The 71,048-nt window shown below is 46.7% G+C and overlaps 4 protein-coding genes and 1 long non-coding RNA gene across 5 annotated transcripts in view; all 5 read left to right on the plus strand.

Annotated features, from left to right (window-relative positions):
* Positions 1-10,798: 10,798 nt before the first annotated feature.
* On the plus strand, positions 10,799-15,412 carry LOC142287439 (protein kinase C delta type-like). Its single transcript, XM_075333440.1, has 8 exons — positions 10,799-11,359; positions 13,822-13,910; positions 14,061-14,231; positions 14,444-14,535; positions 14,666-14,728; positions 14,888-15,026; positions 15,135-15,348; positions 15,399-15,412. Exons 1-8 carry the CDS (start codon positions 10,945-10,947, stop codon positions 15,410-15,412), a joined length of 1,197 nt encoding a protein of 398 aa, XP_075189555.1. The 5' UTR covers positions 10,799-10,944.
* A 30-nt stretch (positions 15,413-15,442) lies between these two features.
* Positions 15,443-16,897, plus strand: LOC142285183 (uncharacterized). Its single transcript, XR_012746618.1, has 3 exons — positions 15,443-15,566; positions 15,659-15,838; positions 16,067-16,897. It is a non-coding gene; the product is annotated as an uncharacterized LOC142285183 (long non-coding RNA).
* A 10,766-nt stretch (positions 16,898-27,663) lies between these two features.
* Positions 27,664-32,093, plus strand: LOC142285194 (protein kinase C delta type-like). The gene is made up of 10 exons (XM_075333253.1): positions 27,664-28,386; positions 29,217-29,305; positions 29,456-29,626; positions 29,839-29,930; positions 30,061-30,123; positions 30,283-30,421; positions 30,530-30,721; positions 30,834-30,962; positions 31,055-31,234; positions 31,463-32,093. The coding sequence occupies exons 1-9, from the start codon at positions 27,810-27,812 to the stop codon at positions 31,193-31,195; spliced, it is 1,593 nt and encodes a 530-aa protein (XP_075189368.1). The 5' UTR covers positions 27,664-27,809; the 3' UTR covers positions 31,196-31,234; positions 31,463-32,093.
* Positions 32,094-47,848: 15,755 nt separating this feature from the next.
* Positions 47,849-51,889, plus strand: LOC142287455 (protein kinase C delta type-like). The gene is made up of 10 exons (XM_075333441.1): positions 47,849-48,182; positions 49,013-49,101; positions 49,252-49,422; positions 49,635-49,726; positions 49,857-49,919; positions 50,079-50,217; positions 50,326-50,517; positions 50,630-50,758; positions 50,851-51,030; positions 51,259-51,889. Exons 1-9 carry the CDS (start codon positions 47,849-47,851, stop codon positions 50,989-50,991), a joined length of 1,350 nt encoding a protein of 449 aa, XP_075189556.1. The 3' UTR covers positions 50,992-51,030; positions 51,259-51,889.
* A 15,328-nt stretch (positions 51,890-67,217) lies between these two features.
* LOC142285210 (protein kinase C delta type-like) overlaps positions 67,218-71,048 on the plus strand; it is a 4,551-nt gene continuing 720 nt past the window's right edge. The window contains exons 1-10 of the mRNA XM_075333254.1: positions 67,218-67,859; positions 68,690-68,778; positions 68,929-69,099; positions 69,312-69,403; positions 69,534-69,596; positions 69,756-69,894; positions 70,003-70,194; positions 70,307-70,435; positions 70,528-70,707; positions 70,936-71,048. The exon at positions 70,936-71,048 is cut by the window's right edge and continues 720 nt beyond it. Of these exons, the coding sequence (XP_075189369.1) occupies positions 67,364-67,859; positions 68,690-68,778; positions 68,929-69,099; positions 69,312-69,403; positions 69,534-69,596; positions 69,756-69,894; positions 70,003-70,194; positions 70,307-70,435; positions 70,528-70,668 (1,512 nt within the window). The 5' untranslated portion in view covers positions 67,218-67,363 and the 3' untranslated portion in view covers positions 70,669-70,707; positions 70,936-71,048. The remainder of the gene's footprint in view (positions 67,860-68,689; positions 68,779-68,928; positions 69,100-69,311; positions 69,404-69,533; positions 69,597-69,755; positions 69,895-70,002; positions 70,195-70,306; positions 70,436-70,527; positions 70,708-70,935) is intronic.

Below are 71,048 nucleotides of genomic sequence, written 5' to 3' on the forward strand. Positions count from 1 at the left end.
TGTCCAGTGTTTCTAATACCGGTCCCAGACTCCTGTGGTCCCGGACCACCGTTTGCAACCCAACCTGTCGCCTCCCTGGGAGATCCCTGAGGAAGAAGGATTGCAGTCCTTTGAAACGCGTCGGATTTAGTGCCCTTGTATCTGTGCATGCTTGCTAAACCTCCCACTATCCACAGTGACGTCACCCATCCCTGAGCTCACGGTAGTTGGACGGGAGAGTTTCCGGCCGGGACCTCCCACCCACTTCCACTCGGCGGCCTGTTACGACGCGCTCCACGCAGCTCCCAGCGACACTCCTGACGGACCAGCTTCCACGGACATCCCAGCCAGTTAGGTAAGACAATTACTGCCCCTAGCAAGGCGCCTGCTGACAGCCTGACTGTGATATTTTTTCATTATACAGTAGCTGACTCATACAACCAGCTTTCTGACCAATCTTTGAGTACATGTCATGCTCCCCAGTCCCCGTGCTGCGCTCCCCGGTCCCCGTGCTGCGCTCCCAGGTTCCCGTGGCGTGCTCCCCGGTTCCCGACGGCACGCTCCACTCACCACTCCTGCTCCCGGTCCTCCTACTCCCTCTCCCTCGCCGGTATCCTTCAGGCGTTCCCGCTCCAGGCGCCCCTCTGCATCGCAGGACACTCTGCCCGGCACTCCTGCTTCCTCGGCGCCACTTCCCTCCCTGGTCTCAGGCACTCGGGCCTCGTGCATGCGCGTTAGGGCGCGCGGTCATTGACCCTTTCTTAAAGGGCCAGCGTCCAGAAACAGGATATTGGCTTGCAGGTACAGGGTATAAGAGGATTCTTCTTCCAGGTGGGCGGGGCCTGTTCTACGTGTTTAGTAAGCTAGGAGTTCAGGTCCCTCTTTGCCTCGTCCTGTATTAACCCTTGTCTGTCTCGCAGAGCCCGTCCTGGCACGCCATCCGGTCCTAACCACGACTGCTGCGTAATTCCTGTCGGAGGGTTGTCGGCTGAGAACGCCACCATCTTCTTCAGTCCGGACCCGTCTCCGATCCCCAACGCCACGTGGTGACACCCGTCCTCCCGTCCAGCTGGATCCGATTCCACCTGTCATCTCTACCCGGCACCGGAACCAGAGCCTTGTTGTTGGGGCTACCATCTGGACCCTTGTGACCAGGGACATCTTCCTTCCTCCTTCCGGAACGGACTGTGCCCACACAGCTAGTGCTTCGGCTACCGTGCATCAAGGCCCTCTGACGGGGTGACCGGACAGTCCCTGTATAGGGGTTAGCTCCGGGTTGCTCCGCTGGAGGAGTCCGGTGCACGGCCCTGCGTTTCCACCACCAGGACCTTACACTACATCACCCTCTGTTTATTATTACCTAACGCAACCACTAGTCAGGTTTCAGGTTAACCCTTGAGCTTCCACATCCTCATCAGGCAGCCTGAATTCTCAACAGCTGAACTCAGTGCTCACTGACAGGTAAAATAATTTTAAGATTTTTTTTTTATTATTACACAATACTATTACCAATTTTTTATACTGTCTCTTATTTCCATATGGTTATTTATGTGATTACATCATTTCCATTCATACTCTTTCAATATCCTATACCATTTTTACCAGGTGAAACTTCAATCTCTATCATATGTAGCTGCTGAAACCAGCACACATATTATATCCTAAAGACAGCATTCATATCTTCAGGTATATTTCTATCACCACCATTAACACTTGTATTCCTGTGGTATATCTATTAGTACTAATTTCAATCTACTAAAATTTATAGGACATTTTCTTAAATATCGCCAATCTATCAGGCCTCCAAAAGCAAATACACAGGCACTCAAAAGACCAGCACTGGTAGGTTTTCCCCCCTCCTCCACCCCTTTAGGAAGCCCCCACACTGTGGAGCAGACTGTCAACACAGACTAATCTACTTATTTTGGTTTACAGGTTCCTACATAAGGGGGAAACACCAAAAGTTGTTCTCTCCATTGGTCATTTTCACAAATTCTACATTTTCATCCTTATTGTATTCATAACCACCAGGCAATTAGTATTCAACCCCCCGATCCTCATTATTCCTATTATCAGTTTACCTGCATTTGTCGTGGGCGGGGAAGGGACGCTACGCTCACCCACTGCTCGAGTCCGGCTGCTGCTGCTCGGTGGTGGCTTGAGCGGTGGGCCAGATTTCGGGGACTCGAGCGGCGCTCCTCGCCCGTGAGTGAAAGGGGGTGGTTTGGTTTAGGGATATTGTCCGTGACGCCACCCACGGTTGTGGTGAGGTTGTGACACCACCGCTGCTCTGGACGGGGATCCCGGGAGCGATGACAGGGAGCAGCTTGGATGTTAGTTCCCCCCTCCGTGGGTAGGGGGGTTGGTTGTCCCGGGGCCCCGGTGAGGGTTAGAGATGGCAGCCGGGTTATGGGGCCTGGTGAGGTGCAGGGTCGCGGGGGCAGCGCTGTGCCGCACGGCACGGTGGTACTCACTCAGCCAATGATCAATGCAAAGTCTCCAGTAAAACAAATGGCTGGATGGACGGGTCCCACAGACGGCTGCGGTAGCTCTCCCGGTAGGTTGATGGTGACTGCCTGTCCCTGAACCTGTGTTGTGTTTATGGTTCCAATGGCTTCCCACCGGTAACCCGCTCTCCAGCTTGGATGGACGCTGAGGGAGCCCCTTTTGCCCGCAGGCTCTGGCACTGGGAAGTGTAGCCTTGGCGGTGACTGTGTTTCCCTTTACGGTGTGGGCTGTTGCCTTCCATCGGGTCTTGACTGCTGGGAAACCCCGGAGGTTCCCTTCGCTAACGGAGTTGACCAATTTTACAGCGACTCCTAGCCTGGTCGGGGTCTGTAAGCCCTGCCGAATGGTGCTGGCTTCTCTTCACTCCCCGATCCAGTACCGGCGAGCCACCGCCCGTCCCCGGTCCTTATGGTTCACTCCAATCAGTCTCTCCTGCAGACGGTCACCACCGTCTGCCAACCTTGAGGTATGTGCCCGGGCCACACACCCGGACACGGTCAGTTTCCTCTACTACCACTTCACTTCCCAAAACTCATCTGACTTCTCTTTCCCTTTTCCCGCCTCCAGGACTGTGAACTCCTCGGTGGGCGGGGCTAACCGCCTGGCCCACCCCCTGGTGTGGACATCAGCCCCTGGAGGGAGGCAACAAGGATTTGTGTTTGACTTCGGTGTGCCTAGCCGGGGTGTGGGGTGTGTTGATGTAGTACCTGTGACGTCCTGGCTTGTCCAGGGCACCACACATTCATTCCTGTCATTTTGTATTCCTAACAGGTCTCAAGTCTCCCCTTCTGTCCCTAAGTTCCTCACCAGGACCCGCTCCACAATACCTCCACGCAGAGGTTTTTTGTTTTCATCCTTAATTTTAAAACTTGTGTTTTATCTTAAACTATTATACAATAAATCAGCTTACAGTTTACCAATTCTCTGCTGTGTCTCCATATTTGTATACCTAAATTTAGGTCCACCCATTCACTCCCTTTTCCCACTCATCCAGTCAGCGCGGTAGTTTTTAATTTATTTCTTCTTTTAGACAGGTTTACGCGGAAATTATGGACTTCATAAAATGAAAGGAATTGAAATCTGCAGTATATGTAGGTTCATATGGGGAGAAAAATTTGAGGACAGAAAAATGCACAGTACCAAAAGTAATGCCATATAGAAATAATGTCAATTATCCAACCAATGTTAGATTATTATCATATCATACCTAAAGCCTCTCTGGGCCGGTGGCTGCCTTAATGAACAGGTAAATAAATGAGTAAAGGGGTTCCATATGGTACAATTGAAAGGAAGGGAGGGGACGGGGGGAGGGTTAACAAGTTTAATCAACCCTACCCAAAAGAGAACTAAAGGAAACAGTTGAACACAATTTACTCATTGAGTCCTCGTGGACTCATGGTATTCATCCTGTGGATCCACCTTGCATCTTTTTGCATGATTTGATGGTCCCAATCTCTAGAAGAAGGTGTGACCACCTTAATGGCACAAAAACTGAAACTGTCTAAATTGCCCTAATAAATTGTTGTGATGTGTCTAGCTATAGGGATGTCTCTATTGTTCCGAATATCCCCTAGGTGGTCACTGATACGGTTCCTAAATTCCCTCTTTGTTTTCCTGATGTATTCCATTTTACAATCACATTTAAAGAGGTAAATAACCCATTTTGTCCTGCAATTTGCAAAGTGCCTCATGCTGAACTCTTTTTTCGTTTCCTCACTGTAGAATGTTTTTCCCACCTAGATGTACCTTCAGAAGCTACGTTTTCCACACCTATATGACCCATTTGTCCTCCTGTCTAGCCACATGCCTGTTACCCATGGTGTTTTGTACATGCTATGTATCAATTCATCTCTGATACTTCTACCTTTCTGGTAGGTAAATATGGTGAATTTTATGGTAGCATCTTTTTGAGATCTGGGTCTCCCAGTAAGATACTCCAGTATTTTTTAAAAATACTTTTTAACTTCTTTGTCTGGTCATCATATCTGTCGATGATTCTGACCTGTGTGTCTTCTCTCTTATTTTAAAACGATAAAAGGACAATTCTGGAAGTATTTCAAGCCTTTTGATATGCTGTACTCAGAGTTTTCATAGGATAGCCCCTATCCAGAAATATTTTCATAAAATCCTGTGCTTGGGTATAAAAGGACAAATCTGAGGAGCAATTCCTCCGGATCCTTAAGTATTGCCCCTTCAGAATGCCACCCTTGAGGCTAGGTGGATTGTTGGCTGCCCTAAAGTAGGAGGCTGTTTGTGGATGTAGGCTTATAATACGCTCTTATGGCGATTTTCCCCTGCACTATCTCTAGAAATGGTGACATCCAAAAAGTTAATCTCATGTTTTGGAATTCAGATGTAAATCTGAGTCCCAGATCATTGATATTAAAGTGGTTAAAGGTGGTTTCTGTTATAATCTGGTAACCGTGGAATATTACAAAAAACTCCCATTGGTGAAAAAAACACCAAGAAACAGGAGTAGTTGGAACCTTGGCTGACTGGAATCCCCTGACTATCAGAAAACACTAGAAGTAGCCATGGAGCGTTCCTAATATCCTAGATGCCACATCACAGCCTGAGAAACTAGCTATGCCTCACAGAATGAAATGAGGAAATCTACCTTACCTCAGAGTAGTCCCCAAATGAGTAGATAGCCCTCCACATACAAAGATTACGGTGATATGGGAAAACACAATACTCAGATAGGAAAAATAGATTTAGCAAAGGCGAGGCCCAACTAACTAGATACAAAGCAAAGGAAATGAACTGATTGTGGTCAGTACAAAATCCCTGTAGAAAAATACCAAACTCCTTTTAGTAAAAATGGCCCTCGATGTCACACGACCTCACCCCCACTATATCAGTTACTCCTGTAAATAATGGGAAAATAAAATTCCAAAAAAGAACACAAAATTCAGAAGAGCAAATAATCAAATTAGACAGCAATAAAATCCCTTTTCCTGCAGGAGAGCTAGCACAGAGGGAACCCCCATGCTACCAACACAAGAGAAATAGAACTTCACCTGCAAGAAAACAGATACAAAGAAAAACAACACCCTAAGGTGTAAACCAGGAAGCAAGGCAAAAACTTAAAACTTATCTGCAGACGTCTTGCTCAGGAATACAGGGAAGGACAAAGCTCCAGGCCAGGAATAAAGACTGAGAAAAACACAACTATAACCGGCGCCCGCAGGGCACAAAGTGCTCTCCTATATAGACCAGACTTGTCTGCAATAGGACTTCCACAATTCCCAATTAACGCCGACACCTGTCTGAGTCACAGGCTCAGATTCAGCTCCACTACCATTCCTAACCACCAGAGGGAGCTTCAGAACAGCACCCACACAAAAGACATTCACAACAGATTTCATTCCCTGACCACATGATAAGGATGTCATATATCGACCCCAGAATAGAATATGGGGATGCCACCAAACTGATTCATCCTCACTACTGACTACTACAGTATTCTCCCACTAGCCCAGCAATAGGTTATATGGGCATATGTGAACTTTAAGGCTTGAGCTCTGTAAATTGGCCCAAACAAATCATTCTCCGATTTTTGTTTAGCAAACTAGTGAGGGTTCTCATACTAGTGAGGCCCCCTTCATCAATGCCCAATTCTTGGCACTGTTTCTTGTCATGCGTTATGAAAATTTTTTTCCATTAAAATTTTCTGCAAAGTGATCTATATCTTTATGCCATTTGAAGAGTGTGAGCCGGTTTGTTGTAACACAGGAGAGAATTCTATTGAGTACTTTAATCTCAATCAGTGTAAAAACATGCGAAGTTAAGTTAATAATTCTATGCTTATCCTCCAAAGAGAATTCCCTATTGTTCCCTAAGTGCATGTAGGATTTTTCTTGTATCACAGATGCCCTGTTCTGGCCCTCAAATTGTAGGTATTTTGAAAGGCACCTCCCTCTAAAAAAAAAGAAGACGAAGGAGCAGGGGAGGTATTGTGGGGAAATGAAGATGAAGGTACTGACGATGAATATGAATTTCCGGACGGTCCAATAGGACCCTCCCTCCTTGCTGTTTGTCCCCATTTGGGTCTTTTTTTTCCTCTCACTGAGCTCCTAGAGTAATTTCTGGAAGCATATCCTCTACTGTAACCAAATCTTCTAGTAATGCCCCCAATAGTTTCTGGTTCAATATCTGAGTTCTCCACTTCTGAAGAAAAAATGTCAATATTATTGCCCTTGGATGTGTCTGTTATTCTATAGGTTCTTTTTTCGTTGAAGTCAGTGAGGTCCCTAGCAAATTGCTTGTTTCCTTTCTTTAATAAATGTTTGAAAGTTCTCAATGGAGAATTGTAACGTCGACTCTCTACGTGCAAAGTCAGAATCTCCCTTAAATTTTAGTGCTGCTGCTGTGAAATCTGCCAGCTTCTTAGATGATTGTTCAAAGGATTTTTGTTCCTCTTCCAATAATATTTTCATCAATCTCAAGGAACTATCCGTGAGTTATTTTTCACACTTAGTATTAAATTCTCTGCTTCTAGTTCTTTTAGCCGGAATAACATTGAGTCTAAGCCCTTTAGGTACAATCTCACATTTGATATAATTTTGCAAGGACTGGATTTCCCACCTTGTTTTCAGATTCTCTTTATAACAACTGGTGAGCTTCTGGAATGTCCTCCTGATACTGTTAGAATCAGGGCCGGTCTGGGACTAAAATTCAGCCCTGGCATTTGGGGGTACACAGGCCCACTTTTCACGTGGTGAATGTGTAATATATTTCTGCACTTGTATATGTGAGTACTGTATGGCATTATGTGAGCACTGTATGGCACTATGTGAGCACTGTATGGCACTATGTGAGCACTGTATGGCACTATGTGAGCACTGTATGGCACTATGTGACACATTTTTGCAGTGTATAGCAGACCCTGATGCATTTTCTGCTCTTTGCTTCCCTGATTTGTTGATTGTTCCGCCACATACCTGTGTCCTAATTACTCTACAAGCGCTGCAGTCACTACAGGGGATTGTACCTGTGCGGACAGGTCCAGGGCTAATATCACACTAATTAGTCCTCGATTAATGACTTCGCGCCCCTCCACACACACACACACACACACACACACACACACACACACACACACACACACGCACACACACTACAATGCACCCCCATTACCCCATTACCACTCCACACATAATGCACCCCATTACCCCTCCCCACACACAATACAATGCATCCCCATTACCCCTCCCCCCACACACAATAGAGTGCACCCTCCATTACCCCCTCACCAGAAATAATACAATGCACCTCCCATCACCCCCTACACACACAAATTACACTGCCCCATCACTACACACTCCTGCCTCCCCCCCTCGGAATACAGTACTCCCCCTCTGCCTGTCACAAAGCTGTGTTCCTTCACAAATGTTCCCCGTTATGTGTCCTTAGCCCCTCCCCACTCATACCCATTAATTAAACCTGCCATCTTCGGCTCCTCCATGGAGCGCTTACCACTTCCTGATGTCTCCTGTGTGATGCCTGCAGCACTATGATAACATCAGCAAGGTGCTGCTTTCATCATGTTGCTGCACGTTGAAGCGGGGCTCAGTCCCGGCGCGCTGTTCAAATGTATATACATCTGAAAGACGCAAATACATTTGCACAGGAAGGAGGAAGCTGCGGTCACCGGCATGCACACACCGCTGAGGAGCGTGACGGTGACTGCAGATACAGCGGTCCACTACAGGCACCGGCCCACTACAGGGACCGGCCATTCTGGCATTTGCCAGAATTGCCCTATGGTCAGTCCAGGCCTGGTTAGAATAGTCGGCTCTCTTATACACTCCCTGTTTGGAAAAACATCACAGGCCTCTAATGCCCATTGATCACGATTAATATGGCCCGACAGAAAATCTGCCATCAAACAAATCAAAAAACAAACATAAATTCATTGAATATGGATGTGGAGCAGTTCTATCTAAGTATAGCTCACAGATTTGCAAAAAGACTCATATAAATAACTTTAGTAATATTTTTTTAAAAAGACCAATACAAAACATGTGTGCATCAACTATCAAGATAAAAATGGCTCCATTTAATGGTAAGAAGAAGGAAACTGGTGAAAAAGGGGGAAAAGTAAATGGGGTCCACACAATTAGGAAAAATTCACAATTTACATCAGGAAACCTAAAAATACTTAACAGTGCAGTAAAGACATAGTGTAGTCCCTATAAATCCCTATTTATAAGACTGGTATGAATAGTCTTATACCCTCATACTAATGCCCTTGTGTAGACACTTATGTGATGACATCAGATACAATGAAAGATGTCCTATCCTTCTCCAAAACCATTAAACCGCGAATGGCCAAAAAAACTCAAAAACTCTTCTGGGGATTCACATTTGCTGATGTTGGATGGAAGGTCATAAAGCAGAAAAAGAAAACTGAAACACCTAATCCGAGACCTAAAAAACCCCATCACAGGTGAGTCATTGTAAATGGAACTGGGATAGGGAGCATGAAACCCCCTCTTGTGCTCTGTGAATCAGTAAGCACAGTGTAGTAAGGAAAACTCTTACAGAGTGCTGCTTACATTCTGCTGATGGCCAATAGGGCTAAACCTGGAGGTGTTTTCCCATGAGGATAATCCCATTTTATGTGTCCTATTACGATATAAAAATTATTTCTAACCTAGTATCTCTTCCATGTCACAAATGTGTCAATAACTCGATAATGAATCTTAAAGCTACGTTAAAAATGAGCACACCATTGTTTTTCTTGTGCAATACTCTATGTGTTTGATGTGTCACATGACCCCCATCCTATTGAAAAAATTAAAGCTGAATTTAAAATGGTGGCTTTGCAGATGGCCGCCATGGGCGTCACCTGGCCTCAAAGATGGCCTCCAATGCACTAATATGCCCCAAACGGTAAGATGATATCAGCAACCACTTCCATTTTATCAGGGTGTATCCATACTTATGGCCTATCCTGTATATGGAGACTACATGATACTATATCGGGGCTAAATAATACTATATAGAGGACTATAGGGGTGCATTAAACTGTATGCAGGACTATGGGGAGTGTATTATAATATATAGAGGACTATGGGGGGCATTATAATACATGGAGGTCTATAAGGGCTGCATTATAATATATGGAGGACTATGGGAATACACTATAATATATGAAGGACTATGGGGAGTGTATTATAATATATGAAGGACTATGGGGAATAGATTATAATATATGGAGGACTATGGGAACTGCATTATAATATATGGAGGAATATGGGGAATACATTACAATATATAGAGGACTATGGGGTTGCATTATAACATACGGAGGACTATGGGGAGTTTATTATAAAATATGGAGGAGCCAAGTGTCAACATAATTATCCTGTACCACAAGGGTGGCGGGGTTGGGGCAGGGCAGATCCAAATTTTGCACTGGGGCCCATTGAACTCTAGTTACGCCATTGCAAGTACCATACCTGAAATAAACTCCAGGCCTTTTATGTGCTTAATTGAGAATGATATAACAAAGGAATTGCCCACACCGGCCCATGACAATCTGGGAATCAATTGTCCAATTACTTTTATGCCCTTTAAAACTGGGGGGGGGGGCACATATAAAGGAGATGAAATTCCTAAACCCTTCATTTAATTTGAATGGGGATACCCCCAAATGAAAGTTAAAAGTCAGGACTTTATGTCCATGTCCATTATATAACTATGACTTGAATATGTTTGAGTAAACAGGTATAAGAAAACATTTGTGTCAGTGTCCAAGTATATATGGCCCTAACTGTAAGTAATCACATTCATTTAGTTTTTTGCTTTTATTTCTCTCCTCTGTTACTCAATTCATTTGTTCAGATTCTTGATGACAATAAAGTGTAATAACTGTTCTTAAATGAGTCTTCTTGGTAGGATTGTTTTACTTGATAAAAACCTGGCATTGTAACGGAAGTATGTAGACTTTTTACATCAGTGTAGAGTCCAGTCTGTTTTGCTCACAGAAGAATATCTAATCTGAATACAAATGTTGCAAACCCTCAGCTGTGTGAAGTATAAGGTCTCTATGGCAAATAACTGTAAAAAAAACAAACAACTGTTCATAAACTCAGGCCTATCAGCCATGTCACTGGCCCATCTGTGATGTCACTTGACTTTTGGCTTTGGTTCCGCTGTGATGTCACTTGACCTTTGGTTTTGGTCCCTCTGTGATGTCATGTGATCATTAGAATATGATGATGTCACAAATGCCTTTGTGATGTCACGGAATCAATGGAATGTCTCTGCAATCTAAATATCCCCCAGTTGTCTTCATCACTTAGTGGGTGAGGGTAATTTTTCTTGCGCTTAGCAAATTTTGGTTTGATATAAAATATATTACGGTAAAGCAGAAGGCCTGTTAAAGGAGCAGTTCCATACTACATCCTGGAGCGCCCTAGAGGTGGACAGGACCTTCCTCAGCCCAAAATGACATCTACGGAGCTGAATAATAGGAAGAGAAAGGGAGAGAGACTTGGTAAGGTGTCAAAAAAGAGCAGAATAGAAGCATCAGAGGGTGAACAAGATGGCAGCAACCAAAACATTATCAAAGCTTCAAAAAGACCTGGAAGCCCGATACAGGAGAGTGTCATGAAAAAGAAAAAAACGGAAAAACAGGACACCATTATTAAAGCTTCAAAAAGACCTGGAAGCCCGATACAGGAGAGTGTCATGAAAAAGAAAAAAAAGGAAAAACATGGCACCATTATCAAAGCTTCAAAAAGATCTGGAAGCCCGATACAGGAAAGTATCAGGAAAAAGAAAAAAATGGAAGAAGAGATGGGGGACAAAAGTGTTGATAGACCCAGTGTGTCCCCCGATACTGACACTGAGCAGCTCTCAGGTGAGTACAGATCCAAGACACAGATACCCAATATCCCCAAATTTAGTTAATGACAGGATTTTCCGCCTTTGTAAGACCCCAATCATTATGATTCTGGTGTTGTTTCTCTATGGTACCCTCTGTAGTTGGCCACATTAGCATTAGATAAGAGTATTACCTTGTTACTGCAGCAATACGGTGGGCTCCAGAAATGATATTTCTATGAAGCCCCCTACAGCCTATTGTCTGTAAGTCATGTGCCTCTGGTGTTAGGGAGACGCCGGATGGAAAAACAAAATACACAGACACATGGTGTGTACATTAAAGTTTCTCTATGAGGGCCAAACCTGTTATCCCTTCTTTATTATAGTAGGAGGAGGTTTTACAAAATAGCCAATAATAATTTAACAGGACATAGAATATAAGCCAATCATTTTACATGGACGATAAGCCAATCATAATACAGATTGTTAGATTTAATGAAACCACATTGTTAATAATGAATTGCATAATTATAAAAGCATCTCATTTATTGGTAATGCTAAGAAATTTGCCTATCATATATTATTTTGTATAGTCTGCTACTTTGGTTCTGCAGTGGCATATCTTCTTGTGTAGTGCTGCGGTTGTTTGCTCCAGAAAGCTTAATTAGAGCAAAGGTTATGATATATAGTAAAAAAGTAAAAATAAAGACAAATCACATAAAAAGTGAAAATTGAGATTTACAGTTAGGTCCAGAAATATTTGGACAGTGACACAAGTTTTGTTATTTTAGCGGTTTACAAAAACATGTTCAGAAATACAATTATATATATAATATGGGCTGAAAGTGCACACTCCCAGCTGCAATATGAGAGTTTTCACATCCAAATCGAAGAAAGGGTTTAGGAATCATAGCTCTGTAATGCATAGCCTCCTCTTTTTCAAGGGACCAAAAGTAATTGGACAAGGGACTCTAAGGGCTGCAATTAACTCTGAAGGCGTCTCCCTCGTTAACCTGTAATCAATGAAGTAGTTAAAAGGTCTGGGGTTGATTACAGGTGTGTGGTTTTGCATTTGGAAGCTGTTGCTGTGACCAGACAACATGCGGTCTAAGGAACTCTCAATTGAGGTGAAGCAGAACATCCTGAGGCTGAAAAAAAAGAAAAAATCCATCAGAGAGATAGCAGACATGCTTGGAGTAGCAAAATCAACAGTCGGGTACATTCTGAGAAAAAAGGAATTGACTGGTGAGCTTGGGAACTCAAAAAGGCCTGGGCGTCCACGGATGACAACAGTGGTGGATGATCGCCGCATACTTTCTTTGGTGAAGAAGAACCCGTTCACAACATCAACTGAAGTCCAGAACACTCTCAGTGAAGTAGGTGTATCTGTCTCTAAGTCAACAGTAAAGAGAAGACTCCATGAAAGTAAATACAAAGGGTTCACATCTAGATGCAAACCATTCATGAATTCCAAAAATAGACAGGCCAGAGTTAAATTTGCTGAAAAACACCTCATGAAGCCAGCTCAGTTCTTGAAAAGTATTCTATGGACAGATGAGACAAAGATCAACCTGTACCAGAATGATGGGAAGAAAAAAGTTTGGAGAAGAAAGGGAACGGCACATGATCCAAGGCACACCACATCCTCTGTAAAACATGGTGGAGGCAACGTGATGGCATGGGCATGCATGGCTTTCAATGGCACTGGGTCACTTGTGTTTATTGATGACATAACAGCAGACAAGAGTAGCCGGATGAATTCTGAAGTGTACCGGGATATACTTTCAGCCCAGATTCAGCCAAATGCCGCAAAGTTGATCGGACGGCGCTTCATAGTACAGATGGACAATGACCCCAAGCATACAGCCAAAGCTACCTAGGAGTTCATGAGTGCAAAAAAGTGGAACATTCTGCAATGGCCAAGTCAATCACCAGATCTTAACCCAATTGAGCATGCATTTCACTTGCTCAAATCCAGACTTAAGACGGAAAGACCCACAAACAAGCAAGACCTGAAGGCTGCGGCTGTAAAGGCCTGGCAAAGCATTAAGGAGGAAACCCAGTGTATGGTGATGTCCATGGGTTCCAGACTTAAGGCAGTGATTGCCTCCAAAGGATTCGCAACAAAATATTGAAAATACAAATATTTTGTTTGGGTTTGGTTTATTTGTCCAATTACTTTTGACCTCCTAAAATGTGGAGTGTTTGTAAAGAAATGTGTACAATTCCTACAATTTCTATCAGATATTTTTGTTCAAACCTTCAAATTAAACGTTACAATCTGCACTTGAATTCTGTTGTAGAGGTTTCATTTCAAATCCAATGTGGTGGCATGCAGAGCCCAACTCGCGAAAATTGTGTCACTGTCCAAATATTTCTGGACCTAACTGTATATAAGAAGTCAGATAATGTAGCAAAATGGAGATTAAGTTGCATGAAATATTATATTCACATTCAGATATTGGCTTTGTCTCATCTTATTTCTCCCTTCTTCATCAGGTACAACACCAGATGAATCTCCCATCATTGTGACGGGAGTGGAGAGCTTCACCTTCCATAAAATCCTTGGAGAGGGATCATACGGTAAAGTAAGTATTAGGGATTGTGGTAACGTCTTCCTCATGTGTGTGATGTGGAGCAGTAATATGACTCTAGGAGTTTCACTACTTCACATCTTCTCATCACATCTCATGGCAGGACGAACCTTTCCTCCAGTTCTAAAGCTCTGTTTCTTCCAGGTCATGTTGGCCACACATCAGGCCTGCCAAAAACAAGTGGCAGTGAAAATGGTGAAGAAAAGGCTCCTAGTCAAGGACTCGAGAGATGAAGTCCTGATAGAGCGACAGGTTCTGGAGATGACTAGGAAGAGTCCATTCATTTCTCGGGCTTTTGCCACCTTCCAGTCCCAGGTAAGTGGCTCATAATCCAACAGTTCTGAGTCATCAATGTATTAAATGAATACAGTCTATGTGCCAATTTGTGTGCAATGTTCTTCTAGCCACAGCCATAGTATTTGTTACAAGAATGTGACCTAGAAGAACATCGATTACAATCAGTGCAACCAGTGTCCCCTACCTACAATATGCCATTAACCCCTATTATCTCCTCTGTTTTATCACAGGAACACGTCTTCTACGCCATGGAATATCTGAGTGGAGGAGACCTTACAGGCTTCATGACAACTAATGCCCCTTTACCCATTCCAGCCACCAGGTAAGATAGAACATCGCATATTAGATTAAGATAAGAGTTGTCAGAGATATTTGGCTTTATGTCATTATCAGTCTCTTAGTTTAGTGGATGAAATATTGGATTTTGATGGTTTTCTTTTTTTCTGCATCAGATTTTTTGCAGCTGAGCTGATCTGTGGGCTGCAGTTTCTCCACACCAGTGGCATCATACACAGGTAAGTGTGGCACATCTTCTATGTAGACCTGGTATGAATAGTCTTATACTCTCATCCTAATGCCCTTGTGTAGACACTTCTTATCTCAGGTCACAATGGGGATCTTCAGCCCAGCTAATATAATACATTTGGTATTTTGTCATCTCTTTCCTCTACTAGAGACATAAAACCAGACAACATCTTACTGGACAACAATGGTCACTTGAAGATCGCTGATTTTGGTCTTGCCGTGATGAACATCTTTGGCAATGCAGAAACTTCAGGATGGGCCGGGACGCTTGCATACATGGCTCCTGAGGTGAGGAATCATTTACATGTCCCTGAGTCTTCTCAATAAAAGGCTGGACATCTCCATGTTTTCTGCTGTCTAGTCAATATTCTTATTGTCTTCTTTATGTCTTCACAGATTCTTCTAGAGAAGCCGTACAACAAAGCAGTGGACTGGTTCTCTGCTGGTGTTGTGATATATGAGATGGCTACTGGCAGATATCCCTTTGTTGAAGATGAAATTGATGAGAATATCAAGAAGGCACTGATCAATGATGATCCCGCCTTCCCAAAAGAACTGGACCCCCATGTCAAAGCTGTCATAGAGGGGGTGAGTATAATGCCACATCTCAGTAATAAAGTGGTTGAATATAATGAAAAACACAACAATAAAAATTTAAAGCAACTGGAGACTGATAAACTTCTTCATTATATGTTCCAGCTCTTGGATAAATCACCAGAGAGTCGGCAGAAATTTGTGGACAACATAAGAGAACATCCATTCTTTATGGAGATCAACTGGACAGAAATAGAAGGTGGCAAAGCACCTCCACCATTCCACCTACCACCTGTAAGTATATGACCCAGAGAATATGGTGACAGCAGTACATCTCTATTGTGTGTCTTTTTATGAACACTAGTTCTTGTATCTTCTGTCCACAGCCACCAGTGATGACATCAGATACAATGAAAGATGTCAATTTTTCCAAAGCCATTAAACCACGAATGGCCAAGAAAAATCAAAAACTCTTCTGTGGATTCACATTTGCTGATGATGGATGGAAGGTCGTAAAGAAGAAATAGAAAGCTGAAACATCGGAGACCTAAAAAACCCCATCACAGGTGAGTCATTGTAAATGGGACTGGGATAGGGAGCATGAAACCCCCTCTTGTGTCCTGTGAATCAGTCAGCACAGTGTAGTCAGGAAAACTCTTACAGAGTGCTGCTTACATTATGCTGATGGCCCATAGGGCCAAACCTGGAGGTGTTTTCACATGAGGATAATCCCATTTCATATGTCCTATTAAGATATAAAAGTTATTTCTAACCTAGTATCTCTTGTTGTGTAGGTCACCTTCCACAGGATCTGAAGGGCTATAAGATGGTGGAAATGAAAAAACGTGACTTGCAGTGTAATATGCAGCCATATCCACTCCTCTCTATTGGAGGCTGGGGGTTTTGCTGCAATCTGGTACTCTGCAGTGTCCGAAAACAAGAAGAAGCTGGAGACCATGACAATCCTACCAGGAGTCAGTAAAATGACCGTGGACCAGAACTTCTAGATGGCATGTTGCCTCAATTACTAGAAGTGTCCTGAGGGTCGTGACCTGCAGTGTAACTTGCAGCTATATCCGCTCCTCCCTATTGGAGGCTGGAGGTTTTGCTGCAATCTGGTTCTCTGCAGTGTCCGAATACAAGAAGAAGCTGGAGACCATGAAAATCCTACCAGGAGTCAGTAAAATGACCGTGGACCAGTACTTATAGATGGCATGTTGCTTCGACCACTAGGAGTGTCCTGAGGGCTATGACCTGCAGTGTAATATGCAGCCATATCCACTCCTCCCTATTGGAGGCTGGGGATTTTGCTGCAATCTGGTGCTCTGCAGTGTCCGAATACAAGAAGAACCTGGAGACCATGAAAATCCTACCAGGAGTCAGTAAAATGACCGTGGACCAGGACTTATAGATGGCATGTTGCCTCGTGCCCCCAGGGAAGGGCAGTTATCCGTAGGCCATGGTTCCCTAGAGGTTTCCCCCACAGGGGGGTTTTCCTCTCCTGAGTGCCGACGGATAAACACAACATGAAAACAAGGGCAACCTGTCATCCTCTACCCTCGGTAGAGCTCATACTACAATCACTAGTGGCAAAGAGTAACCTAAGAGGACATTTACCATCAATAAACAGGACAATTCACTTCATGTGATAGTAATAGTTTTATTTTATATCTTATGTATATGTATTTTTTCTTTTACCCTTAAAGAGAACAGGGTGTAATTTATTAATAACTTTTATTTACGTCAGAGCTGAAATCCTGGTCACTACGGGTCACTGCTTCACTCTTCCTTCCAATAATTTGGATACATTTCTCCTATTGTGTTTTATTACTAAAAGCTCAGCCAGGGAGTAACACCTCAGTATATATCTGCCTTCAGTCCCTACATTTCTGAAAGATTCAGCTGTTCTTTCCTAAGGTGACACTTCCACTGGCTACCAGGTATATGGGTCTGGCCACTGTTCCCGGTTTGATGCCATCGTAACCCCTTAACAACCGCCAATACGCATTAAAATGGCGGTCACTGAGGGGATAGTGAATAAGGAAATTGCGCTGCCAGAGCTGCAAAATCTCTGTGGTTTCAGCTACCAGGGCTAACAAAGAACCTGGAGAACACAAGCAAGGCGAGTTAAAAAACGGCGATTATGTACCTCTCTCTTTTCCCCTTGTAGTTGTACTGGGAGAGACGAGAGATACAAGTGCCGTCCTGTCAGTGAAATTAGAATCAAGTTCCAGATCAAATCAATAAATCCTTCCCCAATCTCCTGATTATCGCCCTCAGATCATCGCCCCCACAGCCATCTCCCGTGTCATCCCCCTAATCAGATTATGTTGGGTTTTTTTATTTTAATCTTATGACTTTATTTTTATTTTTTTATTTGCCATTATCTGGGTTAGGGTTTAGTGTTAGGGTTTTTTTTAAAAAAAGTTAAAAAAGTAATAAAAAAAAATTTAAAAAAGAAAAATCATAAAATACAACAAAGAAATATCAGTGTTAGATTAGGTATAGGGTTACTAGTGTTAGGTTAGCTTTTAGGTTTTTTCTTTTATGTTAGGCAAGCAGAAATATACAATAGTTGCCCTCGGAGTGTTTACTATGGAGCAGGCGTACTCACTGCTTTGCTCCAGCTGTTGCGGGGTGGATATAAAATCTGGCTCTAAAGCAGAATTGTTTTCAGATAGTGATGACTCTGCTTCCTCCACTGGATCCCACAGCTCGATGGTAGCGAAGTCAGTCGTCACTGCTGAAACGTCAGCGTCAGGGCCAAGTTCTGCAGTCACCTGTTCACAGAGGTATCCAGAACAGTCCTTTCCATCACAACTTCCCCAGTTTTCAGAAGCCTATGGATTAAAAGTTGATGTCACTAATTTTAACTCATTTGATTTTTGTCATTGTCATGTCATTCTGTCATTCCGCCAAATTATCCCCTCCAAGTGAGCAAACTGCAGTATAAAACTATACAAAATGTGCGAGAGCACAACCCGGTACACATGTGTATCGCCCCCGTGTCAGCGGCCGAGCCGCTCGGATCCAGAGCTGCGGTGGCTCGAGGGGTCTCCGGATCCGGGTGGTCCATGCGGACACTCGAATGAAAGGGGGGTTATATACAGGGGTTTTTTGTAAGTAAGGTTCGTAACGCCACCCACGGTGCATGGTAATGTGAGGGACCACCGCTGCGGTTGGGGAGCCCGGTGACGATGGTGTAGCAGCTTGATGTTTTAACCCCTCCGTGGGTAGGGGGGTTTGTGTTCCGGGGCCCGTCGGAAGGTTGGTGAATGGGTGCCGCTGGGGTAAGAACAGGGGTGTCTCAGTGTACTCACTCAGTCCAGGAATAACCACACCGACAGCTTGTAAACCAGAATTCTGAGCACCACTGCAGCCTGTGGGGAGTACGCTGGGGTCCGTGCGTTTGGTGTTGCTGTTGATTTGCGGCCTTGTCCTTGGCACCTCTGCCTCTATTGGACCCTTGGGTATAAAACTCTTCGGGTCCCGCTCACCCGTATGGCTAACGGAGTGAGTTTACTCTCAGGGTTCACACGTAGGATTTCTTTGGACTGTATTAGGAAAGTCCAATCCCATCAGTGCGCTAGTACCCCGATTTTGGAGCGGGTTGGGGATGACACTTGAAGTCTTCACCCCCGTCGGGTAAATTACCAGAACACGTGAAGCTACTTTCCGGCCTAGGGTCCACGTAACCCGTCGTGCCCTAACCCTGCCCGGTGATAGCTCAAGCTCGCCGGCCGCCCTCCTCGGCAGTCTGTGCCCCTTGACACTGTCCCCTGCGACCGGGGTTCCAGCTCCTACCAGACCCAAACCACCGTTTGCCACCTTGTACATAGGAGCTCTCCTCCATGGCCTCTCCTCACGAGAGCCACCACTACCTCCTCTCCTTTCACTCTCCACTCCTCAACTCTCCAAGCTCAACTGACACTTTCCTCAATTTCCCCTCACCAGCCCCCCATGTGGGCAGCCCTATTCCCCTTAGGCCCCCGAAATGGTGTGTCTGTTAGGTTAAAGTGGGAATTGTTCCTAGGGTTTTGATTGGACAAGCTGTTAGCAACACAAAAGGACCTGGATCCGTAACCAAGGAGGGTGGATACTGTGCAGGAGGGCAGATTGCACAATGCCCTGTGACGACCTGATAGGCCAGGGCGTCACACATGCACTTCTCTCATTTATGAAGGTAGGGACTATCAAATCAACCCACCAAACTGCCCCCAGACATTTGGCATTCTTGGTAAAATATTCTTAGAGTTACTGACCCCATTTCTAGATAAAGATTACCACATGTACGCCGACAATTGTTATACCAGTATCACCCTATACAAATCCCTCCGCGTTGCAAATTCAGGCGTCGGCAAGTCACAAAAAACTGAATAGGTTTTTCCCCTCAGTTTCTGTTCAATTGTTTGGAGAAGAGAGCATCTTTCTCACTGGCAAGTGGGAAATTATTTGCAGTGAAATGGAATGGCCGAAAGGATGTCTACATGCTGACCACCCTGCATGCGATCAGACAGAGGTGCTACCAGGAACAATGAGAAACCGCTATATATAGGAGAGTATAAGTTCATGGGAGGCGTTGACATATCAGGGTAGGTGCTTAAGCCATATCTGGTCAAGTAAAAGACCCAGTCCTGGAATAAAAGCTAGCAATCTACTTCATCCAGATTGCTACCTATAACCACTATGTCTTTTACAAAAAGACTTAAGGAGCGCACACTTTCCTCCAGTATCAGGAGAATATTGTTGAGTGGCTCCTATTTAACTCAGGGGCACAGGAGGCAGCTGTCGACTCGGAGGATCTCCAGAGACTGTCAGAGCACCATTTAATTCCTCTCGTCTCTCCCACTCCCATCCAAAACTGTCCCCAAAAAAGATGCTGGGTTTGTAGCAAGCATGGTAGGAGGAGTGATTCCCGGTATTATCGCTCCATGTGCCAATCACAATCAGCTTTTAGCGGGCTTTACACACTACAATATCGTTAATGAATTATCGTCGGGGTCACAGTGTTTGTGATGCACATCCGGCGTCATTAACGATATCACAGAGTGTAACATTTATGAGCGACCTTAAACGATCACAAAAGCGGTCAAAATCATTTGCCGCGGAGAGGTCGTCCTGAAACAAAAAATCGTTTTCTGCTTATTAGTGATGTTGTTCCTTGTTCCTGCGGCACCCCACATCGCTATGTGTGACACCGCAGGAGCGACGAACATCTCCTTACCTGCCTCCACCGGCAATGCGGAAGGAAGGAGGTGGGTGGGATTTTACGCCCGCTCATCTCCGCCACTCTGCTTCTATTGGACGCCTGCCGTGTGACTTCGCTGTGACACCGCACGAACCGCCTTCTTAGAAAGGAGGCGGTTCGCCTGCCAGAGCGACGTCACAGGGCAGGTAAGTCCGTGTGACGGGGGTAAGCGAGGTTGTGCGGCACGGGCAGCGATTTGCCCGTGTCGTAAAACCGACGAGAGCGGGTACAATCACTTGCGATCTTGCTAGCGAGATCGCAGAGTGTAAAGCCCGCTTTTGTGTCACCCTCTGCTTTTGGATCTACCACATATCTATCAATTATTAATTAAATTACAATGAATGACACCAAATTGTGGGGCAGGAGATATTTGTATTGGACAAGTAATGAAAACAACATTTATATCAGTAAAACACATTTAACACCAGTTCACAGTCAATTCCAGGACTTGATCACTCACATACAAAACTTTTATTCAGACACATTCTCATCCACATGCCCACATCTGTATACTCCGGAATGTGGACCCAACTAATGTTCATGAACAGTCCGGCCATCTGACAATCAATTACAGGATTTGATCACTCACAAAAAAAACATTTTTGACCATTTACCTTAGTTTGAGAATTTTTACGACTATGCCATGGTACACAGAACTTTTCTTTTATTTTCTATTACTTATATATTAGTTATATTGGTGATATCAGCATGCTCATTTTATTGGAGGATCTCTTACAATGAGACTGTTCTGTATTCATACACTATGGGCTTTATTGCATGGTTCTTGTCACTGGTGTATCACGAGTGATAGACAGTCATGTGGTTTCTGATAATAGAAGATCAGAACCAGTGGCGTAACTAGAGTTTGATGGGCCCCGGTGCAAAGTTCAGACCTGGGCCCCCCTCCACATACACCGACACTTGGGTTAGGGGATAATGACACTGACACTCAGGATAATGATGCTGACACTTGGCTCTTACCCACAGCACCCAGATTTCTCGTGATCTGAAATCCCTCTATCAGCACCCAGCTTTCTTACTGTATGTTCTGATATCCATCTTGTCCTCGACACCCAGCTTCCCCATGCTCTGCTATACATCTTTCCCTCAGCACCCAGCTTTCCCATATCAGAGCATGGGAAAGCTGGGTGCTGAGAGAAGATGTATAGCAGAGCATGGGAAAGCTGGGTGCTGAGAGCAGATGTATAGCAGAGCATGGGAAAGCTGGGTGCTGAGGGAAAGAGCATTTTTCCCTCAGCACAAAACGTTCCCATCCCCTGATTGTATCTTTGTCCCCCCCTTATATATAGTTCTCCAAACACAATAATGCCCCCCACATAGCCTTCCAAATAGTATAAAGGGTCCCACATAACCCTTCATATATTAGAATACCCTTCCATAGTCCTCCATGTATTATAATGCATTTCCCATAGTTCTCCATGTATTATAATTCACCCCATAGTACTCAAGATATATTACTCCACCACATATTCCTCCATATATTATAATGCAACCCCATAATCCTCCATGTATAAAGTAGCCCTTCAATTATTATCATGAATTTCTCATAGTTCGCCATATATTATAATTCACCCCATAGTTCTCCATGCATTATAATTCACCCCATAGTCCTCCATATATTATAATGCAGCCCTATAGTCTTCCATGTATAAAGTAGCCCTCCAATTATTATAATGAATTTCTCATAGTTCTTCATATTATAATTCACCCCATAGTACTCCATATATTATACTGCACCACATAGTCCCCAATGTTTTATAATGCACCTCCATAGTCCATGTATAAGGTAGGCTCCATAGTCCTCCATATATTATAATGTAGCCCCCATAGTCCCATATGTATTATAATGCAGCCCCATAATACCTTCATATTGTATTATGTAGCCCCATACTCCTCCATGCATAATGCACCCCTATATTCCATGTATAAGGAGTCCTTCATTTTGTATTATGCAGCCCCCCCATACCTCCATATATAATAATGCAGCTAGCCTCCCCAGTCCTCCATGTATAATAATGCAGCCAGTCTCACCAGGCCTCCATGTAAAATAATGCATGCAGCCTCCCCAGTCCTCCATGTATAATAATACAGCCAGCCTCCCCAGTCCTCCATGTATAATAATGCATGCAGCCTCCCCAGTCCTCCATGTATAATAATGCATGTAGCCTCCCCAGTCCTCCATGTATAATAATACAGCCAGCCTCTCCAGGCCTCCATGTATAATAATGCATGCAGCCTCCTCAGTCTTCCATGTATAATAATACAGCCAGCCTCCCCAGTCCTCCATGTATAATAATGCATGCAGCCTCCCCAGTCCTCCATGTATAATAATACAGCCAGCCTTCCCAGACGTCCATGTATAAAATAGCAGCCAGCCTCTCCAGCCCTCCATGTATAATAATGCAGACAGCCTCTCCAGGCCTCCATGAATAATGTAGCAGCCAGCCTCTCCAGGCCTCCAGGTATAACAATGCAGCCAGCCTCCCCAGGCCTCCATTTATACTATAGCAGCCAGCCTCTCTAGGCCTCCATGTATAATATAGCAGTCAGCCTCTCCAAGCCTCCATGTATAATGTGGCGCCCTGGACAAGCCAGGACATCACAGGTACTGCAACAACACACCCCACACCCCGGTTAGGCACATCAGTCACATAAATCCTTGTTGCCTCCCTCCAGGGGCTGATGTCCACACCAGGTGGGGTGGGGCCAGGAGGTTGGCCCCACCCGCTGAGGAGTTCACAGTCCTGGAGGCGGGAAAGGAGTAGGCGTAGTTTGGAGAGAGTGAAGGAGTGAAGTGGTAAAGGAGCAGTCTGACCGTGTCCGGGTACGTGGCCCCGGCACCGACAGCAAGGTTGGCAGACGGTGGTGACCGTATGCAGGCGAGGTCAATTGACGCACAACCGTAAGAACCGGGGTCGGGCGGTGGCCCTCCGGTACCGGACCGGGGAGCGAAGAGAAGCTAGCACCATTCGGCAGGGCCTACGGACCCCGACCAGGCTTGGAGTCGCCGTTAAACCGGTCAAATCCGTCAGCGACGGGAACCTCCAGGGTTTCCCAGCAGCAAAGACCCGACTGAAGGCAACCGCTCAACCGTGAAGGGAAATACAGCTACCGCCACAGCTAGAGTTCCCAGGGCCAGCGCCTGCGGGCAAAAGGGGCTCCCCCTCTGCCTGTCACAAAGCTGTGTTCCTTCACATATGTTACCCGTTATGTGTCCTTAGCCCCTCCCCACTCATACCCATTAATTAAACCTGCCATCTTCGGCTCTTCCATGGAGCGCTTACCACTTCCTGATGTCTCCTGTGTGACGCCTGCAGCACTATGATAACGTCAGCAAGGTGCTGCTTTCATCACGTTGCTGCACGTTGAAGCGGGGCTCAGTCCCGGCGCGCTGTTCAAATGTATTTACGTCTGAAAGACGCAAATACATTTGCACAGGAAGGAGGAAGCTGCGGTCACCGACATGCACACACCGCTGAGGAGCGTGACGGTGACTGCAGATACAGCGGCCCACTACAGGCACCGGCCCACTACGGGGACCGGCCATTCTGGCATTTGCCAGAATTGCCCTATGGTCAGTCCAGGCCTGGTTAGAATAGTCGGCTCTCTTATACACTCCCTGTTTGGAAAAACATCACAGGCCTCTAATGCCCATTGATCACGATTAATATGGCCCGACAGAAAACCTGCCATCAAACAAATCAAAAAACAAACATAAATTCATTGAATATGGATGTGGAGCAATTCTATCTAAGTATAGCTCACAGATTTGCAAAAAGACTCATATAAATAACTTTAGTAATATATTTTTTAAAAAGACCAATACAAAACATGTGTGCATCAACTATCAAGATAAAAATGGCTCCATTTAATGGTAAGAAGGAAACTGGTGAAAAAGGGGGAAAAGTAAATGGGGTCCACACAATTAGGAAAAATTCACAATTTACATCAGGAAACCTAAAAATACTTAACAGTGCAGTAAAGACATAGTGTAGTCCCTATAAATCCCTATTTATAAGACTGGTATGAATAGTCTTATACCCTCATACTAAAGCCCTTGTGTAGACACTTATGTGATGACATCAGATACAATGAAAGATGTCCTATCCTTCTCCAAAGCCATTAAACCACGAATGGCCAAAAAAACTCAAAAACTCTTCTGGGGATTCACATTTGCTGATGTTGGATGGAAGGTCATAAAGCAGAAAAAGAAAGCTGAAACACCTAATCCGAGACCTAAAAAACCCCATCACAGGTGAGTCATTGTAAATGGAACTGGGATAGGGAGCATGAAACCCCCTCTTGTGCTCTGTGAATCAGTCAGCATAGTGTAGTAAGGAAAACTCTTACAGAGTGCTGCTTACATTCTGCTGATGGCCAATAGGGCTAAACCTGGAGGTGTTTTCCCATGAGGATAATCCCATTTTATGTGTCCTATTACGATATAAAAATTATTTCTAACCTAGTATCTCTTCCATGTCACAAATGTGTCAATAACTCGATAATGAATCTTAAAGCTACGTTAAAAATGAGCACACCATTGTTTTTCTTGTGCAATACTCTATGTGTTTGATGTGTCACATGACCCCCATCCTATTGAAAAAATGAAAGCTGAATTCAAAATGGTGGCTTTGCAGATGGCCGCCATGGGCGTCACCTGGCCTCAGAGATAGCCTCTAATGTACTAATATGCCCCAAACGGTAAGGTGATATCAGCAACCACTTCCAATTTATCAGGGTGTATCCATACTTATGGCCTATCCTGTATATGGGGACTACATGATACTATATCGGGGCTAAATAATGCTATATAGAGGACTATAGGGGTGCATTAAACTGTATGCAGGACTATGGGGAGTGTATTATAATATATAGAGGACTATGGGGGGCATTATAATACATGGAGGTCTATAAGGGCTGCATTATAATATATGGAGGACTATGGGAATACACTATAATATATGAAGGACTATGGGGAGTGTATTATAATATATGAAGGACTATGGGGAATAGATTATAATATATAGAGGACTATGGGAACTGCATTATAATATATGGAGTAATATGGGTGATACATTACAATATATAGAGGACTATGGGGTTGCATTATAATATACAGAGGACTATGGGGAGTTTATTATAATATATGGAGGAGCCAAGTGTCAAAATAATTATCCTGTACCACAAGGGTGGCGGGGTTGGGGCAGGGCAGATCCAAATTTTGCACTGGAGCCCATTGAACTCTAGTTACGCCACTGCAAGTACCATACCTGAAATGAACTCCAGGCCTCTCATGTGCTTAATTGAGAATGATATAACAAAGGAATTGCCCACACCGGCCCATGACAACCTGGGAATCAATTGTCTAATTACTTTTATGCCCTTTAAAACTGGGGGGGGGGGCACATATAAAGGAGATGAAATTCCTAAACCCTTCATTTAATTTGAATGGGGATACCCCCAAATGAAAGTTAAAAGTCAGGACTTTATGTCCATGTCCATTATATAACTATGACTTGAATATGTTTGAGTAAACAGGTAAAAGAAAACAACAATTGTATCAGTGTCCAAGTATATATGACCCTAACTGTAAGTAATCACATTCATTTAGTTTTTTGCTTTTATTTCTCTCCTCTGTTACTCAATTCATTTGTTCAGATTCTTGATGACAATAAAGTGTAATAACTGTTCTTAAAGGGAACCTGTCATCAGAAATTTCGCCCAAAAGCTAAAAGATTCCTCCTCTGCAGCTCCTGTGCTGCATTCTAGGAAGGTCCCTGTTATTATTGTGCCCCATGTGAGACCAAAATAAAGCCTTTATAAAGTTCTACCTTTTTGTATGCAGCTTCTGAAAATGTGTCATGGGGGCGGGCTCTCTGCCGTCCGTTATTCTGCCTCCTGGTCCTGTATGCCGCCCCCATCGCTCCTTTCCATATCTGATGCACCGCCCACTGCTCCAGCCATCCCCGCGCATGCCCAGTGCCAGTCTCACAGGACTGAGCAGTGTGACCGCTGGTGACGTGTGCGCAGGCAAGTGATTATGGACGGGACTGTGACTGTTATCAGCAAGTACCCGGCCATAATCTCGTGAGCGCGCAAACCTCTCCAGCATTCACACTGAGCTCAGTGTAGATGCTAGACTGTATGGGCTGCTTCCAGGGATGACGTCCCTTTGTCATGTGATAGTATTTCGAACACGCCCCTATCACATGACAAAGGGACGTCATCCCTGGAAGCAGCCCATACAGTCTAGCATCTACACTGAGCTCAGTGTGAATGCTGGAGAGGTTTGCGCGCTCACGAGATTATGGCCGGGTACTTGCTGATAACAGTCACAGTCCCGTCCATAATCACTTGCCTGCGCACACGTCACCAGCGGTCACACTGCTCAGTCCTGTGAGACTGGCACTGGGCATGCGCGGGGATGGCTGGAGCAGTGGGCGGTGCATCAGATATGGAAAGGAGCGATGGGGGCGGCATACAGGACCAGGAGGCAGAATAACGGACGGCAGAGAGCCCGCCCCCGTGTCAGATTTACAGAAGCTGCATACAAAAAGGTAGAACTTTATAAAGGCTTTATTTTGGTCTCACATGGGGCACAATAATAACAGGGACCTTCCTAGAATGCAGCCCAGGAGCTGCAGAGGGGGAATCTTTTAGCTTTTGGGCGAAATTTCTGATGACAGGTTCCCTTTAAATGAGTCTTCTTGGTACGATTGTTTTACTTGATAAAAACCTGGCATTGTAACGGAAGTATGTAGACTTTTTACATCAGTGTAGAGTCCAGTCTGTTTTGCTCACAGAAGAATATCTAATCTGAATACAAATGTTGCAAACCCTCAGCTGTGTGAAGTATAAAGTCTCTATGGCAAATAACTGTAAAAAAAACCCAAACAACTGTTCATAAACTCAGGCCTATCAGCCATGTCACTGGCCCATCTGTGATGTCACTTGACCTTTGGCTTTGGTTCCGCTGTGATGTCACTTGACCTTTGGCTTTGGTCCCTCTGTGATGTCATGTGATCATTAGAATATGATGATGTCACAATTGCCTTTGTGATGTCACGGAATCAATGGAATGTCTCTGCAATCTAAATATCCCCCAGTTGTCTTCATCACTTAGTGGGTGAGGGTAATTTTTCTTGCGCTTAGCAAATTTTGGTTTGATATAAAATATATTACGGTAAAGCAGAAGGCCTGTTAAAGGAGCAGTTCCATACTACATCCTGGAGCGCCCTAGAGGTGGACAGGACCTTCCTCAGCCCAAAATGACATCTACGGAGCTGAATAATAGGAAGAGAAAGGGAGAGAGACTTGGTAAGGTGTCAAAAAAGAGCAGAATAGAAGCATCAGAGGGTGAACAAGATGGCACCAACCAAAACATTATCAAAGCTTCAAAAAGACCTGGAAGTCCGATACAGGAGAGTGTCATGAAAAAGAAAAAAAAGGAAAAACATGACACCATTATCAAAGCTTCAAAAAGACCTGGAAGCCCAATACAGGAGAGTGTCATGAAAAAGAAAAAAAAGGAAAAACATGACACCATTATCAAAGCTTCAAAAAGACCTGGAAGCCCGATACAGGAGAGTGTCATGAAAAAGAAAAAAAAGGAAAAACATGGCACCATTATCAAAGCTTCAAAAAGATCTGGAAGCCCGATACAGGAGAGTGTCATGAAAAAGAAAAAAAAGGAAAAACATGGCACCATTATCAAAGCTTCAAAAAGATCTGGAAGCCCGATACAGGAAAGTATCAGGAAAAAGAAAAAAATGGAAGAAGAGATGGGGTACAAAACTGTTGATAGACCCAGTGTGTCCCCCGATACTGACAATGAGCAGCTCTCAGGTGAGTACAGATCCAAGACACAGAAACCAAATATCCCCAAATTTAGTTAATGACAGGATTTTCCGCCTTTGTAAGACCCCAATCATTATGATTCTGGTGTTGTTTCTCTATGGTACCCCCTATTACTGTTCTACCACTCTGTAGTTGGCCACATTAGCATTAGATAAGAGTATTATCTTGTTACTGCAGCAATACGGTGGGCTCCAGAAATTATATTTCTATGAAGCCCCCTACAGCCTATTGTCTGTAAGTCATGTGCCTCTGGTGTTAGGGAGAGGCCGGATGGAAAAACAAAATACACAGACACACGGTGTGTACATTAAAGTTTCTCTATGAGGGCCAAACCTGTTATCCCTTCTTTATTATAGTAGGAGGAGGTTTTACAAAATAGCCAATAATAATTTAACAGGACATAGAATATAAGCCAATCATTTTACATGGACGATAAGCCAATCATAATACAGATTGTTAGATTTAATGAAACCACATTGTTAATAATGAATTGCATAATTATAAAAGCATCTCATTTATTGGTAATGCTAAGAAATTTGCCTATAATATATTTTTTTGTATAGTCTGCTACTTTGGTTCTGCAGTGGCATATCTTCTTGTGTAGTGCTGCGGTTGTTTGCTCCAGAAGGCTTAATTAGAGCAAAGGTTATGATATATAGTAAAAAAGTAAGAATAAAGACAAATCACATAAACAGTGAAAGTTGAGATTTATATAAGAAGTCAGATAATGTAGCAAAATGGAGATTAAGTTGCATGAAATATTATATTCACATTCAGATATTGGCTTTGTCTCATCTTATTTCTCCCTTCTTCATCAGGTACAACACCAGATGAATCTCCCATCATTGTGACGGGAGTGGAGAGCTTCACCTTCCATAAAATCCTTGGAGAGGGATCATACGGTAAAGTAAGTATTAGGGATTGTGGTAACGTCTTCCTCATGTGTGTGATGTGGAGTAGTAATATGACTCTAGGAGCATCACTGCTTCACATCTTCTCATCACATCTCATGGCAGGACGAACCTTTCCTCCAGTTCTAAAGCTCTGTTTCTTCCAGGTCATGTTGGCCACACATCAGGCCTGCCAAAAACAAGTGGCAGTGAAAATGGTGAAGAAAAGGCTCCTAGTCAAGGACTCGAGAGATGATGTCCTGATAGAGCGACAGGTTCTGGAGATGACTAGGAAGAGTCCATTCATTTCTCGGGCTTTTGCCACCTTCCAGTCCCAGGTAAGTGGCTCATAATTCAACAGTTCTGAGTCATCAATGTATTAAATGAATACAGTCTATGTGCCAATTTGTGTGCAATGTTCTTCTAGCCACAGCCATAGTATTTGTTACAAGAATGTGACCTAGAAGAACATTGATTACAATCAGTGCAACCAGTGTCCCCTACCTACAATATGCCATTAACCCCTATTATCTCATCTGTTTTATCACAGGAACACGTCTTCTACGCCATGGAATATCTGAGTGGAGGAGACCTTACAGGCTTCATGACAACTAATGCCCCTTTACCCATTCCAGCCACCAGGTAAGATAGAACATCGTATATTAGATTAAGATAAGAGTTGTCAGAGATATTTGGCTTTATGTCATTATCAGTCTCTTAGTTTAGTGGATGAAATATTGGATTTTGATGGTTTTCTTTTTTTCCGCATCAGATTTTTTGCAGCTGAGCTGATCTGTGGGCTGCAGTTTCTCCACACCAGTGGCATCATACACAGGTAAGTGTGGCACATCTTCTATGTAGACCTGGTATGAATAGTCTTATACTCTCATCCTAATGCCCTTGTGTAGACACTTCTTATCTCAGGTCACAATGGGGATCTTCAGCCCAGCTAATATAATACATTTGGTATTTTGTCATCTCTTTCCTCTACTAGAGACATAAAACCAGACAACATCTTACTGGACAACAATGGTCATTTGAAGATCGCTGATTTTGGTCTTGCCGTGATGAACATCTTTGGCAATGCAAAAACTTCAGGATGGGCCGGGACGCTTGCATACATGGCTCCTGAGGTGAGGAATCATTTACATGTCCCTGAGTCTTCTCAATAAAAGGCTGGACATCTCCATGTTTTCTGCTGTCTGGTCAATATTCTTATTGTCTTCTTTATGTCTTCACAGATTCTTCTAGAGAAGCCGTACAACAAAGCAGTGGACTGGTTCTCTGCTGGTGTTGTGATATATGAGATGGCTACTGGCAGATATCCCTTCGTTGAAGATGAAATTGATGAGAATATCAAGAAGGCACTGATCAATGATGATCCCGCCTTCCCAAAAGAACTGGACCCCCACGTCAAAGCCGTCATAGAGGGGGTGAGTATAATGCCACATCTCAGTAATAAAGTGGTTGAATATAATGAAAAACACAACAATAAAAATTGAAAGCAACTGGAGACTGAATAAACTTCTTCATTATATGTTCCAGCTCTTGGATAAATCACCAGAGAGTCGGCAGAAATTTGTGGACAACATAAGAGAACATCCATTCTTTATGGAGATCAACTGGACAGAAATAGAAGGCGGCAAAGCACCTCCACCATTCCACCTACCACCTGTAAGTATATGACCCAGAGAATATGGTGACAGCAGTACATCTCTATTGTGTGTCTTTTTATGAACACTAGTTCTTGTATCTTCTGTCCACAGCCACCAGTGATGACATCAGATACAATGAAAGATGTCAATTTTTCCAAAGCCATTAAACCACGAATGGCCAAGAAAAATCAAAAACTCTTTTGTGGTTTCACATTTGCTGATGATGGATGGAAGGTCGTAAAGAAGAAATAGAAAGCTGAAACATCGGAGACCTAAAAAACCCCATCACAGGTGAGTCATTGTAAATGGGACTGGGATAGGGAGCATGAAACCCCCTCTTGTGTCCTGTGAATCAGTCAGCACAGTGTAGTCAGGAAAACTCTTACAGAGTGCTGCTTACATTATGCTGATGGCCCATAGAGCCAAACCTGGAGGTGTTTTCACATGAGGATAATCCCATTTCATATGTCCTATTAAGATATAAAAGTTATTTCTAACCTAGTATCTCTTGTTGTGTAGGTCACCTTCCACAGGATCTGAAGGGCTATAAGATGGTGGAAATGAAAAAACGTGACTTGCAGTGTAATATGCAGCCATATCCACTCCTCTCTATTGGAGGCTGGGGGTTTTGCTGCAATCTGGTACTCTGCAGTGTCCGAAAACAAGAAGAAGCTGGAGACCATGACAATCCTACCAGGAGTCAGTAAAATGACCGTGGACCAGAACTTCTAGATGGCATGTTGCCTCAATTACTAGAAGTGTCCTGAGGGTCGTGACCTGCAGTGTAACTTGCAGCCATATCCGCTCCTCCCTATTGGAGGCTGGAGGTTTTGCTGCAATCTGGTTCTCTGCAGTGTCCGAATACAAGAAGAACCTGGAGACCATGAAAATCCTACCAGGAGTCAGTAAAATGACCGTGGACCAGGACTTATAGATGGCATGTTGCCTCGTGCCCCCAGGGAAGGGCAGTTATCCGTAGGCCATGGTTCCCTAGAGGTTTCCCCCACAGGGGGTTTTTCCTCTCCTGAGTGCCGACGGATAAACACAACATGAAAACAAGGGCAACCTGTCATCCTCTACCCTCGGTAGAGCTCATACTACAATCACTAGTGGCAAAGAGTAACCTAAGAGGACTTTTACCATCAATAAACAGGACAATTCACTTCATGTGATAGTAATAGTTTTATTTTATATCTTATGTATATGTATTTTTTCTTTTACCCTTAAAGAGAACAGGGTGTAATTTATTAATAACTTTTATTTACGTCAGAGCTGAAATCCTGGTCACTACGGGTCACTGCTTCACTCTTCCTTCCAATAATTTGGATACATTTCTCCTATTGTGTTTTATTACTAAAAGCTCAGCCAGGGAGTAACACCTCAGTATATATCTGCCTTCAGTCCCTACATTTCTGAAAGATTCAGCTGTTCTTTCCTAAGGTGACACTTCCACTGGCTACCAGGTATATGGGTCTGGCCACTGTTCCCGGTTTGATGCCATCGTAACCCCTTAACAACCGCCAATACGCATTAAAATGGCGGTCACTGAGGGAATAGTGAATAAGGAAATTGCGCTGCCAGAGCTGCAAAATCTCTGTGGTTTTAGCTACCAGGGCTAACAAAGAACCTGGAGAACACAAGCAAGGCGAGTTAAAAAACGACGATTATGTACCTCTCTCTTTTCCCCTTGTAGTTGTACTGGGAGAGACGAGAGATACAAGTGCCGTCCTGTCAGTGAAATTAGAATCAAGTTCCAGATCAAATCAATAAATCCTTCCCCAATCTCCTGATTATCGCCCTCAGATCATCGCCCCCACAGCCATCTCCCGTGTCATCCCCCTAATCAGATTATGTTGGGGTTTTTTATTTTAATCTTATGACTTTATTTTTATTTTTTTATTTGCCATTATCTGGGTTAGGGTTTAGTGTTAGGGTTTTTTTTAAACAAAGTTAAAAAAGTAATAAAAAAAAATTTAAAAAAGAAAAATCATAAAATACAACAAAGAAATATCAGTATTGGGTTAGGTATAGGGTTACTAGTGTTAGGTTAGCTTTTAGGTTTTTTCTTTTATGTTAGGCAAGCAGAAATATACAATAGTTGCCCTCGGAGTGTTTACTATGGAGCAGGCGTACTCACTGCTTTGCTCCAGCAGTTGCGGGGTGGATATAAAATCTGGCTCTAAAGCAGAATTGTTTTCAGATAGTGATGACTCTGCTTCCTCCACTGGATCCCACAGCCCGATGGTAGCAAAGTCAGTCGTCACTGCTGAAACGTCAGCGTCAGGGCCAAGTTCTGCAGTCACCTGTTCACAGAGGTATCCCGAACAGTCCTTTCCATCACAACTTCCCCAGTTTTCAGAAGCCTATGGATTAAAAGTTGATGTCACTAAGTTTAACTCATTTGATTTTTGTCATTGTCATGTCATTCTGTCATTCCGCCAAATTATCTCCTCCAAGTGAGCAAACTGCAGTATAAAACTATACAAAATGTGCGAGAGCACAACCCGGTACACATGTGTATCGCCCCCGTGTCAGCGGCCGAGCCGCTCGGATCCAGAGCCGCGGTGGCTCGAGGGGTCTCCGGATCCGGGGGGTCCATGCGGACACTCAAATGAAAGGGCGGTTATATACAGGGGTTTTTTGTAAGTAAGGTTCGTAATGCCACCCACGGTGCATGGTAATGTGAGGGACCACCGCTGCGGTTGGGGAGCCCGGTGACGATGGTGTAGCAGCTTGATGTTTTAACCCCTCCGTGGGTAGGGGGGTTTGTGTTCCGGGGCCCGTCGGAAGGTTGGTGAATGGGTGCCACTGGGGTAGGAACAGGGGTGTCTCAGTGTACTCACTCAGTCCAGGAATAACCACACCGACAGCTTGTAAACCAGAATTCTGAGCACCACTGCAGCCTGTGGGGAGTACGCTGGGGTCCGTGCGTTTGGTGTTGCTGTTGATTTGCGGCCTTGTCCTTGGCACCTCTGCCTCTATTGGACCCGTGGGTATAAAACTCTTCGGGTCCCGCTCACCCGTATGGCTAACGGAGTGAGTTTGCTCTCAGGGTTCACACGTAGGATTTCTTTGGACTGTATTAGGAAAGTCCAATCCCATCAGTGCGTTAGTACCCCGATTTTGGAGCGGGTTGGGGATGACACTTGAAGTCTTCACCCCCGTCGGGTAAATTACCAGAACACGTGAAGCTACTTTCCGGCCTAGGGTCCACGTAACCCGTCGTGCCCTAACCCTGCCCGGTGATAGCTCAAGCTCGCTGGCCGCCCTCCTCGGCAGTCTGTGCCCCTTGACACTGTCCCCTGCGACCGGGGTTCCAGCTCCTACCAGACCCAAACCACCGTTTGCCACCTAGTACATAGGAGCTCTCCTCCATGGCCTCTCCTCACGAGAGCCACCACTACCTCCTCTCTTTTCACTCTCCACTCCTCAACTCTCCAAGCTCAAGTGACACTTTCCTCACTTTCCCCTCACCATCCCCCCATGTGGGGGGCCCTATTCCCCTTAGGCCCCCGAAATGGTGTGTCTGTTAGGTTAAAGTGGGAATTGTTCCTAGGGTTTTGATTGGACAAGCTGTTAGCAACACAAAAGGACCAGGATCCGTAACCAAGGAGGGTGGATACTGTGCAGGAGGGCAGATTGCACAATGCCCTGTGACGACCTGTTAGGCCAGGGCGTCACACATGCACTTCTCTCATTTATGAAGGTGGGGACTACCAAATCAACCCACCAAACTGCCCCCAGACATTTGGCATTCTTGGTAAAATATTCTTAGAGTTACTGACCCCATTTCTAGATAAAGATTACCACATGTACGCCGACAATTGTTATACCAGTATCACCCTATACAAATCCCTCCGCGTTGCAAATTCAGGCGTCGGCAAGTCACAAAAAACTGAATAGGTTTTTCCCCTCAGTTGCTGTTCAATTGTTTGGAGAAGAGAGCATCTTTCTCACTGGCAAGTGGGAAATTATTTGCAGTGAAATGGAATGGCCGGAAGGATGTCTACATGCTGACCACCCTGCATGCGATCAGACAGAGGTGCTACCAGGAACAATGAGAAACCGCTATATATAGGAGAGTATAATAAGTTCATGGGAGGCGTTGACATATCAGAGTAGGTGCTTCAGCCATATCTGGTCAAGTAAAAGACCCAGTCCTGGAATAAAAGCTAGCAATCTACTTCATCCAGATTGCTACCTATAACCACTATGTCTTTTACAAAAAGACTTAAGGAGCGCACACTTTCCTCCAGTATCAGGAGAATATTGTTGAGTGGCTCCTATTTAACTCAGGGGCACAGGAGGCAGCTGTCGACTCGGAGGATCTCCAGAGACTGTCAGAGCACCATTTAATTCCTCTCGTCTCTCCCACTCCCATCCAAAACTGTCCCCAAAAAAAATGCTGGGTTTGTAGCAAGCATGGTAGGAGGGGTGATTCCCGGTATTATCGCTCCATGTGCACATCACAATCAGCGTTTAGCGGGCTTTACACACTACAATATCGTTAATGAATTATCGTCGGGGTCACAGTGTTTGTGATGCACATCCGGCGTCATTAACGATATCACAGAGTGTAACACTTATGAGCGACCTTAAACGATCACAAAAGCGGTCAAAATCATTTGCCGCGGAGAGGTCGTCCTGAAACAAAAAATCGTTTTCTGCTTATTAGTGATGTTGTTCCTCGTTCCTGCGGCACCCCACATCGCTATGTGTGACACCGCAGGAGCGACGAACATCTCCTTACCTGCCTCCACCGGCAATGCGGAAGGAAGGAGGTGGGTGGGATTTTACGTCCCGCTCATCTCCGCCCCTCTGCTTCTTTTGGACGCCTGCCGTGTGACTTCGCTGTGACGCCGCACAAACCGCCTTCTTAGAAAGGAGGCGGTTCGCCTGCCAGAGCGACGTCACAGGGCAGGTAAGTCCGTGTGACGGGGGTAAGCGAGGTTGTGCGGCACGGGCAGCGATTTGCCCGTGTTGTAAAACCGACGAGGGCGGGTACGATCACTTGCGATCTTGCTAGCGAGATCGCAGAGTGTAAAGCCCGCTTTTGTGTCACCCTCTGCTTTTGGATCTACCACATATCTATCAATTATTAATTAAATTACAATGAATGACACCAAATTGTGGGGCAGGAGATATTTGTATTGGACAAGTAATGAAAACAACATTTATATCAGTAAAACACATTTAACACCAGTTCACAGTCAATTCCAGGACTTGATCACTCACATACAAAACTTTTATTCAGACACATTCTCATCCACATGCCCACATCTGTATACTCCGGAATGTGGACCCAACTAATGTTCATGAACAGTCAGGCCATCTGACAATCAATTCCAGGATTTGATCACTCACAAAAAAAACATTTTTGACCATTTACCTTAGTTTGAGAATTTTTACGACTATGCCATGGTACACAGAACTTTTCTTTTATTTTCTATTACTTATATATTAGTTATATTGGTGATATCAGCATGCTCATTTTATTGGAGGATCTCTAACAATGAGACTGTTCTGTATTCATACACTATGGGCTTTATTGCATGGTTCTTGTCACTGGTGTATCACGAGTGATAGACAGTCATGTGGTTTCTGATAATAGAAGATCAGAACCAGTGGCGTAACTAGAGTTTGATGGGCCCCGGTGCAAAGTTCAGACCTGGGCCCCCCTCCACATACACCGACACTTGGGTTAGGGGATAATGACACTGACACTCAGGATAATGATGCTGACACTTGGCTCTTACCCACAGCACCCAGATTTCTCGTGATCTGAAATCCCTCTATCAGCACCCAGCTTTCTTACTGTATGTTCTGATATCCATCTTGTCCTCGACACCCAGCTTCCCCATGCTCTGCTATACATCTTTCCCTCAGCACCCAGCTTTCCCACATCAGAGCATGGGAAAGCTGGGTGCTGAGAGAAGATGTATAGCAGAGCATGGGAAAGCTGGGTGCTGAGAGCAGATGTATAGCAGAGCATGGGAAAGCTGGGTGCTGAGGGAAAGAGCATTTTTCCCTCAGCACAAAACGTTCCCATCCCCTGATTGTATCTTTGTCCCCCCTTTATATATAGTTCTCCAAACACAATAATGCCCCACACATAGCCTTCCAAATAGTATAAAGGGTCCCACATAACCCTTCATATATTAGAATACCCTTCCATAGTCCTCCATGTATTATAATGCATTTCCCATAGTTCTCCATGTATTATAATTCACCCCATAGTACTCAATATATATTACTCCACCACATAGTCCTCCATATATTATAATGCAACCCCATAATCCTCCATGTATAAAGTAGCCCTTCAATTATTATCATGAATTTCTCATAGTTCGCCATATATTATAATTCACCCCATAGTTCTCCATGCATTATAATTCACCCCATAGTCCTCCATATATTATAATGCAGCCCTATAGTCTTCCATGTATAAAGTAGCCCTCCAATTATTATAATGAATTTCTCATAGTTCTTCATATTATAATTCACCCCATAGTACTCCATATATTATACTGCACCACATAGTCCCCAATGTTTTATAATGCACCTCCATAGTCCATGTATAAGGTAGGCTCCATAGTCCTCCATATATTATAATGTAGCCCCCATAGTCCTATATGTATTATAATGCAGCCCCATAATACCTTCATATTGTATTATGTAGCCCCATACTCCTCCATGCATAATGCACCCCTATATTCCATGTATAAGGTGTCCTTCATTTTGTATTATGCAGCCCCCCATACCTCCATATATAATAATGCAGCCAGCCTCCCCAGTCCTCCATGTATAATAATGCAGCCAGCCTCACCAGGCCTCCATGTAAAATAATGCATGCAGCCTCCCCAGTCCTCCATGTATAATAATGCATGCAGCCTCCCCAGTCCTCCATGTATAATAATGCATGTAGCCTCCCCAGTCCTCCATGTATAATAATACAGCCAGCCTCTCCAGGCCTCCATGTATAATAATGCATGCAGCCTCCTCAGTCTTCCATGTATAATAATACAGCCAGCCTCCCCAGTCCTCCATGTATAATAATGCATGCAGCCTCCCCAGTCCTCCATGTATAATAATACAGCCAGCCTTCCCAGACGTCCATGTATAAAATAGCAGCCAGCCTCTCCAGCCCTCCATGTATAGTAATGCAGACAGCCTCTCCAGGCCTCCTTGAATAATGTAGCAGCCAGCCTCTCCAGGCCTCCAGGTATAACAATGCAGCCAGCCTCCCCAGGCCTCCATTTATAATATAGCATCTAGCCTCTCTAGGCCTCCATGTATAATATAGCAGTCAGCCTCTCCAAGCCTCCATGTATAATGTGGCGCCCTGGACAAGCCAGGACGTCACAGGTACTGCAACAACACACCCCACACCCCGGTTAGGCACATCAGTCACACAAATCCTTGTTGCCTCCCTCCAGGGGCTGATGTCCACACCAGGTGGGGTGGGGCCAGGCGGTTGGCCCCACCCGCTGAGGAGTTCACATTCCTGGAGGCGGGAAAGGAGTAGGCATAGTTTGGAGAGAGTGAAGGAGTGAAGTGGTAAAGGAGCAGTCTGACTGTGTCCGGGTACGTGGCCCCGGCACCAACAGCAAGGTTGGCAGACGGTGGTGACCGTATGCAGGCGAGGCCAATTGACGCACAACCGTAAGGACCGGGGTCGGGCGGTGGCCCGCCGGTACCGGACCGGGGAGCGAAGAGAAGCCAGCACCATTCGGCAGGGCCTACAGACCCCGACCAGGCTTGGAGTCGCCGTTAAACCGGTCAAATCCGTCAGCGACGGGAACCTCCAGGGTTTCCCAGCAGCAAAGACCCGACTGAAGGCAACCGCTCAACCGTGAAGGGAAATACAGCTACCGCCACAGCTAGAGTTCCCAGGGCCAGCGCCTGCGGGCAAAAGGGGCTCCCCCTCTGCCTGTCACAAAGCTGTGTTCCTTCACAAATGTTACCCGTTATGTGTCCTTAGCCCCTCCCCACTCATACCCATTAATTAAACCTGCCATCTTCGGCTCTTCCATGGAGCGCTTACCACTTCCTGATGTCTCCTGTGTGACGCCTGCAGCACTATGATAACGTCAGCAAGGTGCTGCTTTCATCACGTTGCTGCACGTTGAAGCGGGGCTCAGTCCCGGTGCGCTGTTCAAATGTATTTATGTCTGAAAGACGCAAATACATTTGCACAGGAAGGAGGAAGCTGCGGTCACCGACATGCACACACCGCTGAGGAGCGTGACGGTGACTGCAGATACAGCGGCCCACTACAGGCACCGGCCCACTACAGGGACCGGCCATTCTGGCATTTGCCAGAATTGCCCTATGGTCAGTCCAGGCCTGGTTAGAATAGTCGGCTCTCTCATACAGTCCCTGTTTGGAAAAACATCACAGGCCTCTAATGCCCATTGATCACGATTAATATGGCCCGACAGAAAACCTGCCATCAAACAAATCAAAAAACAAACATAAATTCATTGAATATGGATGTGGAGCAATTCTATCTAAGTATAGCTCACAGATTTGCAAAAAGACTCATATAAATAACTTTAGTAATATTTTTTTTAAAAAGACCAATACAAAACATGTGTGCATCAACTATCAAGATAAAAATGGCTCCATTTAATGGTAAGAAGAAGGAAACTGGTGAAAAAGGGGGAAAAGTAAAGTAAATGGGGTCCACACAATTAGGAAAAATTCACAATTTACATCAGGAAACCTAAAAATACTTAACAGTGCAGTAAAGACAGTGTAGTCCCTATAAATCCCTATTTATAAGACTGGTATGAATAGTCTTATACCCTCATACTAAAGCCCTTGTGTAGACACTTATGTGATGACATCTGCAGGGCCGTATTTGCCACTAGGCACCCGTGGTCCCGTGCCTAGGGCGGCACGTTGCGGGGGGCGGCACTTTCTGGCAGCAAAAAAAAAATAAAAAAAAATAAATAAATAAATATATAAATTTTTTTTTTTTACATCCCCGCCCCCCGTCCTTCCCTCCGTTACACTCGGCTGTGTTCCGGGGGGGGTTGGGAGGGAGGACAGGCGCACTTCTGCTGTTTATTTAAGTACATGGCGGGCGCCAGGCATAGTGAGATGACTAACCCCGGAAGTTCCATGGCCTGCACTTCCGGGGTCAGAGGCGCGCGGGCGCCACAGTCAGCTTACTGCCCCGTGCTGCAGCGTCCAATCCTGCAGATGACACACGCCGCGGAGGAGGACGCGTCTGCAGCTGGAGCAAGCCAGAAGAGGAGCCAGCCAGAGCAGGGCGGCGGGCACCGAAGCAGGTAAGGCAGAGGCAGAGCCTAGAATGTATGGGCTCCTTACAGGTTAGTTGATGATCGTTGCAAATTGCGATGCCTCTTTTTGTCCACTGTAATCATGCAAGGGGAGGCTGGGGGGAGAGAGGCTGAGGCTGGGGGAGGCTGGGAAGAGAGAGAGGCTGGGGGGAGGCTGGGAAGAGAGGGAGGCTGGGAAGAGAGAGAGGCTGGGGGGAGGCTGGGAAGAGAGAGAGAGGCTGAGGCTGGGAAGAGAGAGGCTGGGAAGAGAGGCTGAGGGGAGGCTGGGAAGAGAGAGAGGCTGAGGCTGGGAAGAGAGAGAGACTGAGACTGGGGGGAGGCTGGGAAGAGAGGCTGAGGCTGGGGGGAGGCTGGGAAGAGAGAGAGGCTGAGGCTGGGGGGAGGCTGGGAAGAGAGAGAGGCTGGGAAGAGAAAGAGGCTGAGGCTGGGGGGAGTCTGGGAAGAGAGGGAGGCTGAGGCTGGGGGGAGAGAGGCTGAGGCTGGGGGGGAGGCTGGGGGGAGAGAGAGGCTAAGGCTGGGAGGAGAGAGAGGCTAAGGCTGGGGGGAGAGAGAGGCTGAGGCTGGGGGGAGAGAGAGGCTGAAGCTGGGGGGGAGGCTGGGAGAAGAGAGGCTGATTCTGGGGGAGGCTGGGAGGGGGAGGCTGATGCTGAGGGAGGCTGATGCTGAGGGAGGCTGATGCTGGGGGAGGCTGATGCTGGGGGAGGGGGAGGCTTGGAGGAGGGAAGCTGATGCTGAGGGAGACTTGGAGGAGGGAGGCTGAGGGAGGAGGGAGGCTGGGGGAGGAGGAGGGAGGCTGAGGCTGGGGGAGGAGGGATGCTGAGGCTGGGGGAGGCTGATGCTGGGGGAGGCTGGGAGGAGAGAGGCTGATGCTGGGGGAGGCTGGGAGAGTGAGGCTTGGAGGAGGGAAGCTGATGCTGAGGGAGGCTTGGAGGAGGGAGGCTGATGCTGAGGGAGGAGGGAGGCTGATGCTGGGGGAGGCTGGGAGGAGAGAGGCTGATGCTGGGGGAAGCTGGGAGGGTGAGGCTTGGAGGAGGGAAGCTGATGCTGAGGGAGGCTTGGAGGAGGGAGGCTGATGCTGAGGGAGGCTGATGCTGGGGGAGGCTGGGAGGAGGAAGGCTGATGCTGGGGGAGGCTGGGAGGAGGGAGGCTGAGGCTGGGGGAGGCTGAGGCTGGGGGAGGCTGGGAGGAGAGAGGCTGATGCTGGGGGAGGCTGGGAGGGGGAAGGTGAGGCTTGGAGGAGGGAGGCTGATGCTGAGGGAGGCTGGGATGAGGGAGGCTGATGCTTGGGGAGGCTGGGAGGGGGAGGGGGAGGCTTGGAGGAGGGAGGCTGATGAGGAGGGAGGCTGATGAGGAGGGAGGCTGATGCTGGGGGAGGCTGGGAGAAGGGAGGCTGATGCTGGGGGAGGCTGATGCTGGGGGAGGCTGGGAGGAGGGAGGCTGATGCTGGGGGAGGCTGGGAGGAGGGAGGCTGATGCTGGGGGAGGCTGGGAGGAGGGAGGCTGATGCTGGGGGAGGCTGGGAGGAGGGAGGCTGATGCTGTGGGAGGCTGGGAGGAGAGAGGCTGATGCTGTGGGAGGCTGGGAGGAGAGAGGCTGATGCTGTGGGAGGCTGGGAGGAGAGAGGCTGATGCTGGGGGAGGCTGGGAGGAGAGAGGCTGATGCTGGGGGAGGCGAGAGGCTGATGCTGGGGGAGGCTGGGAGGAGAGAGGCTGATGCTGGGGGAGGAGGGAGGCTGATGCTGGGGGAGGCTGGGAGGAGGGAGGCTGATGCTGGGGAAGGCTGGGAGGAGGGAGGCTGATGCTGTGGGAGGCTGGGAGGAGAGAGGCTGATGCTGGGGGAGGCTGGGAGGAGAGAGGCTGATGCTGGGGGAGGCGGGAGGCTGATGCTGGGGGAGGCTGGGAGGCGGGAGGCTGATGCTGGGGGAGGCTGGGAGGCTGATGCTGGGGGAGGCTGGGAGGCTGATGCTGGGGGAGGCTGATGCTGAGGATGGCTGATGCTGGGGGAGGCTGGGAAAAGGGAGGCTGATGCTGGGGGAGGCTGGGAGAAGGGAGGCTGATGCTGGGGGAGGCTGGGAGGAGGGAGGCTGATGCTGGGAGGAGGGAGGCTGATGCTGGGGGAGGCTGGGAGGAGGGAGGCTGATGCTGGGGGAGGCTGGGAGGAGGGAGGCTGATGCTGTGGGAGGCTGGGGGAGAGAGGCTGATGCTGGGGGAGGCTTGGAGGGGGAGGCTTGGAGGAGGGGGGCTGGGAGGAGGGAGGCTGATGCTGGGGGAGGCTGGGAGGAGGGAGGCTGATGCTGGGAGCAGGGAGGCTGATGCTGGGGGAGGCTGGGAGGAGAGAGGCTGATGCTGGAGGAGGCTCATGCTGGGGGAGGCTGGGAGGAGAGATTCTGATGCTGGAGGAGGCTCATGCTGGGGGAGGCTGGGAGGAGAGAGGCTGATGCTGGAGGAGGCTCATGCTGGGGGAGGCTGGGAGGAGAGAGGCTGATGCTGGGGTAAGCTGGGAGCAGGGAGGCTGATGCTGAGGGAGGCTGGGGGGAGAGAGGCTGATGCTGGGGGACGCTGGGGGGAGAGAGGCTGATGCTGGGGGACGCTGGGGGGAGAGAGGTTGTTGCTGGGGGAGAGGTTGCTGCTGGAGGCGGGGGGAGAGAGGCTGCTGCTGGGGGAATGGGAGGGACCAATGCTAGAGACAGAGGACAAGGGTTGAGGGATACAGCAATGACAATATCGATGGGGGGGAGTGTAAGGACTCAGAATAAGAGGGGGGCAGCATTGGGAGCTCATTATGGAGAAGGGGCAGCATGTGTGGGCTCAGTATGGAGTGGAACAATGTAGGGGGAGTCAATATCAAGAGTGGGGTAGTGTGTGTGTGTGTGTGGGTCTCAGCATAAGCGCTAGTGTGGTGGTCTTAGTATGATGAATGGGGCAGCATGGAGGTGTCATTATGGAAAAGAGGAAGGCAGCATTAGGAGCTCATGGAGAGGGGCAGAATGCACGGGACACTGTGAGGAGGGGGCAGCATGCACGGGACACTGTGAGGAGGGGGCAGCATGCATGGGACATTGTGAGGAGGGGGCAGCATGCATGGGACACTGTGAGGAGGGGGCAGCATGCATGGGACACTGTGAGGAGGGGGCAGCATGCATGGGACACTGAGGAGGGGGCAGCATGCATGGGACATTGTGAGGAGGGGGCAGCATGCATGAGACACTGTGAGGAGGGGGCAGCATGCATGGGACACTGTGAGGAGAGGGCAGCATGCATGGGACACTGTGAGGAGGGGGCAGCATGCATGGGACACTGTGAGGAGGGGGCAGCATGCATGGGACACTGTGAGGAGGGGGCAGCATGCATGGGACACTGTGAGGAGGGGGCAGCATGCATGGGACACTGTGAGGAGGGGGCAGCATGCATGGGACACTGTGAGGAGGGGGCAGCATGCATGGGACATTTTGAGGAGGGGGCAGCATGCATGGGACACTGTGAGGAGGGGGCAGCATGCATGGGACACTGTGAGGAGGGGGCAGCATGCATGGGACACTGTGAGGAGGGGGCAGCATGCATGGGACACTGAGGAGGGGGCAGCATGCATGGGACACTGTGAGGAGGGGGCAGCATGCTTGGGACACTGTGAGGAGGGGGCAGCATGCATGGGACACTGTGAGGAGGGGGCAGCATGCATGGGACACTGTGAGGAGGGGGCAGCATGCATGGGACACTGTGAGGAGGGGGCAGCATGCATGGGACACTGTGAGGAGGGGGCAGCATGCATGGGACACTGTGAGGAGGGGGCAGCATGCATGTGATACTGTGAGGAGGGGGGCAGCATGCATGGGACACTGTGAGGAGGGGGCAGCATGCATGGGACACTGTGAGGAGGGGGCAGCATGCATGGTACACTGTGAGGAGGGGGCAGCATGCATGGGACATTGTGAGGAGGGGGCAGCATGCATGGGACATTGTGAGGAGGGGGCAGCATGCATGGGACATTGTGAGGAGGGGGCAGCATGCATGGAACACTGTGAGGAGGGGGCAGCATGCATGGGACATTGTGAGGAGGGGGCAGCATGCATGGGACATTGTTAGGAGGGAGCAGCATGCATGGGACATTGTGAGGAGTGGGCAGCATGCATGGGACACTGTGAGGAGGGGGCAGCATGCATGGGACATTGTGAGGAGGGGGCAGCATGCATGGGACACTGTGAGGAGGGGCAGCATGCATGGGACATTGTGAGGAGGGGGCAGCATGCATGGGACATTGTGAGGAGGAGGAAGCATGCATGGGACATTGTGAGGAGGGGGCAGCATGCATGGGACATTGTGAGGAGGGGGAAGCATGCATGGGACACTGTGAGGAGGGGGCAGCATGCATGGGACACTGTGAGGAGGGGGCAGCATGCATGGGACATTGTGAGGAGGGGGCAGCATGCATGGGACATTGTGAGGAGGGGGCAGCATGATGTGAGGTCAATGTGCAGATCATATTTCATAATTGAGGAAGGTGTGGTGGGTATAATTTATAAGGGAGGGCAGTGTGTAGTTTATTAGGGGCAGTGTGACAGTCACAGTATATAAGTGGGGACGGTGTGGTGGGAATATTTTATACTCATGCTATGTTTTGATGTGCCCGTGGTGATCCCCATTGGGGGGGGGGTTAGTGCCCTTCGTTTCTCATTGATACTTTTTAGGCTATGTGCGCACGTTGCGCAAATACATGCAGTTACGCTGCGCTTTGTAGCGCAGCGTTACTGCATGCGTCCTGCGTCCCCTGCACAGTCTATGGAGATTGTGCAGGGGCCGTGCACACATGGCGCTTTAGAGCGCACCGCTTCAGCTACTGCCGAAGCGCTGCGTAAAAAGAAGTGACATGTCACTTCTTTCCTGCGCTTTGCCGGCAGCTCCTGCTCTGTCTATGGCAGGAGCTGCAGGCAGAGCGCATGGAATCGGCGCTCACTACGGACATTTTCTGCAGCGATTAGAAGCGCACATGTGCTCTTCAGATCGCTGCAGAAATTTCTGCAGTGAACTGAACGCAACGTGCGCACATAGCCTTAAAGTGTTTTACAGAGTAGATCTGCCTTAAACAGATGTCATGTGCGAAAACTCAGTTTTACGTTGTCAATAAGGGGCGCGACCACTTAAAGTGCCTAGGGCAGCACGAAGGCAAAATACAGCCCTGGACATCAGATACAATGAAAGATGTCCTATCCTTCTCCAAAGCCATTAAACCACGAATGGCCAAAAAAACTCAAAAACTCTTCTGGGGATTCACATTTGCTGATGTTGGATGGTAGGTCATAAAGCAGAAAAAGAAAGCTGAAACACCTAATCTGAGACCTAAAAAACCCCATCACAGGTGAGTCATTGTAAATGGAACTGGGATAGGGAGCATGAAACCCCCTCTTGTGCTCTGTGAATCAGTCAGCACAGTGTAGTAAGGAAAACTCTTACAGAGTGCTGCTTACATTCTGCTGATGGCCAATAGGGCTAAACCTGGAGGTGTTTTCCCATGAGGATAATCCCATTTTATGTGTCCTATTACGATATAATAATTATTTCTAACCTAGTATCTCTTCCATGTCACAAATGTGTCAATAACTCGATAATGAATCTTAAAGCTACGTTAAAAATGAGCACACCATTGTTTTTCTTGTGCAATACTCTATGTGTTTGATGTGTCACATGATCCCCATCCTATTGAAAAAATGAAAGCTGAATTCAAAATGGTGGCTTTGCAGATGGCCGCCATGGGCGTCACCTGGCCTCAAAGATAGCCTCTAATGTACTAATATGCCCCAAACGGTAAGGTGATATCAGCAACCACTTCCAATTTATCAGGGTGTATCCATACTTATGGCCTATCCTGTATATGGGGACTACATGATACTATATCGGGGCTAAATAATACTATATAGAGGACTATAGGGGTGCATTAAACTGTATGCAGGGCTATGGGGAGTGTATTATAATATATAGAGGACTATGGGGGGCATTATAATACATGGAGGTCTATAAGGGCTGCATTATAATATATGGAGGACTATGGGAATACACTATAATATATGAAGGACTATGGGGAGTGTATTATAATATATGAAGGACTATGGGGAATAGATTATAATATATGGAGGACTATGGGAACTGCATTATAATATATGGAGGAATATTGGGGATACATTACAATATATAGAGGACTATGGGGTTGCATTATAATATACAGAGGACTATGGGGAGTTTATTATAATATATGGAGGAGCCAAATGTCAACATAATTATCCTGTACCACAAGGGTGGCGGGGTTGGGGCAGGGCAGATCCAAATTTTGCACTGGAGCCCATTGAACTCTAGTTACGCCACTGCAAGTACCATACCTGAAATGAACTCCAGGCCTCTTATGTGCTTAATTGAGAATGATATAACAAAGGAATTGCCCACACCGGCCCATGACAACCTGGGAATCAATTGTCTAATTACTTTTATGCCCTTTAAAACTGGGGGGGGCACATATAAAGGAGATGAAATTCCTAAACCCTTCATTTAATTTGAATGGGGATACCCCCAAATGAAAGTTAAAAGTCAGGACTTTATGTCCATGTCCATTATATAACTATGACTTGAATATGTTTGAGTAAACAGGTATAAGAAAACATTTGTGTCAGTGTCCAAGTATATATGGCCCTAACTGTAAGTAATCACATTCATTTAGTTTTTTGCTTTTATTTCTCTCCTCTGTTACTCAATTCATTTGTTCAGATTCTTGATGACAATAAAGTGTAATAACTGTTCTTAAATGAGTCTTCTTGGTAGGATTGTTTTACTTGATAAAAACCTGGCATTGTAACGGAAGTATGTAGACTTTTTACATCAGTGTAGAGTCCAGTCTGTTTTGCTCACAGAAGAATATCTAATCTGAATACAAATGTTGCAAACCCTCAGCTGTGTGAAGTATAAAGTCTCTATGGCAAATAACTGTAAAAAAACCAAACAACTGTTCATAAACTCAGGCCTATCAGCCATGTCACTGGCCCATCTGTGATGTCACTTGACCTTTGGCTTTGGTTCCGCTGTGATGTCACTTGACCTTTGGTTTTGGTCCCTCTGTGAAGTCATGTGATCATTAGAATATGATGATGTCACAATTGCCTTTGTGATGTCACTGAATCAATGGAATGTCTCTGCAATCTAAATATCCCCCAGTTGTCTTCATCACTTAGTGGGTGAGGGTAATTTTTCTTGCGCTTAGCAAATTTTGGTTTGATATAAAATATATTACGGTAAAGCAGAAGGCCTGTTAAAGGAGCAGTTCCATACTACATCCTGGAGCGCCCTAGAGGTGGACAGGACCTTCCTCAGCCCAAAATGACATCTACGGAGCTGAATAATAGGAAGAGAAAGGGAGAGAGACTTGGTAAGGTGTCAAAAAAGAGCAGAATAGAAGCATCAGAGGGTGAACAAGATGGCACCAACCAAAACATTATCAAAGCTTCAAAAAGACCTGGAAGTCCGATACAGGAGAGTGTCATGAAAAAGAAAAAAAAGGAAAAACATGACACCATTATCAAAGCTTCAAAAAGACCTGGAAGCCCAATACAGGAGAGTGTCATGAAAAAGAAAAAAAAGGAAAAGCATGACACCATTATCAAAGCTTCAAAAAGACCTGGAAGCCCGATACAGGAGAGTGTCATGAAAAAGAAAAAAAAGGAAAAACATGGCACCATTATCAAAGCTTCAAAAAGATCTGGAAGCCCGATACAGGAGAGTGTCATGAAAAAGAAAAAAAAGGAAAAACATGGCACCATTATCAAAGCTTCAAAAAGATCTGGAAGCCCGATACAGGAAAGTATCAGGAAAAAGAAAAAAATGGAAGAAGAGATGGGGGACAAAACTGTTGATAGACCCAGTGTGTCCCCCGATACTGACAATGAGCAGCTCTCAGGTGAGTACAGATCCAAGACACAGAAACCAAATATCCCCAAATTTAGTTAATGACAGGATTTTCCGCCTTTGTAAGACCCCAATCATTATGATTCTGGTGTTGTTTCTCTATGGTACCCCCTATTACTGTTCTACCCCTCTGTAGTTGGCCACATTAGCATTAGATAAGAGTATTATCTTGTTACTGCAGCAATACGGTGGGCTCCAGAAATGATATTTCTATGAAGCCCCCTACAGCCTATTGTCTGTAAGTCATGTGCCTCTGGTGTTAGGGAGAGGCCGGATGGAAAAACAAAATACACAGACACACGGTGTGTACATTAAAGTTTCTCTATGAGGGCCAAACCTATTATCCCTTCTTTATTATAGTAGGAGGAGGTTTTACAAAATAGCCAATAATAATTTAACAGGACATAGAATATAAGCCAATCATTTTACATGGACGATAAGCCAATCATAATACAGATTGTTAGATTTAATGAAACCACATTGTTAATAATGAATTGCATAATTATAAAAGCATCTCATTTATTGGTAATGCTAAGAAATTTGCCTATAATATATTTTTTTGTATAGTCTGCTATTTTGGTTCTGCAGTGGCATATCTTCTTGTGTAGTGCTGCGGTTGTTTGCTCCAGAAGGCTTAATTAGAGCAAAGGTTATGATATATAGTAAAAAAGTAAGAATAAAGACAAATCACATAAACAGTGAAAGTTGAGATTTATATAAGAAGTCAGATAATGTAGCAAAATGGAGATTAAGTTGCATGAAATATTATATTCACATTCAGATATTGGCTTTGTCTCATCTTATTTCTCCCTTCTTCATCAGGTACAACACCAGATGAATCTCCCATCATTGTGACGGGAGTGGAGAGCTTCACCTTCCATAAAATCCTTGGAGAGGGATCATACGGTAAAGTAAGTATTAGGGATTGTGGTAACGTCTTCCTCATGTGTGTGATGTGGAGTAGTAATATGACTCTAGGAGCATCACTGCTTCACATCGTCTCATCACATCTCATGGCAGGACGAACCTTTCCTCCAGTTCTAAAGCTCTGTTTCTTCCAGGTCATGTTGGCCACACATCAGGCCTGCCAAAAACAAGTGGCAGTGAAAATGGTGAAGAAAAGGCTCCTAGTCAAGGACTCGAGAGATAATGTCCTGATAGAGCGACAGGTTCTGGAGATGACTAGGAAGAGTCCTTTCATTTCTCGGGCTTTTGCCACCTTCCAGTCCCAGGTAAGTGGCTCATAATCCAACAGTTCTGAGTCATCAATGTATTAAATGAATACAGTCTATGTGCCAATTTGTGTGCAATGTTCTTCTAGCCACAGCCATAGTATTTGTTACAAGAATGTGACCTAGAAGAACATTGATTACAATCAGTGCAACCAGTGTCCCCTACCTACAATATGCCATTAACCCCTATTATCTCCTCTGTTTTATCACAGGAACACGTCTTCTACGCCATGGAATATCTGAGTGGAGGAGACCTTACAGGCTTCATGACAACTAATGCCCCTTTACCCATTCCAGCCACCAGGTAAGATAGAACATCGTATATTAGATTAAGATAAGAGTTGTCAGAGATATTTGGCTTTATGTCATTATCAGTCTCTTAGTTTAGTGGATGAAATATTGGATTTTGATGGTTTTCTTTTTTTCCGCATCAGATTTTTTGCAGCTGAGCTGATCTGTGGGCTGCAGTTTCTCCACACCAGTGGCATCATACACAGGTAAGTGTGGCACATCTTCTATGTAGACCTGGTATGAATAGTCTTATACTCTCATCCTAATGCCCTTGTGTAGACACTTCTTATCTCAGGTCACAATGGGGATCTTCAGCCCAGCTAATATAATACATTTGGTATTTTGTCATCTCTTTCCTCTACTAGAGACATAAAACCAGACAACATCTTACTGGACAACAATGGTCATTTGAAGATCGCTGATTTTGGTCTTGCCGTGATGAACATCTTTGGCAATGCAAAAACTTCAGGATGGGCCGGGACGCTTGCATACATGGCTCCTGAGGTGAGGAATCATTTACATGTCCCTCAGTCTTCTCAATAAAAGGCTGGACATCTCCATGTTTTCTGCTGTCTGGTCAATATTCTTATTGTCTTCTTTATGTCTTCACAGATACTTCTAGAGAAGCCGTACAACAAAGCAGTGGACTGGTTCTCTGCTGGTGTTGTGATATATGAGATGGCTACTGGCAGATATCCCTTCGTTGAAGATGAAATTGATGAGAATATCAAGAAGGCACTGATCAATGATGATCCCGCCTTCCCAAAAGAACTGGACCCCCACGTCAAAGCCGTCATAGAGGGGGTGAGTATAATGCCACATGTCAGTAATAAAGTGGTTGAATATAATGAAAAACACAACAATAAAAATTGAAAGCAACTGGAGACTGAATAAACTTCTTCATTATATGTTCCAGCTCTTGGATAAATCACCAGAGAGTCGGCAGAAATTTGTGGACAACATAAGAGAACATCCATTCTTTATGGAGATCAACTGGACAGAAATAGAAGGCGGCAAAGCACCTCCACCATTCCACCTACCACCTGTAAGTATATGACCCAGAGAATATGGTGACAGCAGTACATCTCTATTGTGTGTCTTTTTATGAACACTAGTTCTTGTATCTTCTGTCCACAGCCACCAGTGATGACATCAGATACAATGAAAGATGTCAATTTTTCCAAAGCCATTAAACCACGAATGGCCAAGAAAAATCAAAAACTCTTTTGTGGATTCACATTTGCTGATGATGGATGGAAGGTCGTAAAGAAGAAATAGAAAGCTGAAACATCGGAGACCTAAAAAACCCCATCACAGGTGAGTCATTGTAAATGGGACTGGGATAGGGAGCATGAAACCCCCTCTTGTGTCCTGTGAATCAGTCAGCACAGTGTAGTCAGGAAAACTCTTATAGAGTGCTGCTTACATTATGCTGATGGCCCATAGAGCCAAACCTGGAGGTGTTTTCACATGAGGATAATCCCATTTCATATGTCCTATTAAGATATAAAAGTTATTTCTAACCTAGTATCTCTTGTTGTGTAGGTCACCTTCCACAGGATCTGAAGGGCTATAAGATGGTGGAAATGAAAAAACGTGACTTGCAGTGTAATATGCAGCCATATCCACTCCTCTCTATTGGAGGCTGGGGGTTTTGCTGCAATCTGGTACTCTGCAGTGTCCGAAAACAAGAAGAAGCTGGAGACCATGACAATCCTACCAGGAGTCAGTAAAATGACCGTGGACCAGAACTTCTAGATGGCATGTTGCCTCAATTACTAGAAGTGTCCTGAGGGTCGTGACCTGCAGTGTAACTTGCAGCCATATCCGCTCCTCCCTATTGGAGGCTGGAGGTTTTGCTGCAATCTGGTTCTCTGCAGTGTCCGAATACAAGAAGAACCTGGAGACCATGAAAATCCTACCAGGAGTCAGTAAAATGACCGTGGACCAGGACTTATAGATGGCATGTTGCCTCGTGCCCCCAGGGAAGGGCAGTTATCCGTAGGCCATGGTTCCCTAGAGGTTTCCCCCACAGGGGGTTTTTCCTCTCCTGAGTGCCGACGGATAAACACAACATGAAAACAAGGGCAACCTGTCATCCTCTACCCTCGGTAGAGCTCATACTACAATCACTAGTGGCAAAGAGTAACCTAAGAGGACTTTTACCATCAATAAACAGGACAATTCACTTCATGTGATAGTAATAGTTTTATTTTATATCTTATGTATATGTATTTTTTCTTTTACCCTTAAAGAGAACAGGGTGTAATTTATTAATAACTTTTATTTACGTCAGAGCTGAAATCCTGGTTACTACGGGTCACTGCTTCACTCTTCCTTCCAATAATTTGGATACATTTCTCCTATTGTGTTTTATTACTAAAAGCTCAGCCAGGGAGTAACACCTCAGTATATATCTGCCTTCAGTCCCTACATTTCTGAAAGATTCAGCTGTTCTTTCCTAAGGTGACACTTCCACTGGCTACCAGGTATATGGGTCTGGCCACTGTTCCCGGTTTGATGCCATCGTAACCCCTTAACAACCGCCAATACGCATTAAAATGGCGGTCACTGAGGGAATAGTGAATAAGGAAATTGCGCTGCCAGAGCTGCAAAATCTCTGTGGTTTTAGCTACCAGGGCTAACAAAGAACCTGGAGAACACAAGCAAGGCGAGTTAAAAAACGGCGATTTTGTACCTCTCTCTTTTCCCCTTGTAGTTGTACTGGGAGAGACGAGAGATACAAGTGCCGTCCTGTCAGTGAAATTAGAATCAAGTTCCAGATCAAATCAATAAATCCTTCCCCAATCTCCTGATTATCGCCCTCAGATCATCGCCCCCACAGCCATCTCCCGTGTCATCCCCCTAATCAGATTATGTTGGGGTTTTTTATTTTAATCTTATGACTTTATTTTTATTTTTTTATTTGCCATTATCTGGGTTAGGGTTTAGTGTTAGGGTTTTTTTTAAAAAAAAGTAAAAAAAAATTTAAAAAAGAAAAATCATAAAATACAACAAAGAAATATCAGTGTTAGATTAGGTATAGGGTTACTAGTGTTAGGTTAGCTTTTAGGTTTTTTCTTTTATGTTAGGCAAGCAGAAATATACAATAGTTGCCCTCGGAGTGTTTACTATGGAGCAGGCGTACTCACTGCTTTGCTCCAGCAGTTGCGGGGTGGATATTAAATCTGGCTCTAAAGCAGAATTGTTTTCAGATAGTGATGACTCTGCTTCCTCCACTGGATCCCACAGCCCGATGGTAGCAAAGTCAGTCGTCACTGCTGAAACGTCAGCGTCAGGGCCAAGTTCTGCAGTCACCTGTTCACAGAGGTATCCCGAACAGTCCTTTCCATCACAACTTCCCCAGTTTTTAGTAGTCTATGGATTAAAAGTTGATGTCACTAATTTTAACTCATTTGATTTTGGTCATTGTCATGTCATTCTGTCATTCCGCCAAATTATCCCCTTCAAGTGAGCAAACTGCAGTATAAAACTATACAAAATGTGCGAGAGCACAACCCGGTACACATGTGTATCGCCCCCGTGTCAGCGGCCGAGCCGCTCGGATCCAGAGCCGCGGTGGCTCGAGGGGTCTCCGGATCCGGGGGGTCCATGCGGACACTCAAATGAAAGGGGGGTTATATACAGGGGTTTTTTGTAAGTAAGGTTCGTAACGCCACCCACGGTGCATGGTAATGTGAGGGACCACCGCTGCGGTTGGGGAGCCCGGTGACGATGGTGTAGCAGCTTGATGTTTTAACCCCTCCGTGGGTAGGGGGGTTTGTGTTCCGGGGCCCGTCGGAAGGTTGGTGAATGGGTGCTGCTGGGGTAGGAACAGGGGTGTCTCAGTGTACTCACTCAGTCCAGGAATAACCACACCGACAGCTTGTAAACCAGAATTCTGAGCACCACTGCAGCCTGTGGGGAGTACGCTGGGGTCCGTGCGTTTGGTGTTGCTGTTGATTTGCGGCCTTGACCTTGGCACCTCTGCCTCTATTGGACCCGTGGGTATAAAACTCTTCGGGTCCCGCTCACCCGTATGGCTAACGGAGTGAGTTTGCTCTCAGGGTTCACACGTAGGATTTCTTTGGACTGTATTAGGAAAGTCCAATCCCATCAGTGCGCTAGTACCCCGATTTTGGAGCGGATTGGGGATGACACTTGAAGTCTTCACCCCCGTCGGGTAAATTATCAGAACATGTGAAGCTACTTTCCGGCCTAGGGTCCACGTAACCCGTCGTGCCCTAACCCTGCCCGGTGATAGCTCAAGCTCGCCGGCCGCCCTCCTCGGCAGTCTGTGCCCCTTGACACTGTCCCCTGCGACCGGGGTTCCAGCTCCTACCAGACCCAAACCACCGTTTGCCACCTAGTACATAGGAGCTCTCCTCCATGGCCTCTCCTAACGAGAGCCACCACTATCTCCTCTCCTTTCACTCTCCACTCCTCAACTCTCCAAGCTCAACTGACACTTTCCTCACTTTCCCCTCACCAACCCCCCATGTGGGCGGCCCTATTCCCCTTAGGCCCCCGAAATGGTGTGTCTGTTAGGTTAAAGTGGGAATTGTTCCTAGGGTTTTGATTGGACAAGCTGTTAGCAACACAAAAGGACCACGATCCGTAACCAAGGAGGGTGGATACTGTGCAGGAGGGCAGATTGCACAATGCCCTGTGACGACCTGATAGGCCAGGGCGTCACACATGCACTTCTCTCATTTATAAAGGTAGGGACTATCAAATCAACCCACCAAACTGCCCCCAGACATTTGGCATTCTTGGTAAAATATTCTTAGAGTTACTGACCCCATTTCTAGATAAAGATTACCACATGTACGCCGACAATTGTTATACCAGTATCACCCTATACAAATCCCTCCGCGTTGCAAATTCAGGCGTCGGCAAGTCACAAAAAACTGAATAGGTTTTTCCCCTCAGTTGCTGTTCAATTGTTTGGAGAAGAGAGCATCTTTCTCACTGGCAAGTGGGAAATTATTTGCAGTGAAATGGAATGGCCGGAAGGATGTCTACATGCTGACCACCCTGCATGCGATCAGACAGAGGTGCTACCAGGAACAATGAGAAACCGCTATATATAGGAGAGTATAATAAGTTCATGGGAGGCGTTGACATATCAGAGTAGGTGCTTCAGCCATATCTGGTCAAGTAAAAGACCCAGTCCTGGAATAAAAGCTAGCAATCTACTTCATCCAGATTGCTACCTATAACCACTACGTCCTTTACAAAAAGACTTAAGGAGCGCACACTTTCCTCCAGTATCAGGAGAATATTGTTGAGTGGCTCCTATTTAACTCAGGGGCACAGGAGGCAGCTGTCGACTCGGAGGATCTCCAGAGACTGTCAGAGCACCATTTAATTCCTCTCGTCTCTCCCACTCCCATCCAAAACTGTCCCCAAAAAAGATGCTGGGTTTGTAGCAAGCATGGTAGGAGGGGTGATTCCCGGTATTATCGCTCCATGTGCACATCACAATCAGCGTTTAGCGGGCTTTACACACTACAATATCGTTAATGAATTATCGTCGGGGTCACAGTGTTTGTGATGCACATCCGGCGTCATTAACGATATCACAGAGTGTAACACTTATGAGCGACCTTAAACGATCACAAAAGCGGTCAAAATCATTTGCCGCGGAGAGGTCGTCCTGAAACAAAAAATCGTTTTCTGCTTATTAGTGATGTTGTTCCTCGTTCCTGCGGCACCCCACATCGCTATGTGTGACACCGCAGGAGCGACGAACATCTCCTTACCTGCCTCCACCGGCAATGCGGAAGGAAGGAGGTGGGTGGGATTTTACGTCCCGCTCATCTCCGCCCCTCTGCTTCTATTGGACGCCTGCCGTGTGACTTCGCTGTGACGCCGCACGAACCGCCTTCTTAGAAAGGAGGCGGTTCGCCTGCCAGAGCGACGTCACAGGGCAGGTAAGTCCGTGTGACGGGGGTAAGCGAGGTTGTGCGGCACGGGCAGCGATTTGCCCGTGTTGTAAAACCGACGAGGGCGGGTACGATCACTTGCGATCTTGCTAGCGAGATCGCAGAGTGTAAAGCCCGCTTTTGTGTCACCCTCTGCTTTTGGATCTACCACATATCTATCAATTATTAATTAAATTACAATGAATGACACCAAATTGTGGGGCAGGAGATATTTGTATTGGACAAGTAATGAAAACAACATTTATATCAGTAAAACGCATTTTACACCAGTTCACAGTCAATTCCAGGACTTGATCACTCACATACAAAACTTTTATTCAGACACATTCTCATCCACATGCCCACATCTATATACTCCGGAATGTGGACCCAATTAATGTTCATGAACAGTCAGGCCATCTGACAATCAATTCCAGGATTTGATCACTCACAAAAAAAACATTTTTGACCATTTACCTTAGTTTGAGAATTTTTACGACTATGCCATGGTACACAGAACTTTTCTTTTATTTTCTATTACTTATATATTAGTTATATTGGTGATATCAGCATGCTCATTTTATTGGAGGATCTCTAACAATGAGACTGTTCTGTATTCATACACTATGGGCTTTATTGCATGGTTCTTGTCACTGGTGTATCACGAGTGATAGACAGTCATGTGGTTTCTGATAATAGAAGATCAGAACCAGTGGCGTAACTAGAGTTTGATGGGCCCCGGTGCAAAGTTCAGACCTGGGCCCCCCTCCACATACACCGACACTTGGGTTAGGGGATAATGACACTGACACTCAGGATAATGATGCTGACACTTGGCTCTTACCCACAGCACCCAGATTTCTCGTGATCTGAAATCCCTCTATCAGCACCCAGCTTTCTTACTGTATGTTCTGATATCCATCTTGTCCTCGACACCCAGCTTCCCCATGCTCTGCTATACATCTTTCCCTCAGCACCCAGCTTTCCCACATCAGAGCATGGGAAAGCTGGGTGCTGAGAGATGTATAGCAGAACATGGGAAAGCTGGGTGCTGAGAGCAGATGTATAGCAGAGCATGGGAAAGCTGGGTGCTGAGGGAAAGAGCATTTTTCCCTCAGCACAAAACGTTCCCATCCCCTGATTGTATCTTTGTCCCCCCTTTATATATAGTTCTCCAAACACAATAATGCCCCACACATAGCCTTCCAAATAGTATAAAGGGTCCCACATAACCCTTCATATATTAGAATACCCTTCCATAGTCCTCCATGTATTATAATGCATTTCCCATAGTTCTCCATGTATTATAATTCACCCCATAGTACTCAATATATATTACTCCACCACATAGTCCTCCATATATTATAATGCAACCCCATAATCCTCCATGTATAAAGTAGCCCTTCAATTATTATCATGAATTTCTCATAGTTCGCCATATATTATAATTCACCCCATAGTTCTCCATGCATTATAATTCACCCCATAGTCCTCCATATATTATAATGCAGCCCTATAGTCTTCCATGTATAAAGTAGCCCTCCAATTATTATAATGAATTTCTCATAGTTCTTCATATTATAATTCACCCCATAGTACTCCATATATTATACTGCACCACATAGTCCCCAATGTTTTATAATGCACCTCCATAGTCCATGTATAAGGTAGGCTCCATAGTCCTCCATATATTATAATGTAGCCCCCATAGTCCTATATGTATTATAATGCAGCCCCATAATACCTTCATATTGTATTATGTAGCCCCATACTCCTCCATGCATAATGCACCCCTATATTCCATGTATAAGGAGTCCTTCATTTTGTATTATGCAGCCCCCCATGCCTCCATATATAATAATGCAGCCAGCCTCCCCAGTCCTCCATGTATAATAATGCAGCCAGCCTCACCAGGCCTCCATGTAAAATAATGCATGCAGCCTCCCCAGTCCTCCATGTATAATAATGCATGCAGCCTCCCCAGTCCTCCATGTATAATAATGCATGTAGCCTCCCCAGTCCTCCATGTATAATAATACAGCCAGCCTCTCCAGGCCTCCATGTATAATAATGCATGCAGCCTCCTCAGTCTTCCATGTATAATAATACAGCCAGCCTCCCCAGTCCTCCATGTATAATAATGCATGCAGCCTCCCCAGTCCTCCATGTATAATAATACAGCCAGCCTTCCCAGACGTCCATGTATAAAATAGCAGCCAGCCTCTCCAGCCCTCCATGTATAGTAATGCAGACAGCCTCTCCAGGCCTCCTTGAATAATGTAGCAGCCAGCCTCTCCAGGCCTCCAGGTATAACAATGCAGCCAGCCTCCCCAGGCCTCCATTTATAATATAGCATCTAGCCTCTCTAGGCCTCCATGTATAATATAGCAGTCAGCCTCTCCAAGCCTCCATGTATAATGTGGCGCCCTGGACAAGCCAGGACGTCACAGGTACTGCAACAACACACCCCACACCCCGGTTAGGCACATCAGTCACACAAATCCTTGTTGCCTCCCTCCAGGGGCTGATGTCCACACCAGGTGGGGTGGGGCCAGGCGGTTGGCCCCACCCGCTGAGGAGTTTACATTCCTGGAGGCGGGAAAGGAGTAGGCATAGTTTGGAGAGAGTGAAGGAGTGAAGTGGTAAAGGAGCAGTCTGACTGTGTCCGGGTACGTGGCCCCGGCACCAACAGCAAGGTTGGCAGACGGTGGTGACCGTATGCAGGCGAGGCCAATTGACGCACAACCGTAAGGACCGGGGTCGGGCGGTGGCCCGCCGGTACCGGACCGGGGAGCGAAGAGAAGCCAGCACCATTCGGCAGGGCCTACAGACCCCGACCAGGCTTGGAGTCGCCGTTAAACCGGTCAAATCCGTCAGCGACGGGAACCTCCAGGGTTTCCCAGCAGCAAAGACCCGACTGAAGGCAACCGCTCAACCGTGAAGGGAAATACAGCTACCGCCACAGCTAGAGTTCCCAGGGCCAGCGCCTGCGGGCAAAAGGGGCTCCCCCTCTGCCTGTCACAAAGCTGTGTTCCTTCACAAATGTTACCCGTTATGTGTCCTTAGCCCCTCCCCACTCATACCCATTAATTAAACCTGCCATCTTCGGCTCTTCCATGGAGCGCTTACCACTTCCTGATGTCTCCTGTGTGACGCCTGCAGCACTATGATAACGTCAGCAAGGTGCTGCTTTCATCACGTTGCTGCACGTTGAAGCGGGGCTCAGTCCCGGTGCGCTGTTCAAATGTATTTATGTCTGAAAGACGCAAATACATTTGCACAGGAAGGAGGAAGCTGCGGTCACCGACATGCACACACCGCTGAGGAGCGTGACGGTGACTGCAGATACAGCGGCCCACTACAGGCACCGGCCCACTACAGGGACCGGCCATTCTGGCATTTGCCAGAATTGCCCTATGGTCAGTCCAGGCCTGGTTAGAATAGTCGGCTCTCTCATACAGTCCCTGTTTGGAAAAACATCACAGGCCTCTAATGCCCATTGATCACGATTAATATGGCCCGACAGAAAACCTGCCATCAAACAAATCAAAAAACAAACATAAATTCATTGAATATGGATGTGGAGCAATTCTATCTAAGTATAGCTCACAGATTTGCAAAAAGACTCATATAAATAACTTTAGTAATATTTTTTTTAAAAAGACCAATACAAAACATGTGTGCATCAACTATCAAGATAAAAATGGCTCCATTTAATGGTAAGAAGAAGGAAACTGGTGAAAAAGGGGGAAAAGTAAAGTAAATGGGGTCCACACAATTAGGAAAAATTCACAATTTACATCAGGAAACCTAAAAATACTTAACAGTGCAGTAAAGACAGTGTAGTCCCTATAAATCCCTATTTATAAGACTGGTATGAATAGTCTTATACCCTCATACTAAAGCCCTTGTGTAGACACTTATGTGATGACATCTGCAGGGCCTTATTTGCCACTAGGCACCCGTGGTCCCGTGCCTAGGGCGGCACGTTGCGGGGGGCGGCACTTTCTGGCAGCAAAAAAAAAATTAAAAAAAATACATAAATAAATATATAAAATTTTTTTTTTTTACATCCCCGCCCCCCGTCCCTCCCTCCGTTACACTCGGCTGTGTTCCGGGGGGGGTTGGGAGGGAGGACAGGCGCACTTCTGCTGTCTATTTAAGTACATGGCGGGCGCCAGGCATAGTGAGCTGACTAACCCCGGAAGTTCCATGGCCTGCACTTCCGGGGTCAGAGGCGCGCGGGCGCCACAGTCAGCTTACTGCCCCGTGCTGCAGCGTCCAATCCTGCAGATGACACACGCCGCGGAGGAGGACGCGTCTGCAGCTGGAGCAAGCCAGAAGAGGAGCCAGCCAGAGCAGGGCGGCGGGCACCGGAGCAGGTAAGGCAGAGGCAGAGCCTAGAATGTATGGGCTCCTTACAGGTTAGTTGATGATCGTTGCAAATTGCGATGCCTCTTTTTGTCCACTGTAATCATGCAAGGGGAGGCTGGGGGGAGAGAGGCTGAGGCTGGGGGAGGCTGGGAAGAGAGAGAGGCTGGGGGGAGGCTGGGAAGAGAGGGAGGCTGGGAAGAGAGAGAGGCTGGGGGGAGGCTGGGAAGAGAGAGAGAGGCTGAGGCTGGGAAGAGAGAGGCTGAGGGGAGGCTGGGAAGAGAGAGAGGCTGAGGCTGGGAAGAGAGAGAGACTGAGACTGGGGGGAGGCTGGGAAGAGAGGCTGAGGCTGGGGGGAGGCTGGGAAGAGAGAGAGGCTGAGGCTGGGGGGAGGCTGGGAAGAGAGAGAGGCTGGGAAGAGAAAGAGGCTGAGGCTGGGGGGAGTCTGGGAAGAGAGGGAGGCTGAGGCTGGGGGGAGAGAGGCTGAGGCTGGGGGGGAGGCTGGGGGGAGAGAGAGGCTAAGGCTGGGGGGAGAGAGAGGCTGAAGCTGGGGGGGAGGCTGGGAGAAGAGAGGCTGATTCTGGGGGAGGCTGGGAGGGGGAGGCTGATGCTGAGGGAGGCTGATGCTGAGGGAGGCTGATGCTGGGGGAGGCTGATGCTGGGGGAGGGGGAGGCTTGGAGGAGGGAAGCTGATGCTGAGGGAGACTTGGAGGAGGGAGGCTGAGGGAGGAGGGAGGCTGGGGGAGGAGGAGGAGGGAGGCTGAGGCTGGGGGAGGAGGGATGCTGAGGCTGGGGGAGGCTGATGCTGGGGGAGGCTGGGAGGAGAGAGGCTGATGCTGGGGGAGGCTGGGAGGGTGAGGCTTGGAGGAGGGAAGCTGATGCTGAGGGAGGCTTGGAGGAGGGAGGCTGATGCTGAGGGAGGAGGGAGGCTGATGCTGGGGGAGGCTGGGAGGAGAGAGGCTGATGCTGGGGGAAGCTGGGAGGGTGAGGCTTGGAGGAGGGAAGCTGATGCTGAGGGAGGCTTGGAGGAGGGAGGCTGATGCTGAGGGAGGCTGATGCTGGGGGAGGCTGGGAGGAGGAAGGCTGATGCTGGGGGAGGCTGGGAGGAGGGAGGCTGAGGCTGGGGGAGGCTGAGGGAGGCTGGGAGGAGAGAGGCTGATGCTGGGGGAGGCTGGGAGGGGGAAGGTGAGGCTTGGAGGAGGGAGGCTGATGCTGAGGGAGGCTGGGATGAGGGAGGCTGATGCTTGGGGAGGCTGGGAGGGGGAGGGGGAGGCTTGGAGGAGGGAGGCTGATGAGGAGGGAGGCTGATGAGGAGGGAGGCTGATGCTGGGGGAGGCTGGGAGAAGGGAGGCTGATGCTGGGGGAGGCTGATGCTGGGGGAGGCTGGGAGGAGGGAGGCTGATGCTGGGGGAGGCTGGGAGGAGGGAGGCTGATGCTGGGGGAGGCTGGGAGGAGGGAGGCTGATGCTGTGGGAGGCTGGGAGGAGAGAGGCTGATGCTGTTGGAGGCTGGGAGGAGAGAGGCTGATGCTGGGGGAGGCTGGGAGGAGAGAGGCTGATGCTGGGGGAGGCTGGGAGGAGAGAGGCTGATGCTGGGGGAGGCGAGAGGCTGATGCTGGGGGAGGCTGGGAGGAGAGAGGCTGATGCTGGGGGAGGAGGGAGGCTGATGCTGGGGGAGGCTGGGAGGAGGGAGGCTGATGCTGGGGAAGGCTGGGAGGAGGGAGGCTGATGCTGTGGGAGGCTGGGAGGAGAGAGGCTGATGCTGGGGGAGGCTGGGAGGAGAGAGGCTGATGCTGGGGGAGGCGGGAGGCTGATGCTGGGGGAGGCTGGGAGGCGGGAGGCTGATGCTGGGGGAGGCTGGGAGGCTGATGCTGGGGGAGGCTGGGAGGCTGATGCTGGGGGAGGCTGATGCTGAGGGAGGCTGATGCTGGGGGAGGCTGGGAAAAGGGAGGCTGATGCTGGGGGAGGCTGGGAGAAGGGAGGCTGATGCTGGGGGAGGCTGGGAGGAGGGAGGCTGATGCTGGGAGGAGGGAGGCTGATGCTGGGGGAGGCTGGGAGGAGGGAGGCTGATGCTGGGGGAGGCTGGGAGGAGGGAGGCTGATGCTGTGGGAGGCTGGGGGAGAGAGGCTGATGCTGGGGGAGGCTTGGAGGGGGAGGCTTGGAGGAGGAGGGCTGGGAGGAGGGAGGCTGATGCTGGGGGAGGCTGGGAGGAGGGAGGCTGATGCTGGGAGCAGGGAGGCTGATGCTGGGGGAGGCTGGGAGGAGAGAGGCTGATGCTGGAGGAGGCTCATGCTGGGGGAGGCTGGGAGGAGAGAGGCTGATGCTGGAGGAGGCTCATGCTGGGGGAGGCTGGGAGGAGAGAGGCTGATGCTGGAGGAGGCTCATGCTGGGGGAGGCTGGGAGGAGAGAGGCTGATGCTGGGGTAAGCTGGGAGCAGGGAGGCTGATGCTGAGGGAGGCTGGGGGGAGAGAGGCTGATGCTGGGGGACGCTGGGGGGAGAGAGGCTGATGCTGGGGGACGCTGGGGGGAGAGAGGTTGTTGCTGGGGGAGAGGTTGCTGCTGGAGGCGGGGGGAGAGAGGCTGCTGCTGGGGGAATGGGAGGGACCAATGCTAGAGACAGAGGACAAGGGTTGAGGGATACAGCAATGACAGTATCGATGGGGGGGAGTGTAAGGACTCAGAATAAGAGGGGGGGCAGCATTGGGAGCTCATTATGGAGAAGGGGCAGCATGTGTGGGCTCAGTATGGAGTGGAACAATGTAGGGGGAGTCAATATCAAGAGTGGGGTAGTGTGTGTGTGTGTGTGGGTCTCAGCATAAGCGCTAGTGTGGTGGTCTTAGTATGATGAATGGGGCAGCATGGAGGTGTCATTATGGAAAAGAGGAAGGCAGCATTAGGAGCTCATGGAGAGGGGCAGAATGCACGGGACACTGTGAGGAGGGGGCAGCATGCACGGGACACTGTGAGGAGGGGGCAGCATGCATGGGACATTGTGAGGAGGGGGGCAGCATGCATGGGACACTGTGAGGAGGGGGCAGCATGCATGGGACACTGTGAGGAGGGGGCAGCATGCATGGGACACTGAGGAGGGGGCAGCATGCATGGGACATTGTGAGGAGGGGGCAGCATGCATGAGACACTGTGAGGAGGGGGCAGCATGCATGGGACACTGTGAGGAGAGGGCAGCATGCATGGGACACTGTGAGGAGGGGGCAGCATGCATGGGACACTGTGAGGAGGGGGCAGCATGCATGGGACACTGTGAGGAGGGGGCAGCATGCATGGGACACTGTGAGGAGGGGGCAGCATGCATGGGACACTGTGAGGAGAGGGCAGCATGCATGGGACACTGTGAGGAGGGGGCAGCATGCATGGGACACTGTGAGGAGGGGGCAGCATGCATGGGACACTGTGAGGAGGGGGCAGCATGCATGGGACATTTTGAGGAGGGGGGCAGCATGCATGGGACACTGTGAGGAGGGGGCAGCATGCATGGGACACTGTGAGGAGGGGGCAGCATGCATGGGACACTGTGAGGAGGGGGCAGCATGCATGGGACACTGAGGAGGGGGCAGCATGCATGGGACACTGTGAGGAGGGGGCAGCATGCTTGGGACACTGTGAGGAGGGGGCAGCATGCATGGGACACTGTGAGGAGGGGGCAGCATGCATGGGACACTGTGAGGAGGGGGCAGCATGCATGGGACACTGTGAGGAGGGGGCAGAATGCATGGGACACTGTGAGGAGGGGGCAGCATGCATGGGACACTGTGAGGAGGGGGCAGCATGCATGTGACACTGTGAGGAGGGGGGCAGCATGCATGGGACACTGTGAGGAGGGGGGCAGCATGCATGGGACACTGTGAGGAGGGGGCAGCATGCATGGTACACTGTGAGGAGGGGGCAGCATGCATGGGACATTGTGAGGAGGGGGCAGCATGCATGGGACATTGTGAGGAGGGGGCAGCATGCATGGGACATTGTGAGGAGGGGGCAGCATGCATGGAACACTGTGAGGAGGGGGCAGCATGCATGGGACATTGTGAGGAGGGGGCAGCATGCATGGGACATTGTTAGGAGGGAGCAGCATGCATGGGACATTGTGAGGAGGGGGCAGCATGCATGGGACACTGTGAGGAGGGGGCAGCATGCATGGGACATTGTGAGGAGGGGGCAGCATGCATGGGACACTGTGAGGAGGGGCAGCATGCATGGGACATTGTGAGGAGGGGGCAGCATGCATGGGACATTGTGAGGAGGAGGAAGCATGCATGGGACATTGTGAGGAGGGGGCAGCATGCATGGGACATTGTGAGGAGGGGGAAGCATGCATGGGACACTGTGAGGAGGGGGCAGCATGCATGGGACACTGTGAGGAGGGGGCAGCATGCATGGGACATTGTGAGGAGGGGGCAGCATGCATGGGACATTGTGAGGAGGGGGCAGCATGATGTGAGGTCAATGTGCAGATCATATTTCATAATTGAGGAAGGTGTGGTGGGTATAATTTATAAGGGAGGGCAGTGTGTAGTTTATTAGGGGCAGTGTGACAGTCACAGTATATAAGTGGGGACGATGTGGTGGGAATATTTTATACTCATGCTATGTTTTGATGTGCCCGTGGTGATCCCCATTGGGGGGGGGGGTTAGTGCCCTTCGTTTCTCATTGATACTTTTTAGGCTATGTGCGCACGTTGCGCAAATACATGCAGTTACGCTGCGCTTTGTAGCGCAGCGTAACTGCATGCGTCCTGCGTCCCCTGCACAGTCTATGGAGATTGTGCAGGGGCCGTGCACACATGGCGCTTTAGAGCGCACCGCTTCAGCTACTGCCGAAGCGCTGCGTAAAAAGAAGTGACATGTCACTTCTTTCCTGCGCTTTGCCGGCAGCTCCTGCTCTGTCTATGGCAGGAGCTGCAGGCAGAGCGCATGGAATCGGCGCTCACTACGGACATTTTCTGCAGCGATTAGAAGCGCACATGTGCTCTTCAGATCGCTGCAGAAATTTCTGCAGTGAACTGTACGCAACGTGCGCACATAGCCTTAAAGTGTTTTACAGAGTAGATCTGTCTTAAACAGATGTCGTGTGCGAAAACTCAGTTTTACGTTGTCAATAAGGGGCGCGACCACTTAAAGTGCCTAGGGCAGCACGAAGGCAAAATACAGCCCTGGACATCAGATACAATGAAAGATGTCCTATCCTTCTCCAAAGCCATTAAACCACGAATGGCCAAAAAAACTCAAAAACTCTTCTGGGGATTCACATTTGCTGATGTTGGATGGTAGGTCATAAAGCAGAAAAAGAAAGCTGAAACACCTAATCTGAGACCTAAAAATCCCCATCACAGGTGAGTCATTGTAAATGGAACTGGGATAGGGAGCATGAAACCCCCTCTTGTGCTCTGTGAATCAGTCAGCATAGTGTAGTAAGGAAAACTCTTACAGAGTGCTGCTTACATTCTGCTGATGGCCAATAGGGCTAATCCTGGAGGTGTTTTCCCATGAGGATAATCCCATTTTATGTGTCCTATTACGATATAATAATTATTTCTAACCTAGTATCTCTTCCATGTCACAAATGTGTCAATAACTCGATAATGAATCTTAAAGCTACGTTAAAAATGAGCACACCATTGTTTTTCTTGTGCAATACTCTATGTGTTTGATGTGTCACATGACCCCCATCCTATTGAAAAAATGAAAGCTGAATTCAAAATGGTGGCTTTGCAGATGGCCGCCATGGGCGTCACCTGGCCTCAAAGATAGCCTCTAATGTACTAATATGCCCCAAACGGTAAGGTGATATCAGCAACCACTTCCAATTTATCAGGGTGTATCCATACTTATGGCCTATCCTGTATATGGGGACTACATGATACTATATCGGGGCTAAATAATACTATATAGAGGACTATAGGGGTGCATTAAACTGTATGCAGGGCTATGGGGAGTGTATTATAATATATAGAGGACTATGGGGGGCATTATAATACATGGAGGTCTATAAGGGCTGCATTATAATATATGGAGGACTATGGGAATACACTATAATATATGAAGGACTATGGGGAGTGTATTATAATATATGAAGGACTATGGGGAATAGATTATAATATATGGAGGACTATGGGAACTGCATTATAATATATGGAGGAATATTGGGGATACATTACAATATATAGAGGACTATGGGGTTGCATTATAATATACAGAGGACTATGGGGAGTTTATTATAATATATGGAGGAGCCAAATGTCAACATAATTATCCTGTACCACAAGGGTGGCGGGGTTGGGGCAGGGCAGATCCAAATTTTGCACTGGAGCCCATTGAACTCTAGTTACGCCACTGCAAGTACCATACCTGAAATGAACTCCAGGCCTCTTATGTGCTTAATTGAGAATGATATAACAAAGGAATTGCCCACACCGGCCCATGACAACCTGGGAATCAATTGTCTAATTACTTTTATGCCCTTTAAAACTGGGGGGGGCACATATAAAGGAGATGAAATTCCTAAACCCTTCATTTAATTTGAATGGGGATACCCCCAAATGAAAGTTAAAAGTCAGGACTTTATGTCCATGTCCATTATATAACTATAACTTGAATATGTTTGAGTAAACAGGTAAAAGAAAACAACAATTGTGTCAGTGTCCAAGTATATATGGCCCTAACTGTAAGTAATCACATTCATTTAGTTTTTTGCTTTTATTTCTCTCCTCTGTTACTCAATTCATTTGTTCAGATTCTTGATGACAATAAAGTGTAATAACTGTTCTTAAATGAGTCTTCTTGGTAGGATTGTTTTACTTGATAAAAACCTGGCATTGTAACGGAAGTATGTAGACTTTTTACATCAGTGTAGAGTCCAGTCTGTTTTGCTCACAGAAGAATATCTAATCTGAATACAAATGTTGCAAACCCTCAGCTGTGTGAAGTATAAAGTCTCTATGGCAAATAACTGTAAAAAAACCAAACAACTGTTCATAAACTCAGGCCTATCAGCCATGTCACTGGCCCATCTGTGATGTCACTTGACCTTTGGCTTTGGTTCCGCTGTGATGTCACTTGACCTTTGGTTTTGGTCCCTCTGTGAAGTCATGTGATCATTAGAATATGATGATGTCACAATTGCCTTTGTGATGTCACTGAATCAATGGAATGTCTCTGCAATCTAAATATCCCCCAGTTGTCTTCATCACTTAGTGGGTGAGGGTAATTTTTCTTGCGCTTAGCAAATTTTGGTTTGATATAAAATATATTACGGTAAAGCAGAAGGCCTGTTAAAGGAGCAGTTCCATACTACATCCTGGAGCGCCCTAGAGGTGGACAGGACCTTCCTCAGCCCAAAATGACATCTACGGAGCTGAATAATAGGAAGAGAAAGGGAGAGAGACTTGGTAAGGTGTCAAAAAAGAGCAGAATAGAAGCATCAGAGGGTGAACAAGATGGCACCAACCAAAACATTATCAAAGCTTCAAAAAGACCTGGAAGTCCGATACAGGAGAGTGTCATGAAAAAGAAAAAAAAGGAAAAACATGACACCATTATCAAAGCTTCAAAAAGACCTGGAAGCCCGATACAGGAGAGTGTCATGAAAAAGAAAAAAAAGGAAAAACATGGCACCATTATCAAAGCTTCAAAAAGATCTGGAAGCCCGATACAGGAGAGTGTCATGAAAAAGAAAAAAAAGGAAAAACATGGCACCATTATCAAAGCTTCAAAAAGATCTGGAAGCCCGATACAGGAAAGTATCAGGAAAAAGAAAAAAATGGAAGAAGAGATGGGGGACAAAACTGTTGATAGACCCAGTGTGTCCCCCGATACTGACAATGAGCAGCTCTCAGGTGAGTACAGATCCAAGACACAGAAACCAAATATCCCCAAATTTAGTTAATGACAGGATTTTCCGCCTTTGTAAGACCCCAATCATTATGATTCTGGTGTTGTTTCTCTATGGTACCCCCTATTACTGTTCTACCCCTCTGTAGTTGGCCACATTAGCATTAGATAAGAGTATTATCTTGTTACTGCAGCAATACGGTGGGCTCCAGAAATGATATTTCTATGAAGCCCCCTACAGCCTATTGTCTGTAAGTCATGTGCCTCTGGTGTTAGGGAGAGGCCGGATGGAAAAACAAAATACACAGACACACGGTGTGTACATTAAAGTTTCTCTATGAGGGCCAAACCTGTTATCCCTTCTTTATTATAGTAGGAGGAGGTTTTACAAAATAGCCAATAATAATTTAACAGGACATAGAATATAAGCCAATCATTTTACATGGACGATAAGCCAATCATAATACAGATTGTTAGATTTAATGAAACCACATTGTTAATAATGAATTGCATAATTATAAAAGCATCTCATTGATTGGTAATGCTAAGAAATTTGCCTATAATATATTTTTTTGTATAGTCTGCTACTTTGGTTCTGCAGTGGCATATCTTCTTGTGTAGTGCTGCGGTTGTTTGCTCCAGAAGGCTTAATTAGAGCAAAGGTTATGATATATAGTAAAAAAGTAAGAATAAAGACAAATCACATAAACAGTGAAAGTTGAGATTTATATAAGAAGTCAGATAATGTAGCAAAATGGAGATTAAGTTGCATGAAATATTATATTCACATTCAGATATTGGCTTTGTCTCATCTTATTTCTCCCTTCTTCATCAGGTACAACACCAGATGAATCTCCCATCATTGTGACGGGAGTGGAGAGCTTCACCTTCCATAAAATCCTTGGAGAGGGATCATACGGTAAAGTAAGTATTAGGGATTGTGGTAACGTCTTCCTCATGTGTGTGATGTGGAGTAGTAATATGACTCTAGGAGCATCACTGCTTCACATCTTCTCATCACATCTCATGGCAGGACGAACCTTTCCTCCAGTTCTAAAGCTCTGTTTCTTCCAGGTCATGTTGGCCACACATCAGGCCTGCCAAAAACAAGTGGCAGTGAAAATGGTGAAGAAAAGGCTCCTAGTCAAGGACTCGAGAGATAATGTCCTGATAGAGCGACAGGTTCTGGAGATGACTAGGAAGAGTCCATTCATTTCTCGGGCTTTTGCCACCTTCCAGTCCCAGGTAAGTGGCTCATAATCCAACAGTTCTGAGTCATCAATGTATTAAATGAATACAGTCTATGTGCCAATTTGTGTGCAATGTTCTTCTAGCCACAGCCATAGTATTTGTTACAAGAATGTGACCTAGAAGAACATTGATTACAATCAGTGCAACCAGTGTCCCCTACCTACAATATGCCATTAACCCCTATTATCTCCTCTGTTTTATCACAGGAACACGTCTTCTACGCCATGGAATATCTGAGTGGAGGAGACCTTACAGGCTTCATGACAACTAATGCCCCTTTACCCATTCCAGCCACCAGGTAAGATAGAACATCGTATATTAGATTAAGATAAGAGTTGTCAGAGATATTTGGCTTTATGTCATTATCAGTCTCTTAGTTTAGTGGATGAAATATTGGATTTTGATGGTTTTCTTTTTTTCCGCATCAGATTTTTTGCAGCTGAGCTGATCTGTGGGCTGCAGTTTCTCCACACCAGTGGCATCATACACAGGTAAGTGTGGCACATCTTCTATGTAGACCTGGTATGAATAGTCTTATACTCTCATCCTAATGCCCTTGTGTAGACACTTCTTATCTCAGGTCACAATGGGAATCTTCAGCCCAGCTAATATAATACATTTGGTATTTTGTCATCTCTTTCCTCTACTAGAGACATAAAACCAGACAACATCTTACTGGACAACAATGGTCACTTGAAGATCGCTGATTTTGGTCTTGCCGTGATGAACATCTTTGGCAATGCAAAAACTTCAGGATGGGCCGGGACGCTTGCATACATGGCTCCTGAGGTGAGGAATCATTTACATGTCCCTGAGTCTTCTCAATAAAAGGCTGGACATCTCCATGTTTTCTGCTGTCTGGTCAATATTCTTATTGTCTTCTTTATGTCTTCACAGATTCTTCTAGAGAAGCCGTACAACAAAGCAGTGGACTGGTTCTCTGCTGGTGTTGTGATATATGAGATGGCTACTGGCAGATATCCCTTCGTTGAAGATGAAATTGATGAGAATATCAAGAAGGCACTGATCAATGATGATCCCGCCTTCCCAAAAGAACTGGACCCCCACGTCAAAGCCGTCATAGAGGGGGTGAGTATAATGCCACATCTCAGTAATAAAGTGGTTGAATATAATGAAAAACACAACAATAAAAATTTAAAGCAACTGGAGACTGAATAAACTTCTTCATTATATGTTCCAGCTCTTGGATAAATCACCAGAGAGTCGGCAGAAATTTGTGGACAACATAAGAGAACATCCATTCTTTATGGAGATCAACTGGACAGAAATAGAAGGCGGCAAAGCACCTCCACCATTCCACCTACCACCTGTAAGTATATGACCCAGAGAATATGGTGACAGCAGTACATCTCTATTGTGTGTCTTTTTATGAACACTAGTTCTTGTATCTTCTGTTCACAGCCACCAGTGATGACATCAGATACAATGAAAGATGTCAATTTTTCCAAAGCCATTAAACCACGAATGGCCAAGAAAAATCAAAAACTCTTCTGTGGATTCACATTTGCTGATGATGGATGGAAGGTCGTAAAGAAGAAATAGAAAGCTGAAACATCGGAGACCTAAAAAACCCCATCACAGGTGAGTCATTGTAAATGGGACTGGGATAGGGAGCATGAAACCCCCTCTTGTGTCCTGTGAATCAGTCAGCACAGTGTAGTCAGGAAAACTCTTACAGAGTGCTGCTTACATTATGCTGATGGCCCATAGGGCCAAACCTGGAGGTGTTTTCACATGAGGATAATCCCATTTCATATGTCCTATTAAGATATAAAAGTTATTTCTAACCTAGTATCTCTTGTTGTGTAGGTCACCTTCCACAGGATCTGAAGGGCTATAAGATGGTGGAAATGAAAAAACGTGACTTGCAGTGTAATATGCAGCCATATCCACTCCTCTCTATTGGAGGCTGGGGGGTTTTC

This window comes from Anomaloglossus baeobatrachus, chromosome 2 (assembly GCF_048569485.1).
Source record: "Anomaloglossus baeobatrachus isolate aAnoBae1 chromosome 2, aAnoBae1.hap1, whole genome shotgun sequence".
NCBI classification, from domain to species: domain Eukaryota; kingdom Metazoa; phylum Chordata; class Amphibia; order Anura; family Aromobatidae; genus Anomaloglossus; species Anomaloglossus baeobatrachus.

Bases quoted from the DNA above. Each gene is read 5' to 3' on its own strand.
- LOC142285194 (XM_075333253.1), top strand. From the start codon at position 27,810: ATGACATCTACGGAGCTGAATAATAGGAAGAGAAAGGGAGAGAGACTT. The intron at 29,306-29,455 runs GTAAGTATTAGG...TGTTTCTTCCAG, and splicing joins GAGAGGGATCATACGGTAAA to GTCATGTTGGCCACACATCA. The intron at 30,422-30,529 runs GTGAGGAATCAT...ATGTCTTCACAG, and splicing joins TTGCATACATGGCTCCTGAG to ATTCTTCTAGAGAAGCCGTA.
- LOC142287439 (XM_075333440.1), top strand. From the start codon at position 10,945: ATGACATCTACGGAGCTGAATAATAGGAAGAGAAAGGGAGAGAGACTT. The intron at 13,911-14,060 runs GTAAGTATTAGG...TGTTTCTTCCAG, and splicing joins GAGAGGGATCATACGGTAAA to GTCATGTTGGCCACACATCA. The intron at 15,027-15,134 runs GTGAGGAATCAT...ATGTCTTCACAG, and splicing joins TTGCATACATGGCTCCTGAG to ATTCTTCTAGAGAAGCCGTA.
- LOC142287455 (XM_075333441.1), top strand. From the start codon at position 47,849: ATGAAAAAGAAAAAAAAGGAAAAGCATGACACCATTATCAAAGCTTCA. The intron at 49,102-49,251 runs GTAAGTATTAGG...TGTTTCTTCCAG, and splicing joins GAGAGGGATCATACGGTAAA to GTCATGTTGGCCACACATCA. The intron at 49,423-49,634 runs GTAAGTGGCTCA...GTTTTATCACAG, and splicing joins TTGCCACCTTCCAGTCCCAG to GAACACGTCTTCTACGCCAT.